The sequence below is a fragment of the Myotis yumanensis genome, unplaced genomic scaffold (genome assembly GCF_028538775.1).
Source record: "Myotis yumanensis isolate MYYU_CA2020_CCGP unplaced genomic scaffold, mMyoYum1.0.hap1 SCAF_1, whole genome shotgun sequence".
NCBI classification, from domain to species: Eukaryota; Metazoa; Chordata; class Mammalia; order Chiroptera; family Vespertilionidae; genus Myotis; species Myotis yumanensis.
Genome location: NW_027223752.1, coordinates 197,491,293 through 197,555,434, shown reverse-complemented (window position 1 = coordinate 197,555,434; position 64,142 = coordinate 197,491,293). Strand labels below are relative to the sequence as shown.

The following is a 64,142-nucleotide window of genomic DNA, read 5'->3' as shown; positions in this document are numbered from 1 at the left end:
AAATAGACATCTAGGAGAATGGGAGTGTGAACGGTGAAGCATAGTATGATGGTGGGAAAGCATTAAGAGTATGCTGGAGGCTTGTGATCATGAATTTGAATTTAGATCAGTCAGTGCGGTTGTGTATTTTTCTCCAAACAAGTTCAACTTCGAGGTATAGAAAAAGAAAAGGTGGAGATTTGCATTTTATCAGGAGTATGGTAAAAAGCAAGTGTCGCAGAGTGGTGAAACAAAAGAGAAGCAAGACAGGAGTATGCAAAGCAGTTATTATGGTGATTGACTATTGTATGTATTTAAGCTGAATACAACTATGCCAAAGAAGTACACTGATTAATGAATGGATCAGTGTCAACTAAGGGAAATCTCATTGCATTTCATAGGCTTTCATTCCTCTTTCATTCCACCTTGAGAATTGTACATTAAAAATTATAATAGGACAAACAAATTATAGAGTCATGGTTATAAAAACTAAGACCAAAAAAAAAGTTTTTTTCAAGATATTTTATTGATTTTGAGAGAGAGAGAGAAGAAGGGAGAAAGAAACATCATTGATTGGCTGCCTCCTGCATGCCTTCTATTGGGGATCGAGCCAGGCATATGCCTTGACCTGGAATCAAAAAAGCAACATTTTTGTGCATGGACCAATACCCAACCAACTGAACCACACTGGATAGGGAAAGGCGAACAAATTTTTACGGAGTATATTTCTATTCCACAAGTACAGCATAGAAGCTGATAAAGATGTATCAGAAAACCATTCAATACACTTATATATAAAGGTATCAGAAAACCACTAAGTATATTAAAGGTAAATGTGCCAGGAAATACATTCAAGCATGAGGACTGCATCATGATATAAACCATGTCTTAAGTGTGTGCGTGATTGTGTACCATATGGGAAAGTGGAGAACATTTTATATCAACCAACCAATACTTGAAGCTACTGTGGCAAAGTCCAGAATTACAGAAATTAGAGCATAATGCACTCATGAAGGCAATACTGTTATTTTCTACCCAAAGAATTTCTTCTTTTCTATTGTACATATATTGCCACAGTTGCTTGCTATTATTACTATATTATACTTTATTTCATAAATCTTTATGGGCCGTAAGAAATAATCTTATCTATCTGTAAAAGTTATGAAAATGAATCAGTCATGGTCCCTACCCCTACAGAGCTTATAGGTCAGTATTGAAATAAGATCTATTCACACATGTCCAAAAAAACTTAAGTAGATAGTACAGGTACAGAGAGTTAAAAAAATGGTAAGAAGCCATCTGAAAAGAATATGGCAGTGTACTTTTTTAAAACCAAATATATGCTTACCTTACAACCATTAATGTACTCAAGGCCATTAATCTCAGAGAAATTCACACATATTTTCACATAAAAAACCTACACACAGATGTTATAGTTTTTTTCATAACAGCCAAAAACTGTGAACAACTTAAATGCCCTTCAGTGGGTGAATGCATAAACAAATTGTGTTATATCCATGGAATACTACACAGCAATAAAAAGGAATGAACTATTGATACACACAACTTGAATTGATCTTGAGAATTATGCTGAGTGAAAAGGCATGCCTACAATGTGATTCCCTTTATTTACCATTCTTGAATTGACAAAATTAGAAAGATATAGAACAGATTCGTGGTTACCAGGAGTTAGAGGCTAGGGATGAGGTAGGGAGGAAGCTAGGTGGCTGTGGGTAGCATGAGGAATTATTGCAATAAAACTATTTTGTACCTTGACTGTGGTGGTGGTCACACAAATCCACATATGTCATAGAATTACATGAAATTAAATACACACCCATAGGCATAATTGCATGTTTTTAAAATGGGTGAAATCTCAATAAGGTTGATGGATTGTCTCAATATCAACTTCCTGGTTATGATATTTTACTGTCACTAAGCTAGATGTTATCATTGGGGAAAACTGAAAAAAGGATGCACAGGATCTCTCTGTATTATATTTTATAATTATACATGAGTCTATGATTACTTGAAAATAAGAAAAGTTTTTTTAATGGTTAGGAATGTCAGAAAAGAAGATATTACGTCCACTTGAGTGAGTCAAGGAAGGCTTCATGGAGGAGGCATCATTTGAACTAGACTATAGATCTTGATAAAATCCAGTTACTCTTTGGTTAATAAGGTTTATTGTTTTTAAAGTTGAAATTAAAAATTAGAATAACAGTCAGAGAAAAACTTGATAATATCTTGTAGAATGATCCCAATAAAATTTCCTTTATAGAATCAGAATTAAACAAGAAAATAGCCCATTCTCTTAGTATAACTATTTCTTTATTTCAAACATATTTATTCAACCTATTATGATCAAGTATCAATTATTCAGAAGAAGACTCTAGTTTCATTACAACAACAATTACAATAGCACCATATCTTGAGCACCTACTATGCTCCAAGAACAATCATTTGAAGTATTATTGAGTGTTTAAATAACTGGTTTAAGTCACACAATGTAAAATATGACATTACTCCTTAAAATCAATGTGTAAATAATAATAAAGCTATGTTTTCTGAATAACACAAAAATAAAAGATCAGTTCAGCAACATTTATTGAAAGACTATTAGGTACCGAACACTTTATTAGGTGCTGTGGGAAGAGAGATAAAAGATACAGAAGAGGAATCGCCTACCCTTTTATACAATTAATAAATATTATTTTGGCCATGACTTAACTTTCTCCAATGAATTGGTTAACAGACATTTCTATAATAATGCTTAAACTTTTTCTATGTTATCTTGCAAAAGAAGTTGTCATTATAAAAAATATGACACTGTATTACCTATTTCTCTGTGCACATAAAATTTGAACTTTTGCTCATATTTTCACAGTGATTTTACCTCTATTTCACATATCTTTTGAAAATATCAAAAATATAGCCGAAACCGGTTTGGCTCAGTGGATAGAGCGTTGGCCTGCGGACTGAAGGGTCCCGGGTTCGATTCCGGTCAAGGGCATGTACGTTGGTTGCGGGCACACCCCCAGTAGGAGATGTGCAGGAGGCAGCTGGTCGATGTTTCTCTCTCATCGATGTTTCTGGCTCTCTATCCCTCTCCCTTCCTCTCTGTAAAAAATCAATAAAATATATTAAAAAAAAAAAAAAAAAAAAAAAATATTTCTCTGGGGAATATAATGTCACTGTGAAATTAAACTTCTAAAAGTGGTTAATTTAAATCTCTTCAAGTTAGTTTGCAGAGGAAATTCCTTATGTCACATGTTCATTTTATTTTAGTTTGGAAACTCACCTCCAGAAATCTGGAAAATACTAACCACGGTGCCAGTTTACCTGGATTTACTTTTAAATGCCTTTTCATGAATTGTATTCTTTTGGTTTCACAAGACTCTGGTATAGAATTTCTAGTACAGTTTTTATTATTACTTGAAGTCACAAACATCTCTTCCCTGTATCTTTCTGCAGCTGACGGGTGCCACCTAGAGGCCCAACTACAGAATACACTGAAATAAGGGAAGTAGATTTTTAATAGGACACTGAGAGTAAAGTGAAGGGATTAGCCAGCCGAAAAACATATGCATAACACATAGACCCAGACAACAGTGTGATGATAGCCAGAGGGAAAGAGGAGTGGGGGCTAAGTGGAGATGGGCAAATGGCGGGGAAACGGGCATAGAAAGAGACTTTACTTGGAGTGATGGGCACACGATGCAGTATGAGATGATGTTTTATTGAGTTGTACACTTGAAACCTGTATGGTTTGTGAACCAATGTCACACCAATAAATTCAATTTTTTAAGTGTACTTAAATCTTTGTTTAAAATCTTTCACTTCCCTCAATTTTTTTATCAAAATATTTTATTAAATGGAACAAAAATAGTTTCTGCAAAATATTTAACACTATCAATTCATGTCAATTTTCATATCTTATTTTAGCCAAGTGTCGCAATTTTATCAGATCCATATGCCAATGTTATTTGGGTCAAGTACAGTCAAATGTTCCTACTAATGTTAGTTTTCTAAGTGGTTGTGCTACAACACAGAATCTGTGTAAGTAGAGCATTAATGAAAGATTCTGTGAAATCTCAGGATTAATATGGCATATATCATGACACCAGTCCTAACTTCACAGTGGCCTAGACCACTTGAATGTTGTGTCTCTAACAATTTAGTAGAACTGAAATTATGAAGGTGGCTGGTAATTAGCTTTTTATTCTTCCATTTTGTATCCAAGCATTTAGCAATTCAGTGCCATTCTGGATGCAGGGAGTCAGCTTCCAGAATATCTCCCCTATCATATCCTAACTCTGAACCAGATAGGCCACAGTGCAAGCATGGGATGGAAGGAACCACAGCAATGGGGAAGAAGGTCTGAAATTATTTCAAAATGTGGGGAGGAGCTCTAGCTTGATTTGCATGACCATAGCTACATAGTAACATAGACTTTATTCCCATCCAAGGCTTTGCAGTTTGGGAAAGCTTCAGATGTACATACACAGGCACTTGGTGATAATCTTATTTCATTCAATAGTTTGAATTGATTTTCTCTTCATTCCCTCTTATTCACCCACACAAAAATCTTACCACATACACTATGCTGGTTGTTCTTCAATAAATTTTCATTCTACTCTCAGATTCCATCTTTTCCTCCTTCATGGATAACCATATTACAATGTCAAGCAAATGGGAGATTTATTATTTTTTATTGTTATACTAGAGGCCCAGTGCACGAAATTCATGCACTGGGGGGGGGGGGGGGGCGTTCCCTCAGCCTGGCCTGCACCCTCTCACAGTCTGGGAGTCCTTGAGGGATGTCCAACTAATTGCTTCGTGGGGAGCAGGCCTAAGCCATCAGTTAGACATCCCTAGTGCTCCCACGGAGGCGGGAGAGACTCCTGCCACTGCCGCTGCGTTCCCCATCCGCGAGCCCGGCTTCTGACTGAGTGGAGCTCCCTCTGTGGGAGCACACTGACCACCAGGAAGCAGCTCCTGCATTGAGCATCTGCCCCCTGGTGGTCAGTGCGCATCATAGTAACTGATCGTTCCACCCTTCAGTTGATTTGCATATTAGCCTTTTATTATATACTACAAGCCCATTGCAGGAGGATTCCTGCAAGAGCAGGGCTTCCTCCGGCCGATCGTGCCGCCAAGCCCCGCTGCCCAGGGCCGCAGATGGGGGTCCCACCCACCCAGGGCCGCACACGGGTGTCCCGGCTGGGGGTAGGGCTTAGGCAGCCCGTTGGCACCACTACCCAGGGCCGCACACAGGGGTCCCAGCTGGGGGTGGGGCTTAGGCGGCACACGGGGGCCTGGATGGTGGCTCGCGCTGGCCCGTCCTGCCTGCAGTATGCAAATTAGCCGCCATCTTTGTTGGTGGTTAATTTGCATATCACACTGATTAGCCAATGGGAGGCGTAGCGAAGGTACGGTCAATTACCATGTTTGTCTATTCTTAGATAGGAGGATATTACCATCCTCAGCAGTGCAATGTTAAATAAATGTTATTTGCTTTATATAGAGTTTGCAAAATTATTGTTAAGTCACAAGAACACATAACATTCCCCACATTTATTTCTGTAGTTTTTTTTTTACTGGAAATGGGGGAAAAGCTAAATCTTGTTCCTCTGTAAATTTCTTTAGCTTAGTTCCCATTCGTTGTCCATCATGAAGGGCTTGGTATTCTGTCTCTGCTTGACCTTTCATAATAAATATGATCATTTGTCTTATTCTGTTAAGAAAAAAAATATGTATTTTTCTGTACATAAAAATGTAGTTTTTTCGTTCTTATATTTTCTTTTATTCTTTGTCCTGCACTTTGAAAGTGGAAATGTACTGGTAGAACAAACTGGGGAGATGAAAGAAGGAATCACTTCAAATTGTATATATGCATGAGAAATTTTATGTCAACAAGGCATCAAGGACAGAAAACTTGTAAAATAAATGAATGCAAGTTGAGACAGAATCCATCTGGAAGAAGCAGGATGCTCACATGTGGAGCAGAGCTAGAAGGAAATTATGCATCAAGCAGACAGTTTCATTTTTCGGTCAGATCGAGGTGACCTGCAAAGCTTCTTCTGTAATTCCATATCTCTGAAAATGGCCTATAAACAAAAATGCACTCCATTCTACTGAGTTTTTCTCCTTTAGATACCAGTTTGGGAAGCGATCCAGTCCCGGAGGGCAGTCACTCTCGTATAAACACCAGGCTTATTGGGCTGCCCGCATTCATCTCCCCAGCTCACTATTCCAGCAAGGTACCAGATGTCTCTAGCATCGGCACTAACCAGGGGTCCTCCAGAGTCACCCTAAAGGAGAAGGAAAAGATTAGTAATTAATAATTCACTCATTACAGAGGAATTTGCTATTTTTCTTCTAACTTAAGTCAAATGGAAGGGCAGGTTTTCAAAAGTCTTTAGTGTGTTCAAATGCACAAGTGATTCCCTCTAAATCATAATTCACATAAAGGAGAAGCTTAACCATCAGAATTGGCTTAGCCTCAGGGTTCACACTGAGATTAAAAGCTCAATCTCTTTGGAGAACAGAATTCTTAACCTACCTGGTACATCTGACAAAGTAATTCTCCATACTGGTTGCCTCTTTATCAGTGTCACGTAGCTCTCAAAAGAAGGGTGATTAGTCTATTGCTGATGATGAGCATGGACATAAGATCAAATACCTGGGCTTAAATCTCAAGTCTGGCCCTTTCAAGTTGGCTAAGACCTTTAATTTACTTATTTGAAATGCTCCTAGTAGTGCCTACCTCTGGTAATTATTTTGAAGATTATATAAAAGAGTATCTAAGGTACTGGCTGATCAGATTCCTGGGTTCTCTACTTATTGATCACTCATTAAGTGTTCAGCATTCTATAAAGACTTAATTAATTAATATATTATTTCATTCACTCTTATAATTCTGGCAACAAAACATGGGGTTGTGTTTCATTTTGTCCATTTTAGCAATAAGGTAACTGAAACCCATAGAAGTTAAGTCATTTGCCTGTTGTCACATGCTAGTGTGGCAGACGTGAATGTGAATCGAGTGATCTAACTCAGAAGCCCACGTTTTCCCTCTACATTATACTAATTTCCTTGTGAGTTTTCCTTTGTCCATGTAAAACTATTAACTAATACTTACAATAGCTGAATTTTAAACAATGTGTTTGTAATTTTTTTCTTTTTTTTCTATTTTTTCTTTATTGATTAAGATATTACATATGTGCCCTAACTGGTTTGGCTCCATAGATAGAGCGTCGGCCTGCGATCTGAAAGGTCCCAAGTTCGATTCCGGTCAAGGGCATGTACCTTGGTTGTGGGCACATCCCCAGTTGGGGGTGTGCAGAAGGCAGCTGATTTATGTTTCTCTCTCATCAATGTTTCTAACTCTCTATCCCTCTCCCTTCCTCTCTGTAAAAAAAAAATCAATAAAAAATATTTTTAAAAAAAGATATTACATATGTGTCCTTTTCACCCTTGTCCCACCCCCCTCCCCCCCAATGCCTTCACCCCCTTGTGTCTGTGTCTATTGGTTAGGCCTATATGCTTGCATATAAGTCCTTTGGTCGATCTCTCCTCCTTACCCCCACCCTCCCCTACCTGTATTTTTTTAATACATTTTTATTGATTTCAGAGAAAGGAAGGGAGAGGGAGAGAGAGATAGAAACATCAATGATGAGAGAGAATCATTGCTCAGCTGCTTCCTGCATGCCCCACAATGGGATGGAGCCTGCAACCTGGGCTTGTGCCCCGAGTAAGAATCAAACCGTGACTTCCTGGTTCATAGGTAGAAGCTCAACCACTGAGCCACGCTGGCCAGGCAACATGTTTGTAATTTTTAAGTCAATTACCAATAAGTGTTTACTGATGCCCTAATATGTGGTAGGTAGGAGATAAGAGTGGAAACACATGGGCCTTGCCCTCAAGGAGCCTACAATCTATTTATAGAAATAAGATGTACCACATGGTGCTATTTGAAAACAAATCATTTTGATCATTGACACTAAAGCCTATATAAAGGCAGAGCTGATTGGCATGAAGAAATAGTAGATTCCAGAGACAACAAAGTTTAAATCTGTTTAAGAGACAGAAATGAAGAAGTCTGAGAATGAATTAGTCAAAGAAAATATATTACAATGTCTCCAACAGCATTACAAGATGGAAAATAAGGTGGTGTCCAGCAAGTATCAAATAGAGAAAGATATACCTGTTCTGCTAACACTAATGGTGGAAGTGATGGTTTATATGTGCTTTGTCTCATCCAGGGAAGCCAGAATAATGGGAGGAGAATTATAATCTTCAGGTGAAAAGGAAGCCTTTGGGGCTCTATTTTAACAAAATGCTTAAAAAATCCCTCTGCCTAGGACTACACCTCCCAACCTACACACACACACACACACACACACACACACTCACAGGCACACACCAGTCCTGTTTAGTTCTTAGATCCTGGCAGGTTGGGCTTCCTCCTCCACTTAGGGCTACACTCCCATGTGCATTGTCTCAGTCCCAGAAAACCAGATATTTCCAGTCATTATTTCTATGCATTTTTAACATCCCCTAAGTCAGCCACCAGCCGCCCTGAGCATTCTTCCTGCCTACACTGTCCAAGTTATTTTTCAAGGTACAATTATTTATTGTGGTTAATTTTCAGGTTACAAAGTTGCATAGCTTGCTAGGCCAGTGTTGCTCAATGGTTGAGCATCGACCTATAAATCAGGAGGTAGCAGTTTAATTCTTAGTCAGGGCACATGCCGAGTTAGGGGGCATGCAAGAGGCAGCCAATCAATAATTCTCTCTCATCATTGATGTCTCTCTCTCTCTCTCTCTCTCTCTCTCTTTCTCCCTCTCCCTCTTCTTTCCTCTGGAAATCAATAAAAAATATTTTTTAAAAGTTGCATAGCGTTTGTGGGGTCTGCTGATCTGTCTCTAACCCTATTTTTTTCATAAATCTTATTATTTTTAGTGAGCGATTTAGTGGGAGCGATTTAGTGGGAACAGAAAGTTTATTCAAAATGCACATAACAAAAACTTCTAAAATTAAAAGTAAGAAGCCAAACCAGGAAGCAACTTTAGTGATCAAGAAATGAAGTAATGAAGGAATAAGTTGGAGTGTTAACAAAAGAAATGTGCCGAAACCGGTTTGGCTCAGTGGATAGAGCGTCAGCCTGCGGACTGAAAGGTCCCAGGTTCGATTCCGGTCAAGGGCATGTACCTGGGTTGCGGGCACATCCCCAGTGGGAGGTGTGCAGGAGGCAGCTGATCGATGTTTCTCTCCCATCGATGTTTCTAACTATCTATCTCTCTCCCTTCCTCGCTGTAAAAAATCAATAAAATATATATAAAAAAAAAAAAAACAAAAGAAATGTTGGCAAAAGAGATAAACATGGAAGATATGATAAAGAGGAAAAGTATTCTAGGACTTGATTGACTCCCTGTGAGGAAGATAGAAGAGTAAAAGACCCCAAGAATAATGAAACCCGATAATATGAATGAGAAACTTGAAAATGGAAAATCTAGTTAACATTTCATGATGCCTGTTGAGTTTGCGATGGCACAAATACAAATGTTAGTCTTATATTAACAACTTAAAACATATAAATGAAAATGGTTTGGGAGTAGGTGGAAATGTGAGACTGAATGTGGGCATGAGGTTAATTCTGGATATGTAGATTTTGAAGTCATTAAAGTGATAGTGACTTCTAAAAAAAAGATACCTTCTTTTAATGAATACATGGATAAGAGAGAAAAATTTCATCTGAGACCTGAGTCTCAAGGGATAGCCAGGCTTAGAGAGAGGATGAGAAAGAAGAATCAAAAGGAGAAAGCAGAACTGAGTGCTGCAGCAGGGGGTTGAGGATGAGGTATTTTTGCATATATTTAAAATTTCTCTAATAAAATTTTTTAAATAAAACTAAAGAAGCATACAGCTGTTCCTCTGAAACTTTTAATAAGAACATTACTATTAATAGAGGTTGCAGTATTTGAATGAAAACCATAAGTGATGATCACACATGTGAAAGCACAAGATGTTTTCAATAGTTTTAGTAAAGTTGAAGGCAAATAGGATGAAGGGGATTACGATGAGAGAAGATGTACAATAATATCTATACAATGATTGTAGATCTGGTTTGTATGTCTATCAAAAAGTCAAATAAAATACAGCTAAATCAAGTCTCATTGTTCAGGGTGGTTATGTTCTATGAAGTTGCTGCATAAACTGAGTTAGTGAATTATGAATCATCATTGCTCCTAGGGGAAATACAGGGTTAGGCTTCCATGAGTCTTTGTTCAGATTTTTATCAGTTGATCAATACATAACCACATTTTTTGTGTATTTCTGTTTAAAGTTACCTTATTTAACATATATTATTGATTCATTAACACTGAACCCACAGCCAGCAGCACTATAACTCATGCCTGAATGAGGTTTATCTAACATACTTATTTTCTTCATAAGGCACATCACAACCTTCTTGCACTTTACTTCAGAACTATACACTGGGGACTATTTAAAATAGCAAAATCGCCAACAAAAAGCACAAAAAAATGTGGAAAATGTAGCATTAAATTTGTCACAAAAAGAGCATAAATTTATGCTGTTAAAACTAAACAAGAAGGCAGCATCACCTTTTTGAATCTGAGGTAGGAGCATGCTCACTGGATGACTAAAAATGTTTTCCAATTTGTGCATGATCATGAATTTGCCTTGAGTATTGACTTTATGTTTTCAAACAAATCTTAGCAAGTAGATTAATTCACATGTACAGAATCTTCAAATAATGAGGATCAAGTGTAATTTCCAGTGAATCTTATTAAGTTGGTTTTATTTGAGTAGGTTTATTTACAGAATCAATTTTGAAATTTTTGTAGAATGTTGTATTGGAACCAATCCACATTCCTTTATGAACAAACAGAGCCTCAGAGCAGAAAAAAAGAAACACATGAAATTAGTTTAATCTTGAGTATTTGCCAGAGTGTGAAGAAAGGGTCAATTGGGTGAAAGAGTTTAATGTGACAACTGAGCAATACTAACGTGACTGACCCAGAGGTAAATGTTGGGAAAGGACCATGGTGAAGTCAACTGTGCATTAAGGGAAGAGAAGCCAATGAAGAGGTGCAGTATGTATGTGAGAGAGAGAAAAAAAAATGGAAAGTTGAAAAAAATCTTAAAAAATAATTATATCCACTCTGTGAATCCAGACTGGAAAGCATACAGAATAGCATGGAATTTCAAAGACCAAAATAAGGCTTAGAGAGCACATTAAATGTAAGATCTATCAAATCCCGAAATAAAAATTATAGGGGTATATAGGGACATACTCAAGGAATTACTTATTGATCCCCTCCAACATTATATCAAGCAATGTGCATGAAGACATATAGTTCATTATTGTCATATCTGGCAAAGGTTCAAAGTCGACAGTGATAGCCTATGTACTAAAAAGCAAAACCAGAGTTCAAAAAGATGTCTATGCTATGGACCAAGATGGAATATACTTATTCCTTTTATACAAAGTAAATACCTCTAAGAAAAAAAAAACATAAAACTGTGGACACTATAAATAAAGCAAATATTAAAAAATCTGAGTCCTGGCCAATATAGCTCAGTCAGTTGGGACATCATTCGGTGTCAAGGGAGGATGAGTGGAGAATGAGGCAGCACCTCCCTCCCCCCTCCAGTGTCATGTCAGAGGAGGCCTGTTGAAGTAGAAGATTTAAATAAGATCTAGAGTCTCATAACAATACTCAAAATGTCAAGGGTACATTTAAAATGTATTATCATACCAAGAACCAAGAAAATCTCGAATGAGAGAAAGCAACCAACAAATACTGACACTGAGATTTGGAATTATCTGACAAAGATTTTAAAGCAGCCATTGCAAAAATGTCTTCATGGGAAATTATGACCATGCTTGAAACAAATAAAAAATAATAAGTTTCCACAAAGAAATAGTAGATATAAAAAAAGAATCAAATGGAAATTTTAGAACTGAAAAATACAATAATCAAAATAAAAATTTTAAAAACTCAATAAAGATGACAAAATAAAAATCAGTGAATTTAAAGATAGAATGATAGAAATTACCCAACCTGGACAACAGAGAGAGTGAAAAAGAAAAATGAACAACAGAAGCTCAGAGACCTCTGATACTATAACAAAAGAACTAATGTTTCTGCCATTAGAGTCCCTGATGGAGAGAAAAAAGAAGAGGGTGGGGCTAAAAAGTATACAAAGAAATAATGGCTGAAATTTTTCCAAATTTGTCAAAGGGCAGACACCTGCAGATTAAAAAGCTGAGCAAACCCCAAATAGACTAACCCAAAGAAATCCATTCCAAGGCACATAATTAAAACTTCTGAAAACTAAAGACAAAGAAAAAAATTTTTTTAAATATATTTTATTGATTTTTTACAGAGAGGAGAGGGATAGAGAGTTAGAAACATCAATGAGAGAGAAACATTGATCAGCTGCCCTCCACACACTCCCCACTGAGGATGTGCCCACAACCAAGGTACATGCCCTTGACTGGAAACGAACCCGGGACCCTTCAGTCCGCAGGCTGACGCTCTATCCACTGAGCCAAACCAGTCAGGGCAAAGAAAAGTTTTTGAACACAGCAAGAGAGAAATGACAACCTATCTATAAGGAAAAAATAATTATAATAATAGCAGGTTCCTCATTAGGAATCAAGGAGGCCATAATTTAAGTGCTGGTGGGAAAAACTATCCATCCCAAATTCTGTATCTGGCAAAATTATGCTTCAGAAATTAATAGGAAACAAGTATTTTGTCAAAGAACATCTAAAGAAATTTGTCACCAGCAGAACTACACTAAAAGAATGGTCAAAAAAGTTTCTGAAGCAGAAGAGAAATGATAAAAAAAGAATCTTAGAAAACCAGGAAGAAAGAAAGAATGAAACTATGGGTAAATACACTTTCCTTTTCTTGAGTTTTCTATGTTTGGCACTTGAAGCAAAAATATTGTATGATGTGGTTCCCTATGCATATAGAGGAAATATGTAATATTTTATTTTTATTAATATTTAATATTACAAATGGAGAAGAGTAAAGAGATTTGAAAGGAGGTAAGTTTTCTGTTGTATACTCCACTCAAGCTAGTAAAATCTGAACACCAGTAGACTGTGATAAGTTATGTGTGTATAACTTAGAGGAACTACAAAGTGTATTGTCCATAAAGAGATAATCTAGTCAAAAACACTAATAGGAATTTTTAAAAAGTTACTTTGTAATTCTATTTATATAGCACTCTCAAACTTACTCTCAAAATTATTGATATGGAAAACAGATTGGTGACTGACAGGTATGAGTGATGAGAAAGTGATGAGGGAGGAAAGTGGGTGTTATAGGAGATCTTTGTGGTGTTGAAATAGTTCTCACCTGCAGTGGTGGTTACACAAATCTACACATGAGGTGAAAGGCCATAGAACTAGAAGCACACACTGTACCAATGTCAATCTCCTAGCTTTTATGATGTACTATAGTTATGTGAGACGTCACCAGTAGGGACATTGAGTGAGGTGTACATAGGAGTTCTCTGTACTATCTCTACAACTTTCTGTAAATCTACAATTTTTTTCAAAATATATGGTGAGCAAAAATCTATGCAGCTTAACTTTTTTGGCCAAAAAGTTATAGGTCAAACCACTTACCTGGCATGCATCTCTTTTTCCTTCCAAGGAGCCAGCACATAACATCCTAGGAGTTATGGTATTATTGTAAGATTGAGGTTTATTGCAGGTTTCAGTGTCTATGAGATTCACCTGCACTTGCCGAAGATGATTTTGACTGCCACCTAAAGCAAAAAAAATAGTCTTTATATTTATTGATATACATATATTTTATAGACCTGAAAAAAGTCTTTCATAATTATCGGACAAGATGATAATATAGAATCTTAGGTTATATATTTTTCAGATACAGTAATATTTGGGGAGATAATGTTTTTCTAAGCACTTTAAATAAGAAGTTAGGTGCCCAGGAAAAAAACCTCAAGTGGTGTAAGTAATTTATATTCCATTGTTAAGCTTAGCAGGTAATTTTAGTAGGAGGGGATGGGAGTTTTATGATTCTTTTATCTTCACCATTGAATATATTAATGATCCCTCATTCTGTCCTCAATACCCTAGCAAAAAGTTCAGACATGTTTACTCTTTCAGATACCTTTCCAAGCACCATTACTATGGTAGTAGCGATGCACTTGATAGTAACCTAAGGTATGAAGGAATTTATGTATCTTCTAGATTTACAAGCGGAGCCTGACCTGGCCCAGGTCCAAACAACTAGCATACTTTGGCATAAAGACATTTTATTCTTTAAATGCCTTAGAATGCTAAATTAGGTGACTATATTTGAGTTTCTCTTCAGATTCTCACCATCATTTTGCAGTGCTCCAAATCCGGTCACAAACATCTCATCACCCGGGCGGAACTCATAGGATGCATCAGGGAGACAAACTCTATGTACCGCATTTGTGTAGGGAACAGGGCTGGAAAGCTCTGCAACTGAAATATCATAGTCGTGTGATGGATATTTGTATTTTTCATGCACAATTACCCTCCGGATGCCTTGTTTCATTTTAGAAGGATATAGTGTTACTCCAAAGGAGGCAGTCCATCTGGTTGGGTCCTTGTACCTGGGAAGGCAGATAGGAAGAATAAATTCCACTTTACCATTCTACCAATATAATGGTTTCCATGAAACAATTTAATCTGCCCATATGAGGTGTTTTTTAAAATATAGTTTCTATTTTTAGAAACAATCTGGGAATCTGGCTCATGGGTCAGATCAGGTAGAAACACCACAATGGCATGTATCTTGCTCCTTTGCATGCTGAGTTACCACTCCAGACCTTAGGGCCTTTTGACATTTCTGGCATCAGTGACTCCGAGGCATATACGGAAAGCATATCCTGTACAGGATGAGAGAACTAAATGCATTCTACATGCACCATGTCACCTACCCCCACAAACATAAACATTTCTCTGAAAACCAAAAAGACTGCACAATAATTTAACAAAGCATTACAATCCTCTATACTGTAGGCATTTTACTCTAGGTTAAAAATTTTTTATTCCTTGGAATATAACTAGCCAACCTATTCAGTTATACAATTTGTTACTACCAGGTTTCTTCATATTTAATTCTTATCATGGGAAACTTCCCCATTGGGGTCAAACCTACAACCCACCTAGCCTCCATCTCTCTTAGATATGCAGCAGAGAGCTATGGCTCTTCTCATTGATATCAAGCTCAAAGTCCAAAGATGTCTTAAAATTCCTGCTTCCTCTGACAAATTATTGTGTGCTTTTCAATGGATAATTTACCCAGATGTACTTTGATGCCATTTCCATTTCCAGTCTATGAAACCTTTTACTAAGGTTTAAGACAGTGGTTCCCAAACTTATTTGGCCTACCGCCCCCTTTCCAGAAAAAAATATTACTCAGTGCCCCCTGGAAATTATTTTTTTTTAAATTTTAATAGCAATTAAACAGAAAGATATATGCCTCCCAAATGCACCTGTGGCCATCACCGCCCCCCTGGATCGATGCAGCGCCCACCAGGGGGCGGTAGCGCCCACTTTGGGAATCACTGATTTAAGAGTTTCCCACTCTTTGTGATGTGTATGTTCTTTAATATATACTAAACTCATCTCTCTTAAACTTCATAAGGTATTTTCTTCTTGCCAAGCCCCAACGCACTCTGCTTACCCCCAATCACTCATGAGGTTCAGGACTTACATTCTAAAGCAGTGAGCGGCACTCACAAGCCATGAGCCATTAATTAAAGTTGCTCCACAGCGATGGATCCCATCCAGTTGCAGGCTAACTTGCCATGGCCATTCACCCTCTTCAACCTGTGTCCCACCAACAATCCTGACACTCTGTTTTGTACTTTTATTCTTCCGAGTCCCACAACCTGCCCAAGAGAGATGATGCATTAGTTAGCGGTTGCTTTTAAGTTTCAAATTGTGTTTTTGTGTTCCAAGTTTTTCATACTTTGAGCTCCAGTAGTATCAAACATTTTCTCTTGTTTTTCCCTTTCCTTAAATTGTTGTGTTTCATTATTTAACTCGTATTCCTGTTGTAAGATTTAAACTAGTCATTACTTCCTCTAGGATGCTGTCTCTAATCCTCATCCTCAAACTGGATTAGTTATAACTTTCATTAATACCTTCATTAAAAAAATGATACTCTATATATTGTTTGTGTATATACCTCTCTCCCTGTCATATATATATATTAATTACAGGGTTTCTCAACCATGGAAGTATTGACAATTGGGATGAATAGTTCTTAGTAGTTGCGGGAGACTGTCCTTTATATACTAGGACAGTATATATAGGATGTTTAAAAGGACCCCTGACCTATACATACTAGATACCAGCAGCGCGCGCGCGCACACACACACACACACACACACACACAATCATGATAACCAAAAATGCCAACATAGGGCATAATTCTTTGGGGGTCAAAATTGCCCTTGTTTGAGAGCTATTGTTTTAGAGTTATGCACTAGTTCATGCACTAGTCCCTATACATATAGTCCCATTAGAGTATGAGCTTCTTTGTGCAGGGATATTATTTCATCCTTTATATCCCTATTGCCTACCAAAGCACTAGCACATAGTAGGTTCCTAATAAATATTGGTGACAAGAATATATTTTATTTAAGTAATAGGATTATCCTTTGGTCTTATGCCTAGTTAAATTTATGTATCAACCAACATTCTGAGCTGGTGAGTAGCATATTTCCTTCCATCTTTTAAGATAAATATATTCTGTACTTATTCTGTAACTATCTAATGTACTCACTAAATCCTGATGCAGTACTCTGCTATGAGGGAAGGAAATTCTAGGTCTAGAGTCAGAATTTTTAAAATACAGGTAAAAAATGTTATCTAGGCCTTTGGTAATGTCATCAATATACACTCTAGCCCTATGATTGCCTGTTATTTCCACAATATGAGATTAATCAAGAAGATTTCATTTGCCCTAGCCAGTTTGGCTCAGTGGATAGAACATTGGCCTGCAGACTGAAGGGTCCCGTGTTTGATTCTGGTCAAGGGCACATGCCCAGGTTGCAGGCTTAATCCCTGGTAAGGGCTTCCTGGAGACAGCGATCACTGATTCTATCTCTTTTTCCCTCTCCCTTCCTCTCTGAAATCAATAAAAAATATATTTTTAATAAAGAAGAAGATTTTATTTTGTGTAGAATAATAAGTTTCTTCCTCTAGCTGAAAAATACCAACATTCAGATTACTTTTCTATAATCTTTAGAAAACTTTTGTGAAAGTATATTATAGTTATCTTCAATCAGAACATTAAGAAGTATTTTTGCCTCTTATTTAACAACTGCACGATTCACTTCCAATACACATATGCCGTGAACACCCATACATCCACTCCAAAATTCCCCCAATTTTGTTATTCTTTAGTAATAAAATGTGCCTCAGAGGTAAGCTAAAGCACCATGAGCTGTACACGGAACACTCAAACTTTGTTCTGACCCTTAACACCATATAAAGTAAGCCTAAATAATCTAGTGTTAACATTTTACATTCAAGTCATGTAATTTTAATAAATATATTAAACTTACAATTGTTTAGAAAGTTGTCCGTTTCTGTCTTGTTGATTTCTGAAATATACAGAAATGCTGAACAGGATCAGCTCATCAGAAATTGCATAATGCCTCTGAATACTTCAAATACTAAAGGCTGGTTTAATTTTATTTTAAAATAACGTATCTCTAGGTTGTAAAGAAAGCAACATAGTTATTTTTATCATAGACATAGTATGTTCACTGCCTTGGGGAAAAGAGAGATCTGAACAGTGTTTCTTAAACTTTAGTGAGGATAGTAACATAGGGAGCACCTTCATAATATAAATACCTGTTTCTCTTTCCAGTAATTCTGACTCAGTGATTTTGTGTTGAAGCCCAGGAGCATGAGTTTTATACCAGGAAATAAGATGCGTGTGGACCACAGTCTCTTTGAGGGAAATAATGGTCTGAACCACAGTTTGGATTGACCAAATGCAATGATATTATTTTTATTGGCCACTATTTCAGATTATTTTACTAAAGCCATAGGCATAGTCCCATTTGTACAACAACCACGTGGCATTTCCATAAATTAGTTCTCACGCCCATTTAAAACCAATGTTATCTCTTTACTAGTATAAGTCTTCCTTCTGCCAACGTTTTAGCAAGGCGATTTGCCTTCACATCGTCATTTGACTCTAACCAATGGCTCCTTAGTTCGTTGACTTCTCAACATTAGGCAGAGGGCAGTGATGGTCCCCAGAGGCCAGGTTTCCTGTGTGAACCAGAGGGTGCTTAAAAGGGAGGCAATGACATTCTAGTAGACATGAGCAACCAATGCACTCTAATATATTCTTTCTTGCTCTCATTATTCTTGGCACTGGCCAACAGTTTCTGCTGGAAATAATGGCATAGATAATAATAGATAATAAATAATAACAAATAAATAAGCCATCTTTGCTTAAGCTAAAGGTAGAGAACGCCTTTAAAATGTGCATGTGTCAACAAGGTAAATAAAAAAGCTCATGCTTGCCTTGTGTAGTGTTTTCATTGACCTGGTAAAAACTGAAATATATATATGTATGAGCTGTGAAATACAATTGTATAATTTTTGTGATTCCATGTAAAAATGAAATGCTCTTATATTTGTATTTAAAATTGACATTTCACAGAATGAATGTGAACAGTAAAACTCATGCTAGTAATTTTAATTTTTTTTACTTTAAATGACATTAAGAAATAAAAACACCAGGACAAAACAAGAGACCATGAGAGAAAAAGGCCATGAGAGGACTTATATTTTATTACCTTTAACAGCCCTTTTTTAAATTGCTTTTTGAAGAATGCAACTTTCTCTTTTCCACTGGGCCCCACAAATTATGTAGTAGCTCTGACTAGTGAAGTCTCCTTTGTAAGCAAGTAAGGTAGCTGACCATCAAGCTAAGCCTCTAGTGAAGTCTACCAGCTTTTATATTTGCACTTTGTACTTGTTCCCTATGGTCTCATTTCTAATACTACCAATTCCCATATTGTACCACTAGCCACATGTGCCTAGTGAGCTCTTGAAATGTGGCTTATCTAAATTGAAATGCACTATATATATAAAATATACACTAGATTTCAAAGCCTTAGTATTATATATATGTATATATATACATATACATATATATACACATATATATGTATATATATATGCACATATACAGTATATGCATATATACATATACTAGAGGCCCAATGCATGAAATTCGTGCAAGGGGCTCGGACCCCATAGCCACCGCAGCTGCCTCTGCCTTGGTCTCACAGCGCCATGGCTTAGTCCGGAAGGTCGTCTGGAAGGTTGTTTGGTCTAATTAGCATATTATGCTTTTATTATTATAGATATATACTCATAATAATTTGTACATTGACTGTTGAAATAATACTATTTTATATATATTGGGTTAAATATATAAATATTTAAATGAATTTCACAATTACTTAATGACAAACTTGCATGCAAGCCATAAGTTTTGGGTAGTATAAAAAATTAAAATACTTTATTAGGACCAATTTGGTCCCAAAGAAATGTTCTACTAGTGGCAAGACTCCATAATTAAAGGGCATCCGAAATAATTTTCTAAAAATCATTGCCCAAGACCAAACTTAACATGGAGATATTTTATGTAAGAGAATTAAACTAAGTAAGAAAAATAAACTTACTTTTTATTTCAACTGATTCAGGATCTAATTTAGGGGGCCCTACAGCATCATACAGCTTTTCATGTAGAACTCGTTGAATAATTTTATTTATGGTTTCAGGATCCTCAGTAGAGCGAAATCTAAAAATCAGCAGCATGTGAGCCAACACTCCATTTTCCTCTTTACTGTGGATCAAAAAGGAAAAAAAATGTGGTTTTAAAATATAGTTTAGAATAAAATTTAGAGTAATAGCATATACTAGGGGCCCAGTGCATGAAATTCATGCACTGGTAGGGTCCCTAGTGACTGCCGGCTGCCAGCAGTTACTCACTCCCTTCCCCCAGCTGCCTGCTACCACTGTTGGCCTGGGGCTCCCTCTCTTCCCCAACTACCTGCTGCTGCCTCCTGGTCGAACTCCTAGAGCACTCCCAGTCAAGGGGACAATTTGCATTCTACACTTTTATTATATAGTATATTTTTCTTTATCATTCTTTTGAAACACAAAAAACAAATCCATACATGTAATTTTAAAAGATCTAGTTTATTTTCTTCTATATTCCTATTGGTTACCACATATAGAACTCCCAACTCAGCCTCTCTGATAGTAATAAGCTAGTATGTTCATGGTTTCTATTACAACCAAAGGACCCAGTTAAGTACATGGTTATTGACATAAAAAGACACTTCTCTTGTTAGCCATTCAAAATTATCAAATGTAGCCTCACCAGTATGGCTCAGTTGTTGAACATTGACCTATGAACCAGCAGGTCACAGTTCGATTCCTAGTCAGGGTGCATGCATACCCATGTTGCTACTGGATCTCTAGTTGGGGGAGGGAGGGAATGGGCAGGAAGCAGCCAATCAATGATTCTCTCTCATCATTGATGTTTTTATCTCTCTCTTCCTATCCCTTCATCTCTGAAATCAATCAATAAGTATTTTTTTAATTATCAAGTATAATGTTTACTGAATATGAAATTGACTCTGGCTTTAGCTTTCAGGCTTAACTCCCAGTGACTTAAAACCAATAGTTTTTCCTAAGCAACCTTCAGGCTCTCCTAAACAACTCCCAAATCCTAAGAATCTTAGAAAGCTTGACCAAACTATGTTGACTCTATGTGATTGTATTTTCTAGGTAGAGTGTTAATTAACCTTTGTTATTTGAATGAGTTACTGACTTGGATTCAGCCTTGACTACTCTTTCTCATTCTGTCAGCTGCTCCACCTCATGTTTTTCACATATGATCAATTCCCATAGAATCTTACTCCTACCTCTACATGGCATTAACTCTTACATAAATTATAAACAGAATTATAAATTAGAATCATATTTTTTGAGATCAGTTTTTTTATTATAAGTTTTATTATCCACCCTCTCTGATGCAGTATTTCTACTTTTAGAAATTTAATCTTCAAATACCCTCTTGTATGTACAAGGAGATATGTATGCATATGTTCATCATAACCTTGTTTTTAAATCCAAAAATATGTAACAACCCAAGTGTCCATCAAAAGGGCATTGGCTAAGTTGACCCTGACACATACTTGTAGTGAAATACTATACAGCCAACTAAAAAATGGAATAGATGTACATTCAGTCATTAAAAATATGTGCAAAATAGATGGTTAAGAAGATGAGTTCTTTCTGGAAGTGGAATTATTGGAGAGAGAGCTTTCAGGTTCTATTTACATAATACTGTGTTGTTGATCTGTGTATCTTTTTGTATTGCTTTTGTAATCTGAAGAAACAAATAGGGCTTTAAAGAGATTATTGTTATGTATCTCATAGCCTTTCAGCAACCCCGCACATCAATTATTTCTTCTTCAGTCTCTTAAAATATTCCCATACTGCCTGGCTTATAGAAACAAAAACAAATAAAATCCTCTCCCTACCCCAGAAATTCAATGTATCTCTCACCTTATTATCACAATAAACCTTCTTGAACAGATAAATTACATTCTACCTCATATTTACTTCTTTGCACGCTGCTTCCTCCCCTCCCAGTCCACTGAGTCTTTCTTCTACACTAAAGACTTCCTCATTGACTCATACATCAGTCCATTCTTTCCAGTCTCTTCTTGAATTTTGTGCATCTGTCATGAATTTTCTTTTTTTTTTTTCTGCTTCTTCCCTATTGCCTAGGTTCCTATTTTTTGTGAATCTCCTTACACATTGTTGTTCTCCATCAAGCTTTTTTCATCAACCATTCTTTTTATCTTTCATTACCCTTTTTCTGAGAAATTTCATTTATACCCAAGTTAGACTCATATTTCAGGCTCATATGGTTCCCTAGCATCTCAATTCAACATCTCTAAGACTAACTTTATCTTTCCAACACACTTTACTTCTTCCTCCTGCAGTAACAGAAGAAAACATAATGAACAGCAAGGTTTGTAGGATGAAGAAATAAATTGGAAAGTGGTTGGGAAGATAGAATTGGTATAACTTTGTTATACATGTGTGAGTGGTTCAGGAAAGAAAGGAGTGTATGATGACTCCTAAGTTTCTCATTAGACTGGGTTTTCCTTGACTCCAAGATATTTCTGTGGAACTTCCATGTGGAAATGTACTTGGGCAGGCATATAGTTCTAGAAGCCAGGAAAATAGTTTAGACTGGAAAAATACACTTGGATTTCAATAACAAATGTGGATGAAGTCCTCTTTAGAGAGAAAAAAATTAAGGATTAGAGACCCAAGAAAGAATATTTCAAATACTAAAGAGGACAGAATTTTCAGGTGAAAGTAACCAAAGTAACACCTTAAAGATGTCAACAAAGTAATAGACTAAGAAGTGAATCTTGGAGTTTTGTCATTGAAATAATATTGGAAAGAGTTCTTATCCTATTTTTGAAAAATACAAGTAATTTTCATTAAGACAATATATTATTTAAGATCCTCATATAGTGCTTTGCATAAAATGTGCTCTAAATTTCTATTTATTCATGGTTGATAGTCAGATCTAAGATCTTAAATACTTGGAGCAGAAAGGGTAAAATAAAAAATAGCAAAGAAAATTGATAAGGAAAACCAAGAGATGAAGACAAACCTTATCTACTTACACTATTTACTATTAAACCGAAAGATGTGGTAGGTGCCTATTTGTGCTAGAATTTGCCAAAAAAACACACAACCATAATTCTATAACATAGCCACCAATAATATTTCTGAAACTCTCAATCATCTTGCAAATGCTTTCTTTTGCATTTAGAAAATCAGCAAGACACATTGTAACCCATGACTTACACAGAATAAGTGCGAAATGAATATTTGTGAAATTGAATTACATCACATTATAACACTTTAAACAGCATTTATAAACTGATTACATCAACAGCTTTAGCTTTAATTTGTATTCAGAAGTAATTTAGATCTACATACCTGAATCTGATAATGTGAGACATGACGAATTCTCCCCTCAATGAAGATTTATGAAATGCATTTCTCACCTGTTCCAAAAAATATTCAAATTATTCCAGCAACAATTCCTTGAAATTCTGCAAGCTAATTTAAAGTTTACATTTTTTTCAATTAAAAACAAAACACAATGACCAACATATCACCATGTGCCAAACTTGAGGACCCTTTTTTAGTATTCTACTTAAGTGATTTCCAGTGAACTCTGCCTTGGGACTTATAGGAGCTGGGGAACCATAATAGAGGGGTCTGAAGTGACATCAGTTGTACTACACTCAAAAAGAGATAAAAGAGAATAAACAGACTGTTTTTTGAAAAGTAACAGTAAATATTGACATCCTGAGATATAGACAAAAGTATACAAGGGAAATGAATTAATTCTGCCAACTAGTAATTGGGTTAGAGATATGAGTGCATGAATGTCACATGGTTTCCAAACCTGGTGAAAAACTTACCCTATATAATAAACAGCTAATATGCAAATCGAACAATTGATGGAAGACCAGTCACTGTGATGTGCACTGAATGCAGGAGCTGCCCCCAGTGGTCAGTGCGCTCCCACAGACTGGTGAGTGCAGTGGGGTTGGTGGGAGCCTCTCCCACCTCTGCAGCACATCGCTATGGACCCCTCAGGGGATGTCCACCTGCCTGCTCAGGGGGAGCAGGCCTAAGCCGGCAGGCAGACTTCCCCCGAGGGGTCCTAGACTGTGAGAGGGCACAGGCAAGGCTGAGAGACCCCCCCAGTACACAAATGTTGTGCACTAGGCCTCTAGTATATATATAAATATATACACTGAGTGGCCAGGTTATTCTGACCACCTGATGTTTGTAGGCAAATTAGCTATAATTTCGCACTGAAATTGCTAGAGGGCCAGACCATTATAAATAGGGAAGCAGGTTGTTTACCACGACAGTAGAAGTGATTTTTTTCTGAAGCTATGGGCAAACAACACGATTTAACAGCCTTTGAACGTGGGATATATTTGAACATGAATGGCCAGATTATTATGACCACCCCATCAGTACTTCATTGGGCCACCTTTTGCCTTCAATACTGCAGCGATTCTTCTTGGCACTGAGATGTTGAAAGGTGATGCGAGGAATTTGACACCATGCCTGATGAATAGCACTGTCCTGTTCTGTGAGATCTGATGGTTGTGGAACCAGCTGCCTGATGGCTCTTTTAACTTCATCCCACAAATGCTCAATTGGATTGAGATCTGGTGATTGTGGGGGCCACCTAAGCAAGGTAAAGTCTCCCTCATGTTCTTGAAACTACTCCTGCACAATAAGAGCACCATGGCATGGCGCATTGTCTTGTTGGAAGAAGCCATCTCCATTGGGATACGCCATCAACATGATAGGATGAACTTGATCAACAATGATACTTAAGTATGTTGTGCTATTCAGACACTGTTCCACACGAATTAAAGGGCCCAAATAATGCCAGGAAAACATGCCCCAAACCATAACACTGCCCCCACCAGCTTGAAGGTTTGTACTCATGCATGTGGGGTGCATGCTTTCATGCTGTTTCCGCCAAATTCTCACTCTGCCATCTGCATGATGCAACTGGAAACAATTCATCAGACCATATGACTTTTTTCCAAAGCTCGACTGTCCAATCCTTGTGTTCCTGTGCAAACTGGAGATGTTTCATCATGGTAACTGCCGACAGCAAAGGTGTTCGAACAGGCCTTTGGCTTCCATATCCCATACGATGAAGTGTACAGCTAATTTGCCTACAAATGTCAGGTGGTCATAATAATCTGGCCTCTCACATTCAAATATATCCCACGTTCAAAGGCTGTTAAATCACATTTTTTACCCATACCTTCAGAAAAAAAATCACTTCTACTGTCATGGTAAACAACCTGCTTCCCTATTTATAATGGTCTGGCTCTCTAGCAACTTCAGCACGAAATTATAGCTAATTTACCTACAAACGTCAGGTAGTCATAGTAATCTGGCCACTCAGTGTGTGTGTGTGTGTGTGTGTGTGTGTGTGTATTGCTTTAAAGAGGAGCTTATTCAGATATTTCCCTGACTTGGTGTTTACAAATACAAATACAACCAAGATTTGACCTCCTCCTCAGCAAGGTGTACGAATCCTCAGGCTTCTAGTCTACCGGGCAGTTTCCAGGCAACTCACTGCCATTCTGTTATTACTCGGGGTGTTGGAACTGGAAGACGATTTGGAAATGATCCAGTCTTAATGCCCTAATATCCACATAAAAAAATTTGTCCAGAATGATAAGTGATGCCCCAAAGAACACCTCACTAGCTAGTACATGGTACTGAAAATAAATGTCCCATCTCCTAGCTTAGGGGGCTTTCTATCACATCATACCACTAATTACCTCACAAAATATCAGGAAACATCTGAATTATTCTCTAAGTAATCTGACAATAAGAAGTCACCACCCAGGCCCTTGCTCTTTTGGCCAATACTACTTATTTTTCTACTTCTTAAAATATTTCATTTATCCCTCAGGATAATGTTGATGCCTTCATGATAGAATGAGTACCCATGGATTTCTTATGCACTTATTATCAAAAACTGGTCCAAGATTAGATTCTTAAATACGAAAATACTATTCAAGTATGTGTTCCAATAATTTTTAATCTGGTGTTCTTTTGCTCAGGGTTTCTTCTTTAAGAAGTCTAGGATACATCAACCCTCACATTCCCAGAATTTCTGGATTTTTCTGATTAAGCATGTAGCCCTAGCTAAGGAAGGGTGAGTAGGAGAAACATAAAGAAATGGCTAAGGTCATTTGGTTCAGTTCTGCACATCATACTCTCTGAAGTCATGAATTGTTATTTTGTTTTATATCACTTAGGGAGGGGGCTCTCCTTATTTTGCAAAGATATGCAAGGTCAGTGGAATAGATGTCGTAGAAGCTAAGGTACTAAAAATTATGGTAAAAAAGTGATGGCCCTGGAAATGGAGGGGAAAAAATGCTTACCATTGATTCAATTCTCTGGCTCATTTCTGTGAAATTTTTAGAAGCCTCTCTTTCAAAATCATCATACAGTTTGTCACTTGTAAATGACAATGTACTATAGTAATTGTAGGTCTTCCTTTGATCTACAAGAAAAGAGATAAAAACCCATCATAATTTTTATCAGATGTGTGTGAAGCATTATCATTTTCCTATTTAGTGGTTGCTGGAAAGGCTGACTGGAAATAATGTTTGTACCCATGTCGTCATCTGCATCATCCTGCCCTGAGCTTCATGATTATCTCAGAAGAAATGACAACAACATTAATCATCATGAGATTTAGAGTGTAAAAGCCATAAGAAATGCTTGGTGTTCCTATGGGTTAATTAGTCATGTGTTATCCATTCCTGAACAAGCAACAGGTGGTAGCAAGTCATGCCATCTGAGCAAACACACATGGATGGATTTAGAAACTTCTCAAGAGTAAATGCATTTTTTTATTCCAAAAGTAGGTTTCTTCCATAATTCTGGCCATAGGAGTCTAGTGTAAGAATATTTATTTTGACTAAGGAATAAGATGAGGATAGGGTTTAAAATGCTAGGAGTTCAATATATAGTTTAAGAAGCTAGAGCTGCCACCTGGCATACACTTCCAGGGACACTATTTAGTTTCACCTGGCTCCCTTTTCACACTATTTACTTTCTTTCTCCTGGCAGCCACGGGAATTGGAGCTTGTCGGCTTCCTTAGCCATTGTCTCTTTTTTGTGCATCTAGTTTAAGCAGCCCACGACTGGGATCTGCTGAAGAATTCATTCAGGAAAGCTTTTCATCTACCCCATGATACACAAAGCAAGCACAGAGCCCTCAGAAAATTCATTAAACAAATATTAATGCCAACTACCTTTTCTGTGAGGGACTCTGTGCTGAGCATTAGAAATACAATGGTGATCAAGACTATTGTGTATGGTTATCACAGGAAAATGGAGCATGTCTCACCCAATCTCAAGCTCTCTGCCCTTCTCTGTTGCTTCTTATTTGTTCCCTTTGCACTTAAACCCCAAGGAAAATAAAACTAACATTGGACACCTGTGTCCTAGACATACTCACATATCTCGTTTAATTTATAAAAACCCTCATGGGAAGGCAGTATTATACACATTTATCAGACACCGGATATAGCCTCAGAAATGTGAATAAATTGCCTAAACCCAACATGAACAGCCAGAAAAAAAAAAAAAACAGAACGGGGCTTCAACCTAAGGTCTAACTCCCAAAGCACAAATGTTCTTTACATACTGCTTCTTGGGGTGGAAGCAAATAAACAAACCCACTCATTGAAGCTATAAGAAAAATATCTTGTTATATGCAACTTATGCAAAATAACTCCTGGTAAATTTCAAAAGAACGTCATGGCCACCAATCAGACTCTGACAAGGTCTGGAGTGACACATGAAGGAGAGGGAAGTCAGGCTGGAGAGACTGAAAGGTCAAGGTCTGCTGAGCATTAGCCACCTAAGTGAGGTACTGGAGAGTTTTTACCTTCCTCCCCGCTTCCTCACCTCCCTTCCCTGAATGGCCAGTGCAAGCTGAAATGCAGGCAGAGCCCTGGCAATGTACACAATTTTAAGTGAGGTTTTTAATCTATTGAAATATTGACCGATCGTTTCCCTTAGGTCTGAATTTGGGCCCAAGACCCTGCATTTTTTTCTAACAAGCTCATCCATCAAGCACTAGGCTGATGCTGCTGGCACCCAACCACATGTTGAATAGTAAGGTTCTAAAAAGGAAAAGAACAGACTCTTCTATGTCCTTAGACCTGTTTTGGTGTTGTTTATTTAATCATTAGATTAAATCAGTGGTTCTCAACCTGTGGGTCGTGACCCTTTGGCGGTCGAACGACCCTTTCACAGGGGTCGCCTAAGGCCATCCTGCATATCAGATATTTACATGATGATTCATAACAGTGGCAACATTACAGTTATAAAGTAGCAACGAAAATAATTTTATGGTTGGGTCACAACATGAGGAGCTGTATTTAAAGGGCCAGAAGGTTGAGAACCACTGGATTAAATCATTTAAAATTGCCGTTTGTGTAGGTCAAAATCAGCAATTCCATATACTTCAACCAAATAAACAACTTATCTGTAGTAAATATTTTACTTTGATCAAATGACTCAAACAGATCACTAAGTGTCAAAAGATACTCCCAATTGTCAAAATTATATGGCATGTGTAGTTGTTGAAGAATATCATTGGGAATGTTAACAGAAAAGTAAAAAAATAAGGAGGAACATAAGTTTTCTAACAGGTTTGTGCTTCTATAACCTACAATGATGTTACTCATAATAGATTCACCTTCTGTCATTCAAATCACAGAGGGGACAGGAATGCAGCTTCAAAGGCCCGTGGACACACACCGCACACACAAATCTGCGCTGTCCTGGGCTTTATGCCAAAGCAATGTTTCTTCAAGTCTGATCACTTCCAGCTTTATCTATCTGTTTCTGTAATAGATTTGTTTGGTTTAGCTGGGTTATCTAGGTGTCCCATCTCCAAGTGCACATGTGCTATATCCACTCACAGAGGGCAGGTTGCAATTATGACAGTAACACACGTCACAACAATTGTTTATTCAGGTGTGCTGTGTGGGCAGTAGAAACTGTGTTCCATATTACTCAACTGATCATCCAAACAATAGGATCCAGGAACAGGTTACTGGAAAAAATCTTGCCAGGTTTTCACTGTATGCATATGAATAAGACTTTAAGCCTCTATAAACACTTGGCTTGGGAAGAAGCAAAGGAGAAAAATAAGAAACATTTTCTCTCGCTCAAGTATGAAGACCCCTAGTATTACTTGGGACTCCTTATGAAGTCAGATAAGCCAAAATATGCCCCTAGAAAATATCATAGGTATGACTCACTTGTTATTTTTCATTCTGTATTTAATAGACATTAATTAAGTTTCTAATATGTGCAAGAATCCTCTTAATTTCTGAAAATACAAAAATGAATGCAATGTAGTCCTAGGCATCCATGAAGAAGAGTGATAATGCTTACAACATCATGGGACTCAGTATATTCATAACAGAATTATAGGATTGTGAAGTTATTTCAGCTACTATTTTGTTATTAAAAACATGCTCCAGAAAACAAATTCAAAAATACAACTAAGAGACAAAACGGACATCATCCAGAACCACAGGAAGGCTGGCTGAGTGGAAATTCTACAACTAGAAGGAAAGAGAAAAGCACACTGAGACTCAGAGGAGGTGCGGAAATGCAGAGGTACGGAGGCGCACCGGCAAGGGCTGGCAACTGAGGATGCGGCTGTCGTTTTGAATCAGGAGGGAATCACAAGCCCCCGACTGCTCTGAACTCCAGTTCCGGGAGAGTCTCTGGGGACCTAGACTCATACGGGAAGAAACTGGACTGTCTGGCAGCGGGCAGAACTCGGAACTCGGAACTCGAGGGCGGTTTTCTCTCAAAGGTGCTTGCAGAGATTACCGGGACACTGAGACACAGGGCCCCTTAGGGCAGGGCTGAGGATCAGCCATAGCTGCTTGATCCGCCCTGTTGATTCCCTGAGACCCCACCCAAGCTGCAGCAGAGGCTTTTGCATATGAATGCCCTGGCCCTTTGCAATCTGAAAATTACCTAACAAACTGCAGCTGGGCCAGACAGACCCAGAACTTCCAAGAGAAGGCCCAAGGCCCCACAGCGGCTTGCATTGCTTCACAGCTGGGCCTCATCTAGGCACCTCCAAACCCCAAACAAGGAAGGGGAATCTGCAGATCTCTTCGTAGCTCCTGCTGGGTAGCCTCAGGCAGAGGCTAAATTAGCACCTCCTTAGATCCAAGAGCCAGTGTACCCAGTGGTCAGAGTGGGACCATCCAATTACAACTCCTCAGATCCATAAGGGACACACTCAGGGGGCAGACTCAGTGAGCACCAAAGCCCCACTGAAGCAAGTCTTGCCTCATAAGGGTGTCTTCAGCACAGAAGTTCTCCCACCATAGACAGAGCTGATTCTCACAGCCAATTGGTCTGGAGGTCAATTCTTCCCAGTGATACCTACAACAATCAAGGCTTAACAACAACAAGACTATGCACAAAGCCCACAAAGGGGTGCACCAAGAGTGTCCACCTCAGGTAATTGGGAGGCTGAGCCACTGGGCCCTATAGGACACCTAGCACACAAAGCCACTCTACCAACACAGGGAAACATAAAAAATGCGGAGACAAAGAAACAGGACACAAATGACAGAAATGGAGGAGAGCAAACAACTGGATATAGAGTTCAAAACCACACTTTTAAAGTTTTTCAAGAACTTTCTAGAAACCATCGATAAATTTAGTAAGACCCTCAAAAAGTCTGGTGAGACCGCCGATAAATGTAATGAGACCCTCAAGAAATCTAGTGAGACCCTCCAGGTTGTGAAAAAGGACCAACTAGAAATTAAGCATACACTGACTGAAATAAAGGATATTATGCAGAGATCCAACAGCAGACCAGAGGATCACAAGAATCAAGTCAAAGATTTGAAATACGAAGAAGCAAAAAACACCCAACTGGAAAAGCAAAATGAAAAAAGAATCCAAAAATACGATGATAGTGTAAGGAGCCTCTGGGACAGCTTCAAGCACACCAACATCCAAATTACAGGGGTGCCAGAAGAAGAGAGAGAACAAGATATTGAAAAACTATTTGAAGAAATAATGACAGAAAACTTCCCCTACCTGATGAAAGAAATAGACTTACAAGTCCAGGAAGCACAGAGAACCCCAAACAAAAGGAATCCAAAGAGGACCACACCAAGACACATCATAATTAAAATGCCAAGAGCAAAAGACAAAGAGAGAATCTTAAAAGCAGCAAGAGAAAGAAAATCAGTTACCTACAAGGGAGTACCCATACGACTGTCAGCTGATTTCTCAACAGAAACTTTGCAGGCCAGAAGAGAGTGGCAAGAAATATTCAAAGTGATGAAATACCAAGAACCTACAACCAAGATTACTTTACCCAGCAAAGCTATCATTCAGAATTGAAGGTCAGATAAAGAGCTTCACAGACCAGGAAAAGCTAAAGGAGTTCATCACTACCAAACCAGTATTATATGAAATGCTGAAAGGTATCCTTTAAGAAGAGGAAGAAAAAGAAAAAGGTAAAGATACAAATTATGAACAACAAATACACATCTATCAACAAGTGAATCTAAAAATCAAGTGAATAAATAATCTGATGAACAGAATAAACTGGTAATTATAATGGAATCAGGGGCATAGAAAGGGAGTGGACTGACTATTCTTGGGGGGGAAAGGGGTGTGGGGGATGCGACAAGAGACTGGACAAAAATCATGCACCTATGGATGAGGACAGTGGGGGTGGGGTGAGAGCGGAGGGTGGGGTGGGAACCAGGTGGAGGGGAGCTATGGGGGGGAAAAAGAGGAACAACTGTAATAATCTGAACAATAAAGATTTAATTTTAAAAAATAAAGTAAAATAAAAGAAGGGGGTGAAATAAAAAATAAAAACATGCTCCAGAAAAATTTTCAAAATGCAAATACTTCAAATTCAAAGACCTGCATGTGGGGAAATTCTACCAAAAATAATCTTTACATTACTTTTTTTTCCTTTAAACTGCTCGTTAATGATCCATCTTGCTTGGATAATTAAGACTGGATTGTGTCTGCTAGCAGATCACCAAATTACAGACCACCATTTCTCTTTACAAGAAAGAAACTTCTGCAAATTCCCAATTAAATTAGAATCAAGTTATTAGCCTCTTTAGTTACAGGGTCTTGAACATCAAAGCATTACCTAGTCAGTAAGGGAGATATTAAACCAATAGGTCATAGTGGAGTCAACTAATTAAAACCTGAGGCAAAGTAGGAGGAAACTTCAGAAGGGTTGTCGTGCCCTTAAAAAACAGTTCTGGAGTACCCTGGGGAAATTTCCAATAGCACAGCAGCGTTCACGTTTCATTCAGCAGTGAGGTACCCAATTACTGCAGAGTGAATCTCCTTATAATTAGCCTTCTCAGCAGATCCTGTCCTCTTTACTCACTTATAATACATCCCAAGATGAGATTTAAAATAACAGAAATAAACATTTCTTCAATAATATATCACTCTGAGCATTTTTCTAACTTACCAGCACAGAATAGAGCCTACTTATTTTTTATAGTCCCTGATTATGTGATTAATTAATTGGGCTGTCAGGATTTCAATGACTTATAATTATTTTAAATCAAGGTGATTGCCCTATAACCTCAAACAACTCAAGCCACTGGACTCTAGCTATCCTGTGGTCTTCCCCTAATTAAGAGTTGATTATTAATGAATATAAAAACGAGCATGCTATTCCCAGTAGGAAGCATTGCTTCATTAAAGATGGAAGAATCTCCTTGGCTCGTGAGGATTAAACATGAAACAAGGCAGGTAAAGCGTTCTTCGTACCAGCTATGCAAGTGAATTGTAGTAATGAATGAATAAGCCTGTGGCTAACCAAAACAGGAATGTACGGGAGGAAATATTTGGGGTAAATCACATGATGCCAGGGCAGCCCATACTTACTGTATCTCACATAATGAACAATGAGTCCAATGCACACGGCCAGGACAATCAGGGATAAAAAGGTGATGAGGCCCATAACCCATGGCTTCACACACTCTCTCTTCGTGGCCCTGGCCACAGAAGACCTGAGAAAGAAAGCAAATGGGTGAATTATATCACAGTGCACCCTGTGCCCACTTCTTGGGTAAAACAGATATTCCTGAGGAATTCAGGACACTCGAACAGATGATAGAATACTGTTTAGAACACACCCTGGGTCCCAGGCTGCTAAGCCAGTCTGGCTCTGGTTGCCTGACTTTTGGCAAGTAATTTGACTTCTCTGTGCCTCAGTTTTCTTGTCCATAAAGCAAGGATGATAATGGTAAACCTATCTCATAGAATTGTTGTAAGGATTAAATAAATGACTTCGTGTAAAATGCCTACAACAGTGCCTAACATGTAGAAAGTGCTATGCAAATGTTAGCCATGATTTATTGTGCTGTCTGTGTGCAGGACACTGAGTTAGCACTGTAGGAGCTTTGGAAATGTTTAAAGCCTGTTTCCACTCCTCTAGAATCTAAAACTGCTCAAGAAATGTGTTGCAGCTTTAATCATACCAGGTTCCAGATAGAGTTTCTAATTCAATCTCTTTCTGTTTTTCTGATCTATATCCAAACAAGCTTCCAGGATACGCATAAAAGACAACCAGAGGTCTATTCTAAAAATGCTAAATGTTTGAGCTAATAGTTATCTCTAAACTTCAGGGATGCTGCAGGGAATCCCTTGTTCATGAGACTCCCTCAGCCTCTCCCATTTGTTCTGCCTTCAGAACGTTACTGAAAAAATGTCTGTTAACCTTCTTTGTGCTTAATTAGTAAAGTTGCTGTTTCCTTGTGTTATAATAGTTACTAAGCAAACTCAAAGACTAGAGAAAATGAAATAATATGTCAGTTGGCTAAAGAGTTTGAATATGATGCTATTTTAAATTTCTTGAGGTATTTGTCATGCTGGTAGAATTGATGGCATGTATTCATACCTCCAGAGCACTGTCTGGTACATGAAGACTAGGGACAAGTATGGTGTTATTTTGGAGGGGGACCAGGGATTGAATCAAAATAAAGAGAATTCCAAGTCCAGCTCTTTCCTTACCAGCTTGGACAAATCACTTAGACTCTGAGCATAGTTTCTTGGTCTGACAATAATGACAGAAGAATACCCATATTTTCAAAAGCATGAGGTTGACTGTGGAACCCATAATGAAATCATGAATTTAAGAAGTTCTTGGAAACTGCAAAGCATTTTGCAATATATATATTGCAGAAACAAGGAGACTCTATTTCCATGTGATATATGGCCAAGAAGTGATACCATTTTTATCCCTGCCACACCATCATCACATCCTGTCTCTGCCTCCATGTCCTGTTCTGTGTGAACATTATTGCAGAAGTCACCATTGCTACATGACTCTGCCTCAAAAGGCCTGGGGTGTGGTGCAAGGCCCCTGGGACTCCACCTGGTCCTATGACTTTCCCATGAGACTGTAGTCAAGGAAACTTCATCTTCCTCTACCCTATCTCTTCCATCACTAGTTCTCCCTTGAGTGGGATTCCAAACACCTGCTCCTACAATGGCAATTATTGAAATATAAAAAGAGTTCTCCACAGGAGGTTATTTTTATGTGCAACTGTGCCTAAGAAGCCTAAAAACTGACTACTGTTCCTTCATCTGTGAATGCTTGCTATTCGCTTGTTGCAGAAGAAAGGAGATGCATATAGCAGACGTAAGCAAAATGTGGGGCGTGGGGGGAGGGGACAGCCATGGGAGGGAAGGGCTTCTCTACTAATAGCAAAACATGCCAGATAAAGAATATGAATTTATAATGGAAGGAAATATGATATAACTATAAAAGTATATGATCACTATATAGGATTGTGAAATATGACAGAAGTTCTATTTTATGATAACTGTTTATCAAGACAGAAAAGTAAAATAATGCAGCCATTAGACTGATGGGGTAGAGCTACATGTATTAACATGTAAAAGGTCAATGATACATTTTAATGAAAAAATGTTGCAGAAGAATATGTATTCTGTGTCTAGTTTCTATAAATAAAACTATATATGTGTGTGCATTGCAAAATATATAGGAAGAGACAAAAATTATAAACAGTAAGAAGTGGAATAACAGAAATAAGAAAGAAATTTTAATTTTAATGTGCTTTTTTGTGTTGTGGTGGATTTTTTCTAACAAGAGATATCATAGCTTTTGAATTAAACAAAAGAGAGAGAGGGGTTGAATTTCAAAAGATAATGAGAATGATTATATGCCTTTTCATGGGATTTCTGTCACTATCATGCCCCAAATTACCAGTGTGTCCTCCTTTCCTGACCCCCTCCGTTTACAGTTATTTCAGTGATGGTCTTTGGTGGCTTTGAATGAGATAAGAGAGGTAGCATGGGACAAAGAAAAAAGAGAAACCATCAAAAACACTTTGAATAAGCAAGGGAGTGTATTGCTGAGCCCCACCACCAATTTATTTATTGTACATTCTTGTACCAGCAGATTCAATTCTCTCTTATTTCCTACACATGAAAAACAAGAATTATAATCCCAAACCCCTCCTAAACTGGTGAATTATGTGGCGATAAAAAATGATAAAATATTTTATTACTTTGAGCTCCCAAGTAGAAAAATATTGTGCAAAAAGCAAGGGCTATCATTATTATCATTATTTTAATTATTAATAATAATGGTAATAACCACATTACTGAGATGTTTGTCATTGGAAACATTATCTCTTCCCTTCCCAGTCTGCATGGCATTGCTTTTCAAACTGATGCACCCTGTTTCTTAATTACTTTTTTGTTGCTCTCTCAGCAAGTGATTTAATACTGAATTGCTCCAAATTAGATGTGGTAGAGTGTGCTAAAAATCATTAAAATGGAGGAATAAAACCATTTTATATGTCAACAGAAACATGTAATTAACTCCCTTCTGCACATAAACCCTTATCCAATCATCATTGTGGCCTGTTGAAACTTATCTGAAGTTCCTCCCATAAAATTACCTTCAGATAGACTGGTTAATTCTAATAGCTTCAGTGGCATCAAATTTCTTTCTTTGTATTATTTTTCTTTTCCATTTGGGGACATGTGTGATTAGACAAAGAATATAGCAGGTGAATAAAACAGTTAAAATATGGGTACATTTTTATAAGCCCAAAATTGCCAAAAGGCAAGTTATATGACCAGAGTTGCATATTGTCACTTTTTAATGAGTACTAAAAAAAAAAAAAAAAAAAAAAAAAAAAAGGAGCCAGCTGGTGTGACTCAGTGGTTGAGCATCAACCCATGAACCACAAGGTCATGGTTCAATTCCCAGTCAGGGCACATGCCCCAGTTGGAAGCTTGATCCCCAGTAAGGGGATGTGCAGGAAGCAGCCAATCAATGATTCTCTCTCATCATTGATGTTTCTATCTCCCTCCCTCTCCCTTCCTCTTTCTGAAATCAATAAAAGTTGATTTTAAAAAATAAAGAGAAAGGCAACACAACTACAACAAAAACAAGGGGTGGCGGGGTATGTACTAACAAATAAACTTTATGGTAAGCACTAGGGAATGAGAAGTCAAGACTCACAGTGCTTCAAAGGAAAGTTCATCAGAAAACCCCTACACAACACCACCACCACGGACTGATGGATAGAGGATCTCCAACTCTTTGCTCATTGTCTACAATGGTAAATAGCATGGATGTTCTTAGTTCGCATGTTTCACCAGGTCAGTCCAGCTGAGCTGTTTTGAATGAACATGTGCACAATATCTATAAAACTGGAGATACCAAAACATTATTATCAACCACTTAACCCAGAGGTCAGCAAACTTTTCTGTGAATGTCCAAATAGTAACTAAGGCTTTCTGCGCCACACAATCTCGATTGCAGCTACTCAACTCTGCCTTTGTAGTGCAAAAGCAGGCAAAGACAATACATAAACAAATGAGCATGTCTGTGTTCCAATAAAACTTTATTTCTGCACACTGAGATTTGAATTTCACAAACCTTTGCTTGCCATGAAATATTTTTCTTCTTTTGATTTGTTTTCAACCATTTAAAAGTGTAAAAGTCATTCTTAACTCAAGCAAGGTACAAAAGCAGGTGGTAAGGCAAATTTGGCCTTTGGGCTGTAATTTACTGATGGTTGACTTAAGCAAGAGCCGGCAAGTCAATGCTAATTGCATTGGGAAGCTATAATGGTCTTTTCTCTTTCTAGTCTCACTTTCATAGCAAATCTAATGTAGTCTAATCCCATTGTCACTGAACTTGTTTTGACAGTTCTCACCAAAACCTGCCCTATAGCTTGACAAGTGATTTCTCTCTTGTCTACCAGTCTCCATATCATTCTCCATTATAGTAAGCTGTCTTTCTAGAAGGGATATGCTAATGCTGAGACTGCTTGAAACCCAAGTCGGCCTCAGTTTGCCTAGTTTCCCCCTCTGTCCCATGAGCTTTAAAGTTATTTGCCTTTGTTCCTGCTGCTCCTATGTGGAGTAACTTAGACTCATTTTTTAATATGCATATGTATAATTTATGTAAAACAAGTTACCAAGGTGGCCCACTCATACCTGAGTCCCTCCCCTTAGCTCACTCTTCCCCACGATGGCCCATTTGATCAGTGCACCAATACTGGAAAGTGCTGGGGGCTATTCGGTTGTGTGTGTGTGTGTGTGTGTGTGTGTGTAATAGAAAGAACTTTTTGAAAGTTAATTTTACTAGTATTTTCTTTTTTTTTCTGTTCATCAGATTATTTATTCACTTGAGTTTTAGATTCACTTGTTGATAGATGTGTATTTGTTGTTCATAATTTGTATCTGTACCTTTTTCTTCTTCTTCCTCTTCTTAAAGGATACCTTGCAGCATTTCATTTAATACTGATTTGGTGGTGATGAACTCCTTTAGCTTTTCCTTATCTATGAAGCTCTTTATCTGACCTTCAATTCTGAATGATAGCTTTGCTGGATAAAGTAATCTTGGTTGTAGGTTCTTGGTATTCATCACTTTGAATATTTCTTGCCACTCCCTTCTGGCCTGCAAAGTTTCTGTTGAGTAATCAGCTGACAGTTGTATGGGTACTCCCTTGTAGGTAACTGACTGTCTTTCTCTTGCTGCTTTTAAGATTCTCTCATTGTCTTTTGCTCTTGGCATTTTAATTATGATGTGTCTTGGTGTGGTCCTCTTTGAATTCCTTTTGTTTGGGGTTCTCTGTGCTTCCTGGACTTGTAAGTCTATTTCTTTCATCAGGTAGGGGAAGTTTTCTGTCATTATTTCTTCAAATAGTTTTTCAATATCTTGCTCTCTCTCATCTTCTGGCACCCCTATAATTCGGATGTTGGTATGCTTGAAGTTGTCCCAGAGGCTCCTTACACTATCTTCATATTTTTGGATTCTTTTTTCTTTTTGCTTTTCCGGTTGGGTGTTTTTTGCTTCTTCATATTTCAGATCTTTGACTTGATTCTTGCAATCCTCTAGTCTGCTGTTGGAAGTCTGTATAATATTTTTTATTTCAGTCAGTGTATGCTTAATTTCTAGTTGGTCCTTTTGCACAACCTTGAGGGTCTCACTAGACTTATTGAGGATCTCATTAAATTTATCGGCGGTCTCACTAGATTTCTTGAGGGTCTTACTAAGTTTATCGGTGGTTTCTAGAAAATTCTTGAAAAACCTTAAAAGTGTGGTTTTGAACTCTATATCCAGTAGTTTGCTTTCCTCCATTTCTGTCATTTGTGTCCTGTTTCTTTGTCTCTCATTTTTTATGCTTCCCTGTGTTGATAGAGTGGCTTTTTGTGCTAGGTGTCCTATAGGGCCCAGTGGCTCAGCCTCCCAATTACCTGAGGTGGACACTCTTGGTGCACCCCCTTGTGGGCTTTGTGCACAGTCTTGTGGTAGTTAAGCCTTGATTGTTGAAGGTATCACTGGGAGGAATTGACACCAGGCCAATTGGCTGTGATAATCAGCTGTGTCTGCAGTGGGAGAACTTCTGTGCTGGAGACACCCTTCTGGGGCAAGACTTGCTTCAGTGGGGCTTTGGTGCTCACTGAGTCTGCCCCCGAGTGTGTTCCTTATGGATCTGAGGAGTTGTAATATGGATGGTCCCACTCTGACCACTGGGTCTAATTTTACTAGTATTTTCATCTAGTAATATATGCATATTGTCTAAAAAATGAAATGAGACTACTTGCCAGTTAAGTCTTTAGCAATTGTTTTTTATTTACCTCTGAGTTTCTGAATAATGTTCTCACATTGAATCTATTCTTTGCCTGCATCATAAAAGCCTGTGGGTATTTAATAGCCAATTCAAAACATCTATTCACTTCAGCTAAGTTTATTCATCCCCATCTCTGAATATCACAGCTAAGTATGCATTTTGAACTCTTTGAGGATAGGGTCTAATCCTTACTTATTTCTATGTTCTCTGAGCACATGCTCAAGGAATGTTCCCAGAGGGAATTGAAGTTGACTAAACAAATTGAATCAACCATTTGTCAGTACCACATATGGGTTTTGAACTCTCTTAAAGCACTCTGCTCTGCCATAGTCTTGGAAAAGAACTGGGAATATGACACACAAAGAAGGACAGGTCAGACATTGTAAAGAATAATTGCTATTTAAGTAAGCCTGATTTCCATAATACACTTTATATAATAATGAAGCTTTGGTTAATGTTTCTATTTCATCTGTGTTTAAAATATGTGATTATCCAAATTGATTTGATCTACCTACTATAAACTACTATCATAGTACAAAAAGTGACAAATGCAAATAAAAGGACAAATAAAAAGACATTAATTTCAGGAGATACATATTATTTGAGATCACTGAATGTCTGTATGTTATAATATCTAGACAAAAGCATAATGAAAGATACCATAATAAAGTAACAATATAGTCCCTTATGATATTGCTAATTCCCTATGTCAGTGCTTAAGATTTAAAATATAATTTATTTTTTATGGTGACTGTAGCTTATTTCTTTAGTTCATTGGATTGTGCCTCCTTGTCCTATCCACACAAATCCTTCTGATGGTTTTTCTTACCAGAAGGCATTGGTGAGATCTTCCATCTTTTTTATACTTTCTATAATACAACTATAAAAATATCCAGGATAAAACTAAAAATTTGGCCCTAGCTGGTTTGACTCAATGAATAGAGTGTTGGCCCTCAAACTGATGGGTCCTGGGTTCAATTCCAGTCAAGGACACATACCTAGGTTGCAGGCTCAATTCCCAGTCCTGGTCGAGGTGCATGCTGGAGGCAACCAATTGATGTGTCTCTCACACATCAGTGGTTTTCTCTCTCTCCTCCTCCTCTCCCTTGCACTCTCTCTAAAAATCAATGGAAAAATATCCTCAGATGAGGATTCACAAAAAAAAACAACTGAAAGTTTGTATATGTGTGTCTGGATTATGTTTTCACTGACTTTTTAAAACAATACAAACAAATTACTCCTTAATAAAATTGCAAAAAACATATTCTGCCCTGTCTATACAGTTATACAAACACCTCTATAAAGTGTCTAATATCATCAACCTGGTCCTTGGACTGAATTTTGTGTGCACTCCCTACAATAATAACTATGAATAGTTCTCAGAGAGAAGTTATAATTATAACAAGGTGGGACTCTAATTACTAGACAACTGTTTCCATTTGATTTTTTACAGCACCAATGTAATGGTAGGAAACTCATTGTTTTTATTATGAATGTTTTTACTTGTATTCTACCTTGTTCTACACTGGATTAGGTGGCTTATAAGGAGATTTTATATAAAGATAGATTTTATATATATTCTATATAAAATATGGTATTAAATTACCTTTAGAGATGTAAGAATAAAGCAAACTGTAAGTGAAAAGATAAAATGGGAATAGAATTAAAACTATATTTCATAATTCCCATGTAGACATTTCCTTAAATCAAGCCACAACATTTATAGCTCTCTGGACAAAAAAGCAAACAAGCAAACTTTGGTCAGGTATAGTCTTCATGGCACCAATAAGATAAAAACTGAGCAGATGCTCAGAAGCAATACAATTCTTTCAGTTCCTCATAAAAAGAATCTATACTAATAATAGCCTAGATGGTTGTCATGCCCTCATGCATCATGCCCTAATATGGCCATCACAAGATGGCTGTCACAAGATGGCCATCACAAGATGACTGTCACATGATGGCCATCACAAGATGGCCGTCACATGATGGCCGTCACATGATGGCCGCACACACAGCAGAGGCGGGGCCTGGCAGAGGAGGTGGGTCGCAGCTGGGGAGGGCAGTTGTGGAATTTCAGGCCTGCAGGGGAGGGCAGTTGGGGATGTCAGGCCAGCAGGGAAAGGCAGTTGTGGGAGATCAGGCCTTCAGGGGAGGGCAGTTGGGGGTGATCAGGATGGCAAGGGAGGGCTGTTGTGGGTGAGCAGGCCAGCAGGGGAGGGCAGTTGTGGGCGATTAGGCCAGCAGGGGAGGGAAGTTTGGGGCGATCAGGCTGGCAGAAGAGCAGTTAGGCGTCAATCAGGCCAGAAGGGGAGCAGTTAGGGGGCAATCAGGCTGGCAGGCAGAACTGGTTAGTGGCAATCAGGCAGGCAGGCAGGTGAGCGGTTAGGAGCCAGCGGTCCCAGATTGCGAGAACGATGTCCCAGATTGGAGAGTGTGCAAGCCAGACTGAGGGACACTCCCCCACCATGCACAAATTTTGTGCATCAGGCCTCTAGTACTATATAATGTAATGAACTATATGTTCTCTAAGATATTCTTAGCACAGAAACAAAAATTTGTTTTATAATACTCTTACACTGTCCTTCAATTCTAACAAATGGCATCAATTACTATTCAGTAAAAGCAATATGATATGGGGCAAAGCAGTGTGAAATCATTTAGATACCAAGTTCTATATTTTTTGTCTGACAACACTTCCCTAATCATTATTGAAATGGCTCCTTATGGTATTTTCACAAAGTATCTAAAGATGATCGAAATCATAGACATTAAAACAGTGTTGTTTATTACAGCAGTAAGTTTTTAGTAAACATAGTATTGCTTTGCACAGTAAGAAGTTTATAATAAATTAGTGGCCCGGTGCACAAAAATTTGTGCACTTGGGAGGGTCCCTCAGCTTGGCCTATGCCCTCTTGCAGTCTGGGACCACTCAGAGGATGCCCATCTGCTGGCTTAAGCCAGCTCCCCAGGAAATCAGGCCAAAGCTGGCAGTCAGACATCCCTCTGGCAGCCTGGCAGCCCTCAGGGTATGTCCACTTGCCAGCGGGGAGCAGGCCTAAGCTTCAGTCGGACATCCTAAGCGCTGCTAAGGAAGCAGGAGAGGCTCCCACCACCACTGCTGTACTGGCAGCCATCAGCCTGGCTTGTGGCTGAGCAGAGCTCCCCCTGTGGGAGCGCACTGACCACCAGGGGGCAGCTCATGCATTGAGTGTCTGCCCCCTGGTGGTCAGTGTGTGTCATAGTGACCAGTCATTGCCAGTCATTCTGCTGTTAGGGTCAGTTTGCATATTACCCTTTTATTATATAGGATAGAGGCCTGGTGCATGGGTGGGGGCCGGCTGGTTTGCCCTGAAGGGTGTCCCGGATCAGGGTGGGAGTCCCACTGGGGTGCCTGGCCAGCCTGGGTGAGGGGGCTGATGGCTGTTTGCAGTTGGTCACACCCTCTTCAGGGTGGGGGTCCCCACTGGGGTGCCTGGCCAGCCTGGGTGAGGGGGCTGATGGCTGTTTGCAGGCTGGTCAAGCCCCCCCCCCCAGTGGGGACCCTTACCCCATGGAGTTTTGGCCAGCCTGGGTGAGGGGCTGATGGCCGTTTTCAGGCTGGCCACACCCCCTTTAGGGTCAGGGGTCACCACTGGGGTGCCTGACCAGTCTGGGTGAGGGGTTGAGGGCCGTTTTCAGGCTGGCCAAGCCCTCCGGCGACGGAAGCTCCAAGCCTCTCCTCCTTTTCTTTTTCTTTTTATTTATTCTGGGATTTATTTACCTTCTATAATTGAAACTTTGTAGCCTTCAGAGGAGCTCAGAGCCAGCCAGGGCGGGAGGGAGGGAAGCCTCCTGCAAACTCCAGCTCCGTGGCCACAGCCAGCTGAAAGCAGGTATCTGGGGTTTATTTACCTTCTATAATTGAAACTTTGTTGCTTTGAATGGAGCTCAGAGCTGCCGCGGCAAGCGGAAGCTTGGCTTCCTCCATCATTGGGGCAACCAAGCCTCCTGCTTGCTCCAGCTCTGTGGCGGCCGGCTGCCATCTTGGTTGGGTTAATTTGCATATAGGCACTCTGATTGGCTGCTGTGCGTGGCTTAAGGCGTAGCAAAGGTACGGTCAATTTGCATGCTTGTCTTTTATTAGTGTAGATGTTATGAATGACAGAAAACCCTACCTCTCATTAAACTTTAACTTAGGCAAAACCCATAACTTAACCATGCCTATATTTAACCAACCATAAAACTGCAGTGATAATCTTTCCTCCCACCTAGTTTAACAGGAAGTTGTGAAGATAGCACCTGATATCATCAGACTTTGTTAGATACATGTTCTATATAAGCATTAGTGGCAACTCAACAGTAAGGAATGTCTCTGATCTCCACTTTGTTATCATTAAGGTCTTTATTAAGTTCCTAACCAGAGATGGTATAGCATACGAAATTTAAGTTGACACTGTAACCCTTAGAAATTTACAGTCATAGATAGATGGGACCCCAAAATAATTTAAAGATATTATTAAGTAATTAGTTATTCATTTATAGACTTATAAATTAAACTATTTAACCCTTAATTCCACTAATACATTTGTTTTCTTTTCCTCAAACTCTTTCCAGTTCAAGATAGTAAGTTGGCATCGTCTGAGTAAATACCATTTAAAAGCAGCAGTTTCCCACAGAAATGTTGACAAGGAGTATAGGGAATTATACACACTTAAAAATATGGAATAAAAATAAGAATTAATAGGGAATTTGTGAGTATGTCGTGGCAAGTCTGTCACAAGAAAACTAATTGAGAAACCTGAGCTACAGACACTTGAGGCTGCTAATATATAGCACAGATTTCATTCATTAACTTTTTGCATTGTTATATGTCCTTCTACCAAGTCTTTCTTGTGACTTTGTCTAGATAATTCCTATAAGAGTTGGCATGATATAGTGGAAATAACTCTGAACTGCATGACTAATTACCTGTGTCTTAGTCCTAAGGGTTCATTTAAAGATTAAGCCCTTTCATCTAAATCCTAAGTTTCTCAGGTGATAAATCTGTCATATTCAACATCATAAATACCAGCATCTCCTAACCCCCAACTTGTGTGATGTTGAATGTGCTCTCATAGTCTTCATTTTTAAAAAATATGCCGAAACCGGTTTGGCTCAGTGGATAGAGCATCGGCCTGCGGACTGAAAGGTCCCAGGTTCGATTCCGGTCAAGGGCATGTACCTGGGTTGCGGGCACATCCCCAGTGGGAGATGTGCAGGAGGCAGCCGATCGATGTTTCTCTCCCATCGATGTTTCTAACTATCTATCTCTCTCCCTTCCTCTCTGTAAAAAATCAATAAAATATATTTTAAAAAATAAAAAATAAATAAATAAATAAAAAATATAATGGGGATTTTAGTTGATCTAGAAGCTCTCTAATTTTTACCAAAGCTAGTGTGTCATGCCTAATAACCTAGAAAAACTTAATATTTATATAATTAAAATTCATCATTTATTAAACAACAAGCTTTAACATAAATTTCAAATGCATTATTTTTTATTAGCTATATGCCAGATAATTTGGAATGCTCAAAATAAGAGATTGTAAGTCATTTGAAATAATCCAAGAATCATACATATGAAGAAGACATAAAAGTTCTTTATTACTTGAATCCTAAATCAGTTTTAAAATCTGTAGACCATAAAATTCCATTTTACATAACCCACTGAAGGGCCTTAAAATTGGAATGTGTCAGTGGGAACATGAGCTAAGACCCTGCGATGTCTTCCAGGTTGCTGTTTCCCTGGTAAACACTATAAACCATACACTAAGAATCCTCCAGATTATCTAGAAATTTCTATATATAATCCTATCTGAATTAACTTTGTAAGGAGAGACAATTGGAAAATGTATGAAATGTTTTAATACTTATATTATTCTTCCAAAAGTGAGATTTCTTGATTAATGGATTTCCTCCCCCAATTGCTGACCCATAATATATGGAAGTATTGCGTCTTAACTTTTGGATGGAACACAAGATTTGTGAAATTGATAATTAAATACTCACCTTAGCTTAATTAATATCTAAAATATTGCCATTTTAATAACAAATAGTGAAATATTCTTAGATTCATGTTATAATAGGGTAGAATTTACTATGCAAATTAATACCATAATATTATAAGAAAAGTACTCTTTTATCCAACAGAACCAAATATTTTCAGTTACCAATGTCCATGGCCTTAATTCATATGTATATGCTGATGTCTAAACTTCAGACCCACACCTACTACTGTTTACCACAACATTTCAATGATGATATTCTTCTCATCATTTAAATTTAACATGACTATGATAGAAACTCACAGGTGCCTATCCCAAATATTTGTTCTTTTTCCTTAATAATAGAATCTTTGATTTTGGGTTGGGCCTCCTGGAAAATAGAATAATGTCCCTTGTCCATAGGAGTCTCCATTTAAATAAGTTATGACCAATGGAATCTCTGTTCCTATGGCTAGAATCTTGATGTGCATGTCCTAGCTAAAATACATAAGTGTTAGTTGGAGCTCAGCAACCATATTGAACCATGATTTGGAGGATATAAGTTTATGCCAGCGGGACCTCATGACAGTAGGAGCCTAGATTCCTAATTACTTTGTGAACCTCCCTATCAGCCATCATCTGTTTTACATGAAACTGAAATAAAATTATATTTCATACACTAAAGCCACTTTACCCTAGATTTCTGGCTACTCATAGCTAAATTTAATATATTTACAATATATAAAAGAGGTTAATTGCAATCAGGTAAATACTATTTTTATGTAACTATCTTTGGGGAAAAAAGGACACCAAGAAACATACTTAGTAATTCTCATTCAATTTCTGTATATGAGATGACAAAAATATTTTTACTTAATATTCTCTTGCAGCATAAGTTTGAAATATAAGTAATACATCTAATACTAATAAATCAGGATATCAAGTTTCCATTGAGGATCTCATCATAACAAGCTTTAGGACTTTAAACAAATGACTTCCATTTTCTCCCTTAGTGGATAATGGTCTGTGCTGTAGTATCAGAAACTTGGGTTTAGTCCTGGCTCTTCCTCTTAGAGCTAGGTGGCTCTGAGCAAATTACCCTTTATAAGTCTATCAATGGAGATAATGATCTAACTATAGGGTTCTTCTAAGGGTTAAATGATATAACACTTAAAAGAGTAATTGGCATCCTGCCAGGTACACAGTAAATGCTCAACAAATGTTGGCTTTGTCCTCATTCCTCCTTCATAATGAGAAACAAATTTGTTTTTAAAGTGGGATGAAATACCCCAAGTTGCTTTATGTGTTCCTGGGGGAATAAGGAGATAGAGTAGGTGAGGCTCAAAGCCTTAGTCCCACTACACCCCTAGCAACTCTGCTCCATACAACAGGGCTTTGCATTAGCCTTATGTGCAAAATGGATTCAACTGGTAAAGAAAATGTGGAAAACCACTCATCTTTGCACCTGTCTGCTCTAAGAATCTATGAGTCAGGCCAATGGTCAGCCATGAAGTGTAGAGTTTAGTGTAAGGATTTAGAACTCTACTTATGAAGCCCTAATCTATCTTTGCTTTGAATCCAGTAATATATGTACAAGTGCTTAGCCATGGCTTCAATGTATTATATAGATTGAAAGATTGGTTTGTAATATTTTGGATATATTATTTGTAATCTCTGGTATTCTCTTGATTAGGAAAATTGAGACACTGAGATTAAACTAATTGTTGAAACAAGGAAAGTTAGCTCTGCTTAATCAAGGGATCACTTGTGATTCCAGGGATCATGATGTGGTGGAGGCAGCAGGGAGTACTAAAAAGTATAGAAATGCAGTTAGAGCATGTATGTTCAAACTCCAACTCCATCAATCACTGACTCAAAAGTGTGGAAGTCTCAGTCTTCCTAGCCTTTGATATCCCTATATGTAAAATTATGATAATGTTAGCATTACCTGCCTCATAGGGTTGTTGATAGATACCAAATTTTACATATATATATATATATATATATATATATATATATATATATGGTGTAGGAATTGTGTGTAAAGAACATATCATCCTATATAATAAAAGGCTAATATGCAAAGCAACCAAACAGCGAAACGACCAATTGCTATGTTGTGCACTGACCACCAGGGGGCAGACACTCAATGCAGGAGTTGCCCCTGGTGGTCAGTGCACTCCTACAGGGAGAGCACTGCTCAGCCAGAAGCCCTTAGCCGGGCTCATGGCTGGTGAGTGCAGCAGCGGTGGCGGGAGACTCTCCCACCTCCACAGCAGCACTGAGGATGTCCCTCGAGGGCTCCTGGACTGCAAGAGGGCACAGGGCCAAGCTAAGGGACCCCCTGAGTGCATGAATTTTGTGCACCAGGCCTCTAGTATTATATATAAACTAGTAGCCCTGCACATGAATCTGTGTGCCAGTAGCTCTCCAGTAGCTCTCTGCCTGCTGCCCTGCCCTCTTGTAGCTCTGCCCTCCACACCTTCCCCCAACCCCCTCATAGCTCGCTGCCCTGCCCCCTCCTGTAGCTCTCCACCACCCGCTTGTAGCCAGTAGCTCACTGCCACCCTCCTGTAGCTCTCCACCCACTGACCTGCCCTCCTGTAGCTCCCTCCGCCCCCCCACCCCCCCATCATAGCTTGCTGCCCTGCCCCTTCCTGTAGGTCTCCACCGCCCGCTTGTAGCTTGCTGCCCCACCCTCCTGCTGATCTGTGATCCGGTCATTACGCTTGAAGGTGTAACAACCATTTGCATATTACATCTTTATTATATAGGATACTTACATATGAATATATGTATTCTTACTATATGTACCTTCTCTGAATTTTACTAAATGTGACCTGACAAGCTTTTAATTTGCAATGACTAATTTTTTAAATGGCCATATCTACACTAATAAAAAACAAACATGCAAATTGACCATACCTCGCTACACCTTAAGCCACGCCCACCAGCCAATCAGAGCGCCTATATGCAAATTAACCCAACCAAGATGGTGGCCGGCCGCCACGGAGCTAGAGCAAGCACGAGGCTTGGTTGCCCCAATGATGGAGGAAGCCAAGCTTCCGCTTGCCGCAGTGGCTCTGAGCTCCACTCAAAGCAACAAAGTTTCAATTATAGAAGGTAAATAAACCCCAGATACCTGCTTTCAGCTGGCTGTGGCCATAGACTGGAGCAAGCAGGAGGCTTCCCTCCTGCCCACCCTGGCCGGCTCTGAGCTCCTCTCAAGGCTACAAAGTTTCAATTATAGAAGGTAAATAAATCCCAGAATAAAAAAATAAAAAATAAAAGGAGAGGCTGGGAGCTTCCGTCACCGGGGGGGCTTGGCCAGCCTGAAAACGGCCCTCAACCCCTCACCCAGACTGGCCAGGCACCCCAGTGGGGACCCCCCCACCCTAAAGGGGGTGTGGCCAGCCTGAAAACGGCCATCAGCCCCTCACCCAGGCTGGCCAAAACTCCATGGGGTGAGGGTCCCCACTGGGGGGGGGGGGGGGGGGCTTGACCAGCCTGCAAACAGCCATCAGCCCCTCACCCAGGCTGTTCCCTGAAGGGGGTGTGACCAGCCTGCAAACACCCATCAGCCCCTCAACCAGGCTAGCCAGGCACCCCAGTGGGACCCCCACCCTGATCCGGACATCTTCAGGGCAAACCAGCTGGCCCCCACCCATGCACCAGGCCTCTATCCTATATAATAAAAGGGTAATATGCAAACTGACCCTAACAGCAGAATGACTGGTCACTATGACACACACTGACCACCAGGGGGCAGACACTCAATGCAGGAGCTGCCCCCTGGTGGTCAGTGCACTCTCACATGGGAGGAGCTCTGCTCAGCCACAAGCCAGGCTGCCAGCTGCCAGTACAGCGGTGGTGGTGGGAGCCTCTCCTGCCTCCTCAACAGCACTAAGGATGTCCGACTGCAGTTTAGGCCTGCTCCCCACTGGCAAGTGGACATCCCCCGAGGGCTGCCGGGCTGCCAGAGGGATGTCTGACTGCCAGCTTGAGCCCTATCCCCCGGAGAGCTGGCCTAAGCCAGCAGGTGGACATCCTCTGAGGGGTCCCAGACTGCAAGAGGGCATAGGCCGGGCTGAGGGACCCCCCCCCCCCCCAGGTGCACAAATTTTTGTGTACTGGGCCTCTAGTACTTCTATATGAATCCAAATGGTAATAGTAATAATAATAATAACAATATTTTCTTGGGCATGTAGACACCTGTGTTAATTTAACTTTTCTACTTGACGATATTGGACTCAATGTACAGGTGAACTGGGAGAACAGATTCTATCTCTAATATTCATCAATATTCCTGTGACCACATGCAAATTACCTAATCTTTGAAGGTTGTATCCCTTACCTTATAGAATGCAGACAGCAATGCTTCCTGTCTACCAGCCTCAAAAGTGGCGTGAGAGGGAAAAATAAAGGTCATTATGCTATTACTTGAGGGACATTTTCTGATAATTCTGGTTGCAGTAAAGAGTGTGAGCAGGTAAGGAAGAGACCTCCTCTGTATCTATGCTAATTAAAGCCTGGGAAGGATCATAAAAAGAACATCCACATTTTGAATCCAAGTAGCACACAAGACAGTTAAATCAGCATAGCAGTAGAACCACCTAAGTAGGTAAAGGAGACATTGTGAAGAGGGTATAGCATTGTAATAAGAGCATAGATTTGGAGTCAGATAGACCTGTCTTAATTCCCAGGTCTGCCATTTATTGCCTTTGGGCAAATAATGGTACCTGTGAATCTCAGTTTCCTCATATGTAAAATGGGCATAATACTATAACCATACTATAAAGATTAAATGTGAATGATATTTTAGAAAAGTGGTTGGAACATAGTACATGTGCAACAAATGATAACAATTACTTTTTTTCTGCACTGACTCATAGTTTGACTTTAAACAAAGTGCTAAATCTTTCCATAGCTTTTGCAGCTTCAAAAAAAAAAAAGATATCATCTGATAACTTGAGATGAAAAGTTGCAAGATAACATTTAATGGTGACTGTAAGGTACTTTGAATTCCCCGAAGCTTAGTTCTACCACATCAGAGTTAGTATTCTAAAAATCTCAGAAATTGCCCAACCATGCAGGTGATACATATGCCTGGGAGAAGGTTGTGCGTGCCGGTTCTGGCATGACTTGGTGTCTCTGCAGCCTGTTTTTCTTTCTCAACCTCTTAAAACTTTCCTAATCTCTAATCCACTCATTTCTAAACCTATTAAATTGTGCTGGAAACTGAGAGCATTCATCACAATTCTCATTCACCATCTTCGCTGAAAATATGTCCAAAGAAGTATGCTTTGAGAAGTTTTTAGTCGAGTTCTTCTAAATCCTAACCCTGACAAAGCCAAGAAATGCAGCCAGAGTACCCATTTCAGCACTGACCATCTTGGAAGATCTGCTCCACATCTGCCCAACTCACCTCATTCCCAAGCACTAACGTTTCAGGCACTACAAACCTTATGGACCTCTGCTGATATTGAAGCACATATTAGGCAAATAATATCGCTTCTTCTTCTTGAATGTTTCTATTTATTCCCTCTTTATAGTGACACAATGACATATTTTTGGAGGAAAGCAGACAGCAATGAAAGAATAACAAAGGTCTATTACGCAGTTATAGTGACTGATGAATTCCTTCCTTGAAATGCTGCACTAAGATGAACTTGATTTTCACACAGCAGCAAATGTTGTAATTATTTTTATAAAATGGGGATGATGTAATTGAAGTGCTATACTCATAGTCACTGATCGCCTTTGAGATAGGGTGAGAAAGTTAGGTCATGTTCTTATTTAAATACAAAGACAGTTTGAAGAATATTAAATAAGGGCAGTTCATGCACTCTTTAAAATGTTTTTAAACCCTTCCTTCTTAAGTATATATGTGCATTGTTTCACATTAATCTGTATATGATCTGCTTCTTTGCCTATACATCACATAGGCATGTATGGGTATACCTACACATACATTTTCTCCATGGATGAATCTGCATGTATGCATGTTTTCCATTTCTCTGTTAGACTGCAAACTTTCCAAATACTCTTTTTTTAGGTCCCCACCCCTGATAGACAATGTGTTACAATAGAAAAGTGTAAACTTTAGAACCAGAAAGGCCAAGGTCAGATTCTAGATTCAACACTTAACTGACTCTGGACAATCTGAGCTGCTGTTATTTCATCTTTGAAAACAGTGATCAACAATAACTGCTTCTCAACGTATTGTCCAAATTAATTGAGGTACCATTTTACCAGGTGTATAATACATAATAGATGCTCAACAGGTAGTTTCTTCCATGCAAAACTGGGTACACAATGAGAACTTACTACAAGCTGTTACAGGGACCAGGACTGATCTTGGCTGAAGGAGAAGTGAGGCCCAGTGTTAAACACTTGGAGCACGATCCTAAAGCAACCTTGGACCTAACTCTCATAGAGTGGCCCTTCAGCATCACTATCTATTGACTAATTTCAGGGGGGAATATTACTAGATGAGTTTTATGTCAAGGTTTTCCCTGTAAAGAAACAGATTTTTCATCCGAAAATGACCACCCTCCCTGTTTGACACAAACTACCCAAATAATGTCAGTAGCTTCTCTTCAGTTTCCCATGTCTCCTTAAATTATCTTCTCCTGCTTAATCATCACTATGTTGCATAAATGAGTGCTCTTTTCCCTAGAAGGGAAAGGTGACTAGGGAAATAGCACCTCCCATTACGATATAATTATACCAATTTAAATTTTAAAAAAGGGCTACCTCTTTAAAAGATGACCAATTTCATTTCTGCCTTAATTTCTTTATATCTTACCATCTCCTCTCTTTTTTTATGGCTTTACACTGTATCAATTCTTCTCAGACTTTTAGTAAAAATAAGAATTACCTTGTGTAACTTCTAAAAAATACATTTCCCATGCCTCAACCAGAGATTTGTTAGAATTTCTGAAATGAGAACTGAATGTGTTTTTTTTTAATAAGTATCCAGTGAATCTAATGCAGGAAGTTCATGGGCCACACACTGAGAGACAGTCATATCCCACTGAGTAAAAATTAAAGTTATCCATGATGTTTAATTTAAATATGACTCATTTCACCTTCATCTATTTAAATGTGTGTAAATATTAATGTTTATAAATTTTGTCTGCTGACCTGTAATTCTTATCAGTGGTTGCGGGTGAATACAGTCAGCACGCATCCCCATCATCAGTATATATACAGGGGTGGGCAAAAAGTTGGTTTACAGTTGCTCATATGGAAAATAATACAATAATTAATAAATAATAATATATGAATAAACTGTTTCATGTACTCATAACTGTAAACCTACTTTTGTCCATCTCTGTATTAATAAGTAGATTCTTCTCTACACAAATCTCTTTCCTATAAACTTATTCTTGATAAAGTTTTCTTTAACTTTCCGCTATGGGTGTTTGCTCATAAAATTCACAAGTTCTCTTCATGCTCAAAAAACAGTATAAAATAAGAATTTGGGGAAAACAGCAGCATAAAAAGAATGTTTACATGGTCTAAATTTCTTCTTACCCTTAAATTCAAAAATAGTGATTCTCATTTAGAACAAGTAGAGTGGGGGGGGGGGGGGGAGGCGGGGGGGGAGGAGCTATCAGAAATTTGACTAAAGAGGAACGAACCATTTAATAAAATGCTCCATCTGTTTCTTATATCACTTCCCAGTTATGAATCAATGTTCTTAAAGAGAAATTGCCTACATATATCCTAATATTTCAATCATATTTCTTTCATGCAAGCATTGCTGTTGGTACACTTACTCCAGCAAACACGCATAGTAAATTTAATCCCTTCTCACTCTAATCTATTCTCTTAACATCACCAAGGTCAACTCAAACATGATATACTTCACTTTTTAGATCAGGATGGTATTTTGTTCACCTTTCTTTTTTTTCCTTGAGATATACTTCCATCTCCTCTGAAGCAGGATTTAAATAGGTACATCTTTTGCTTCAAATTAGAGACTATACATAGAAAAGTTTACTCCAATACACACACCCCCATAGCTCCTCTACACAAATTCCAGGCTCATTCACACCCAACATAGAACAAACCTGAAATCTATTGGATATCTTGAGTTTGATAGAGGTTCTAACTTTAAATAAAACACTCTTTTATATGGTAATATTCTTAAAGACAATGCAGGCAAAAGGTGTAGGACATAAAACCATCAAGGACTATAGAGAAGTACTTGCAAAGGCAGGGAGTCTTGAAAAATCTGACTAAATCTGTAGTGTCTTTAGCTCTTAGTTTCTCCATGAACATGTATAGAAGAGTATTAAACTTCTCATGACGAGTATGTAGAACTCTCTATCAATGACAGAGCCCTCTTCTCAAAGTAGAAATCAATCTCAATAAAAGATATACCAATACATCAACCAGAAAAAACAAAATTTTAATCTAAAGATAAAATTATTTTTAGAGTCCAAATTTATACACTGAAACCTGGATAATGTTTCATTTCTATCTTTGAAAGAAAACAACCCCAAAATAATTATGATTTATCTATTAGAGAAGTTGATTGTGGGCAGGTACATCATTAGATTTATTTTTTAAATCCAGCTATAATAGTCTAGTCATAATGTCTTTTTAAATTATTTCTCACCAAGACATGTATAATTTTTAAAGTTAAACTATTTACTTAGATAAATAAAGGTAATTTGGATCTTCATGATTTTCTCAATAAGACAAAGCTAAAACATGTTATTTTAGCCTAAGCTAAAAATGTGTTCTTTTCTTCTTCAAACAAACAAACCAAACAACTAAAAGACAGCTGTTCAAGCAGTATGTACCTTTATCTGTTGTTGAACTCTTCTGAAAGTATTTAGAAAAACATTTTTGGATAGGACACTAGAGAATAAGAAAACCAAATACAGAAAGAATAGAAATCTATTTCTTGATATAATTTCATGTTAAATATAAAAAGTATTTTTCTATGTTAAGCAAAATAAGCCAGAGATCTATATGTTTCTTGGTGTGGTTTATGTTTCATTTTAAACTACAAGCTAACTTAAGACAAAAAAAAAAGGAACTCACGGATGCATTTCTGACCAGCAAGGAAGCGTCCTGTGGAGACCGAGGTCTGCAGCCAAATGTATGCATCCAGCTTCTATCAGCAACTTCCTGGGCTGGATGAGGTGAAGAAAGAAATCACTGATGATCTAAACAAAACCAGTCTGACAGGTCATGGCTAGTATGATGGGAACTGTTTGTGTAATAGTAGGACAAAGTCAGATGTTATAGGGAGCTAGAGAACATAAATAATTTTTAAGTACTTTCTAGGAGTGGAAATTCTATTGTCTTAAGACTCTAACTTAAAAGTGTTAACGTAAATCTGAATATTTCAAAAAGTCAGATGTTTAACTCTAGAAATAAATTCTAAAACCATCTTGCTCAGCCTCTTCATGTTTCCAATGAAGAAACTGAGGTTTAAGTTGAATGACTTGGTCAAAATCACATAGTTTATGAGCCACCAAACCAGGATGAATGCTCGTTTTTTGTTGCTTGTTTTTTAACTAGTCTGACATGCTTGCCACTCTAACCATGCATATAATGAAAGTTTTCCTTTGGTATTGATTGTAATCAATCATTGAAAATTATAGTAGAGATTAGAAAATTATGTGTCATAATGATACTGCTGTAATTTACCCAGTAATTAATTAATTAACAGGAAAGGAGCAAAGGGAAGGCCAGATAATATAAGCATGCCTTTTGTACAGCTGTACCAGAAAACTGCAGTTTAGCACGCTCCAGATCTGTTCCCCGCAGATCCTGGGGGAAGGGACTGGACAAACAAGAATAGACACATGTCCAGTAAGGTCTGAATGGTATGGGAAAGGTGATTGTTTGTCATTCACACCTGGGAGCAGGGCATTGGCCAGAATAGGCATGGCCACTACAAGTGCACAAAATCTGAGATACATAAACTCCTAGACAAAGGGAGTTCCCTCTCTTGAGCTCCAGCTCTCTTGTTGCAAGGGGTGCCCTCCTCTGCACTTGCCACATGGCCCCACACACAATGGACTGATGGACTAAAATTAGACTGATGCTGCTCTAGGACTCAATTCCACAATGGAATGGAACTTTGGACATTGGCTTTGCTTTTTTTAAAAAAAAATCTTTATTGATTAAGGTATTACATATTTGTCCTTATCCTCCCATAATCCCCCCCCCCAACCCCCTCACTCATGCCCTCACCCCCCTGTTGTCTGTGTCCATTGGTTAGGCTTATATGCATGCATACAAGTCCTTTGGTTGATCTCTCCCCCTGACCCCCACCCTCCCCTACCTGCCCTGTGTGGTTTGATGTTCTGATTGAAGCTTCTTTGTCTCTGGATCTGTTTTTGTTCACCAGCTTATGTTGTTCATTATATTCCACAAATGAGTGAGATCATGTGATATTTATCTTTCTCTGACTGGCTTATTTCACTTAGCATAATGCTCTCAAGTTCCATCCATGTTGTTGCAAATAGTAAGAATTCCTTCTTTTTTACCGCAGCGTAGTATTCCATTGTGTGGATGCACCAGGGTTTTTTAATCTACTCATCTGCTGATGGGCACTTAGGCTGTTTCCAAATCTATGGTGAATTGTGCTGCTGTGAACATAGGGGTGCATATATCCTTTTTGATTGGTGTTTCTAGTTTCTTGGGATATATTCCTAGAAGTGGGATCACTGGGTCAAATGGGAGTTCCATATTAGTTTTTTGAGGAAACTCCATACTGTCTTCCACAGTGGCTGCATCCTCGCCAGCACTTGTCGTTTGTTGAGTTGTTGATGATAGCCATTCTGACAGGTGTGAGATGATACGGCATTGTCATTTTGATTTGCATCTCCCGGATAATTAGTGACTTTGAGCATGTTTTCATATGTCTCTTGGCCTTCCTTCTGTCTTCTTTCAAAAAGTGTTTATTTAGGTCCATTGCCCATTTTTTGATTGGGCTGTTTATCTTCCTTTTTTTAAGTTGTATGAGTTCCCTGTAAATGTTGAAGATTAAACCCTTATCAGTGATAACATTGGCAAATATGTTCTCCCATGCAGTGGTCTTTCTTGTTGTTTTGTTGATGGTTTCTTTTGCTGTGCAGAAGCTTTTTGTTTTGATGTAGTCCCATTTGTTTATTTTCTCCTTAGTTTCCATTGCCCTAGGAGCTGTATCGGTGAAGAAATTGCTTTGGCATATGTCTGAGAGAAAGCTTTGCTTTTAGTTCTACTAAAGCAGTGGTTCTCAACCTGTGGGTCGCAACCCCTTTGGGGGTTGAACGACCCTTTCACAGGGGTCGCCTAAATATATCCTGTATATCAGATATTTACATTACGATTCATAACAGTAGCAAAATTACAGTTATGAAGTAGCAACGAAAATAATTTTATGATTGGGGGTCACCACAACATGAGGAACTGTATTAAAGGGTCACAGCATTAGGAAGGTTGAGAACCACTGTAAAGCCCCAGCTCCACATTTTCCAGGCCTGATACAAGGGAAATGGGACTTTGGAAGCTGAAGGATATAACTTCATGAAAATAAAGCTTTCTACTATATCTCATCCTCCCAGGGGGTCCTCCAGAAATTCTTATTCCTGTGGTACTCCAAGAACCCCACTCCCACTAGCAACAGAGAAATTTCACCTGTGCAATTCTCTAATAGCAATAGTTTCTCTAGAAAAGTTAAGTAGTTTACAAATATTAACCCCCAATTGAGACAGTATATTTATTTCATTATGCTAGAGACAAGAATATGAGCCGACACTGAATCATTATTGACTTATTCCTAAAAAATGAATAACATATTTTTAAATATATTCAGCCCTAGCTGGTGTTGCTCAATGGTTAGAGTATCAGCCCATGCAACGAAGGGTCATGGGTTCCATTCCCGGTTAAGGCTATGTACCTGGGTTGCAGGTTTGATCCCCAGCCCAACCAGGGCTTATTCAGGAAGCAACTAATTGATGTGTCTCTCTCATATCGATATTTCTCACTTTCTCTCTCTCCCCAACCCTATCTCCCTTCCACGATCTCTAAAAATCAATGGAAAAAATATCCTCGGGTGAGGATTAACAAACAAACAAAAATGTGTTCACACATGTGTATGCAAAACTCGGTGTATTTGTGTCACGTATAATCTTTAAATTGCCTTCCCTAATCCCCATAAAGTAGATGAGGTGATTCTCCTCTGTCCTCTCATGGCATCATTAACACTTACATAGTACACTAGAATTTTCTGTGTTCTTGTATCTCAACTCCATTAGACTGAATTCTTAAAAGACATAAACCTATTCCTAAATCATATGGCTCTCAAATTATGTGTAAAAGGGAGGGAGAGAAGGAAAGCGTAAGGAGGTATGTGTAACTAATCTTAAAAATCACCATAAAGAAAGCAAATAGATTCTGTTTAATGTTCCTATGCATCCATTGATCCAATGGCTCATCTGAACAGATAGAGAAGTTGGAATCCACAGTGCAGTGTGGGCTTAGGCTGCCAAGAATTGAATCACTCTTTAACAGTAACTCCCAAAAAGCCTCTATGCTGGGGCACACTGTACTCGGGACTAGGGAGAGCATCTACCTTTGTTTCTGGCCAATAGATGACAATGCTGTAGAATAATATTATATGAACTTGGAGTTAATTACTATGTAGTATCAGTTTTCTGTCTACTCACTTGAAAGAGCAATTTTGCCAAAAATAAAAAGGTAACAATAATGAAGTAAAATGTGAGATTAAACTGTTCTTATTATACAGCCTTTAAAAAGTGAAATCCTCACTAATGGAATGTTAATCTGGTTGAATAATAGCATATTTTATTTTATACTCATGTTTTATGAAAATATTGATTATACTCTTGCTTTTGAAAAAAAAACAGTCTTCCTCAGTATAACTGTGGGCCAAGATTTGTCAAACTCATTTTAACAGAATCTCATGACTTTTTTTTAAAACTAAAATCCAGATTCCAAACTCAAATAAATCTTTTTATATGGTCCTATGGTCCTGTATACTTAGGATTATGTATTTCTAATGATGAATTGTTTAAAACCTTATGAATATAAACTAGCATTTATAGAAAACCAGAGATTAAAGCCATGTAAATAGAAAATAAGTGTATATCAGCCTAATGATATCAAAAGATAACCATAAGAACATGCTTCCTATGTTAATATCTTTCATTCAGGCTACTCAGAGACCATTAACAATGTGTGCCATCAAATTTCATTATATTACTTAGGCTTTAGTAGATGCTTGAAGAATGACAGGGAAGGAAGGAGGAATGAAACATTGAACTCTATCTATCAAATGGAGTATTTCATGAACTTAGGCTTTTCTTTGATAGTGATTCTTAGCGTTGTAGGATAGAAAACACAGTCAATCATTGTTTGAATTAATTGATCTCTAAGAGAAAAAATAAAAGGCTCTTAGAGCAAAAGTTTGTCTTTCACTTAAATATTTATTTCCTGTGTTGCTGTTTTTCAGGAATCATAAATTGTATTCTGTAATCCTTTTGCCCTAAATTATGGTGTGAAGAAAATGTGTTCAAAGATGTTTCCCCCTCTTTGTGTCTAAGATCAAGGCAGTCTGTCTTCCTGTGTCCTCCTGCGCAATGAACAGCAAAGTCAGGAGGAATATATCTATGGCCACGAACCCACAGCAGACATTACATTGCATAATTAGTAAAATAGCAACATGACCACAGGCATTTTTGCCAGCCAACACACCATTCCATAGTCCTTCCTATACACGTCAGTGTCATAACAAGGAGGCATGTGATGGCCGTAAGCATGACCATGCTAAAGAAGTACAGCGCCAGTGTGGCTAGTCATGGATGATTTTTATCATTTTTTAAATATCCCCCAGCTTGAACCAAGTTATTTTATGCCTGATAATACATGGATGCACATGCATGGTAATATGATTAATTTATGGAAGCACTTAAAGTTATACATAGCTTATCTTTGTATTGCTAGAGCAATCCTTTTATTGGCCAATTAATTGGGTCGTACATTATAGACTGACCACTGTCATTAAACTAGTGAGTGAGCTAGTTAGCAGGTAAACACAGCTATTGTCATTTGCAGATCCATTTCCTCCTGTCATGTATTGTTTTGAACTAGACCCAAATTCTAATAACTGCAATTAGTAGTTAATAACTGCACCTTAATTTGTTTAAGCCAAGAAAACAAAGACCATCAATATAACTAATTACACTGAACAATGCATTGAATAATAGCAGCAATGTTTATCAAAAATTAGGAGAGAGTTTTATATAACTTTCTTATAACAAGTTTAAAGAAGCCTAAGAACATAACTTTGAAGTTGGTGACAGATTTTTATAGATCTATTCATGTGGTCATTAATGTATACTTCCACTGATCTAGCTTGATCTAACGGCAGAACTCAAAGTACCTAAACTAGAGATACTGTGTTCTTTAGATGAACTTTCTTCGATATCACAATTCTCAGAAGACCTCTATAAGAACAGAATAGGAATCGTCTGAGTTCATATCCCTAACAAAGGCCTGAAGAGTTAGTATTGTACAGGGTGTCCCAAAAAAATGTATACACACTTTAACAGCTGATAGCTCAACTGATGTTTCTTTCTTTTAAGAGTAAACCCATTGGAACTAATAATTGTATTCAAAGTGGTATACACTGTTTTGGGACACCTGATATGTATTTTACTGATTGAGGGAAGATCAATTTACTTTCTTAATCCAAAGGGGCAGTTGACAGAATTAATACTTTATCAAAACTGAGGAGCTGGATGAATTTTACATTTAAATAAAATAAAATCCCATGAGATTATGATTTTAGATTAGTGTACTTTGACTTAGTAGATCCAGTGTGGTTTATATTATGTTTTCATTGTCTGGTTACTTGTGTAATGTATCACAACAGGAACATAATTACAAAATAATTTTATTTATATTACAATCAAGGCTTCCAACCATAATGTATTGAATCTCCTTTTCATATTCCTTAATGAAATCTTGTCACAGAGCATCATTTTCTACTAATTGCAGTTATTAGAATTTGGGTCTAGTTTAAAACTTCAACTGTGCATCTGATATAGATAAGATCACCCTCTTTTCCCCTCAATACAAGCTTAACTTGACTTCTTGGAGTAGAGAAGTTGGAAGGCTCCTCCTTCCTCACTGCTTAGCTCCTCTACTTTTGCAATCAGAGAGGGGAGTTTATCTGTCCCATTATTAGCACCACTTTGGGGTTTCTCATAGAAAGGGAATAGGTAACTTTGCTCTTCTTTTCAATTATGAGCAATAGGGGAAGTCCTACTCAACATCCTAAAATATTGCTTATAAGTATATCTAGTTATGTCCCTTAATTTCCACTAGATTTATAGTTAGGGGTATTTTTATCACACTGTTCAATCATTTCTGTTGATTCATTGTATGTATCTATTATTAATCTAAAATCATTTGACTATTCCTACCTCATGTCCACCACATGGGTCTTCTGTTTGCTCTTAAACCCCTGATTTCAGTTCTGCCTCATGGCCTTTATGCTATTCCTACTTCCTAGAATTCCCTTCCCATTGCTATTTCCAGCATTTATTAACTTAACCTACGTGACACACTGGTAAATGTCTAAGCTGGGATTTGAGCTCAATCAGTCTAGTTCTACTTTAAAGCCTAGGTGTGTTAGCTATAATACTTTAGTACTGCATTTTTAACTTCTACATTGGTGGTTTTCCAGCCTTAAGTATTTTTTATAAGTCATTAAACTCAAGACTTAAAGACTACTTATTTTAAATCTATAAGGTTAATCAAGAGACTATATGTAAATTACCTAAATTGTCTGAGGAGAGGCATTCACTATTCAAAATCCAGTCAAAGATACAAAGTCTAGGTGGCTATCTATTTTAAATGTATTTACTTATAGTTTTATGTAATACCTCATTCTAAAGAGAGAGAGAGAGAAAGGAGGGAATATTTAACAATATTAAAGATTTGATGAATAATTATATAAAGGGTATTTCCTAATACAAGAAGTATCCAAATTAAATAAGGTTAGGTGGTACTAGGTTAATTGAACTTGAACTGCAGAGTCTAGCAATAGTCATAGAAAGTTATGTTTGGCACATATGTCTTTGTTTGGAAATTATAAAATGATTTTGATTACAGTGAAGGGAAAGGCTGACTGATATTGCAATCTCTTTTAAGGAAATAACTGTCCATTTTCATTTTTTATTCCTCATAGTATCTAGCACAATGACTAGTACAACAGAATAACTCAAAAGCATTTACAGAATTACTAGATATCCTATATAATAAAAGCCTAATATGCTAAGTGTCTGACCGTTCATTTGACCATTCGACCAGTCGCTATGATACACACTGGCCACCAGGGGGAAGACACTCCAACCGGTAGGCTAGCTTGCTTCTGGGGTCCGGCCGATCAGGACTGGGCGAGATAGGCCAGACACGCCCTGGAGCCCTCCCACGGTCCCTCCCTGGCCAGCCGGCCCTGATTGGCCACAGTCAGGATTAGGTGAGATAGCCCCAATGGCCACGATTGGCCCAGATGGGGATTGGGCAAGATGGGCTGGACACACTCGGGAGCCCTCCCATAATCCCTCCCTGGCCCCGGTCATGCACCAGTGGGGTCCCTGAGCCTAACCTGTGCTCTCTCACAATCTGGGACCCCTTGGGGGATGTTGGAGAGCTGGTTTCAGCCCGATCCCTGCAGGCCAGGCCGGGGGACCCACTGGTGCACAAATCTATGCACTGGGCCTCTAGTATTGTTATAAAATATGTTGTTCTGCTTACTTAAAATTGGATCTAAGTGAACAACTCTTTTGCTTTTTATCTAAAATCACAAACAAGGCTATTTTGTTAATATGTTTTTTAATGATTTCAGAGAGGCAGGGAGAGGGAGAGAGAGAGAGAAACATCAGTGTTGAGAAAGAACCATTGATTGGCTGCCTCCTGCATGCCCCACACTGGGGATATAATTAGGACAGTTGTTCATATGGAAAATAATACAAGAATAATACAAGAATAAACTGTGCCCGGTTTGGCTCAGTGGATAGAGCATTGGCCTGTGGACTGGAGGGTCTGAGTTAGATTCTGGTCAAGGGCACGTGCCTCGTATCTCTGTTGCAGGCTTCTCCCCGGCCCAGGCCCTGGTCGGTGCACGCAGGAGGCAACCAATTGATATGTTTCTCTCACATTGATATTTCTCTGTCTTTCCCTCTCTCTTCCACTCTCTCTAAAAATCAATGGAAAAAAATCCTCATGTGAGGATTTAAAAAAGAAGAAGAATAGCCCTGGCTGGTTAGGCTCAGTGGATAGAACGTTGGTCTGCATACTGGGGGGTCCTGGGTTTGATTCCGGTCAGGGGCACATGCCTGGGTTGAGGGCTCTATCCCTGGAGGGGGTCATGCAGGAGGCAGCCAATCAATGATTCTCTCTCTCATCATTGATGTTTCTATCTCTCCCTCTCTCTCTTTCCTCTCCGAAATCAATAAAAATATATATTTTTTTAAAAAAAGAAGAAACTGTGTTTTGAGTACACACAATGGTAAACCTACTTTTGCTCATTCCATGATTAGAAAGTGGAATGATTAATTGCTCTCTGCGAGCGGCTGGCAGAGCAGGAGAGGCAGTTATGAATGCTCCATGTGTGGTAAGGTAACAAAGGGCTAAGGAAAGAGAAAATTGAGCAATTGATTCTGCTTGTTAGGGACTTCACAGACGGCCAAGGACACACAAATAATTAAGAATGCACCAGGATAGAAAAGAAAGTTAATTCCGGGAAGAAGAAGCAGCCTGAGCAAAAGTACTGATACTTCAATAAAATACACAATACCTTTGTAAGAAGACACATACACACAAAAAAAGTTCAATGTGAAAGAAATACAGCTTTTTTGTTGTTTTGTTTTAATCCACAACTCTAAGTATTCAAACTCTTTTTGCTAGGCCCTCTTGATAGGTCAATGTATAAGCAACCCTGGAAACAGTTTCCCACACCGAATGCCATTTTTTACAATCCCTTTAACTTCTAAGAAATTATTCTGCATGGCTGAAGAAAAGTCAGCTTTTATTCAAATAGGAGATTATCATCAAGGCAGCCCATTCTTTTCTCTCCTTTCATTATACTCATCACTTTCTTGGAAGACATCCCTTTCTTGGACGACAACCTGTCTCAGAGAGCCATTTAAGGGACCCTGCTTTGTTCTTCCTAGAACACAGTACTTGACCTAATATAGCACTTATTAGCCTACTAGAGGCCCGGTGTGCTGGGGTCCAATCCCAGCAGGTCCAGGGGTCCCCAAAGGTGTGGACGGAGTCGGCGAAGAAGGAATGACATGAAGACAGCCTTCAGTTGATCAGCAGCCTAGTCAGGACCTCTAGCCAGGATCTCCAGCCAAAGTTCTGGTCGGAGTTCTGGTTAGGAACTGATGAGGATCTGATGATTATTGTCTTGTTACATCCGTATTTATACCAGCCGATTTTAATCCTGTCAATTTCTATTACAAAGGTTAGGGCGTTTCTTATCTCCATTCCAGGGAGTAAAGATTATGTAGCTTAACTACCCGCCTGGCACTTAATTAAGGGGTTTTATCCCCTCCCTAACCTCAGGGAAAGATCCCCACCTGGGGAAACAACCTTTCTCGGAGAGGTGACCTTGGTTAAAACACATGGCGCTAAAGGGAGCAAACATATTAAGAACAGTATGCTATATATGCCAGGTCCATTGAAACATATGCTGTGCAGATGTTTCTTTCCTGCAGCGATTGTGTCAAGCAGCAAGGATGGACCGGCTCCCGGCACCGGTGCATGAAAATTCATGCACTGGAGGGGGGGTCCCTCAGCCCGGCCTGCCCCCTCTCACAGTCCGGGAGCCCTCAAGGGCGGGAGGTGACCCGGCAATCAGGGGAAGGCAACGCCCCATCACACCTCTGCTGCTGCCACTGCCGGCAGCGCAAGCCTCAGCTGACCCTGGCTACCTGAGCCTCAGGTGGCCCTGGGCAGCTGGGCAGCCGCCATCTGAGGCTTGCCTGTGCCTCGGGCCGGCCCTGGACAGCTGAGGGGCTGAGGGGACTGGGCACCACCATCTTGTGGCTGTGGGCGCCACCATCTTTGAGGGCGGGGCAGTCAATTAGCATATTCCCACCTTATTGGCTTGGGTGCTGCCATTTTGCGATGGTGTGAGGGTCAATGAGCATATTCCCTCTTTATTAGATAGGATTATGTAACTG

At 38.6% G+C, this 64,142-nt stretch overlaps 1 protein-coding gene across 1 annotated transcript; it reads right to left on the bottom strand.

Moving 5' to 3' along the window:
- Positions 1-5,909: 5,909 nt before the first annotated feature.
- On the bottom strand, positions 5,910-32,743 carry LOC139007082 (transmembrane protease serine 11E-like). The gene is made up of 9 exons (XM_070410114.1): positions 32,667-32,743; positions 26,114-26,235; positions 23,109-23,176; positions 19,751-19,914; positions 17,606-17,644; positions 15,745-15,922; positions 14,379-14,638; positions 13,656-13,798; positions 5,910-6,293 (listed from the first exon to the last, which is right to left on the bottom strand). The coding sequence occupies exons 1-9, from the start codon at positions 32,740-32,742 to the stop codon at positions 6,132-6,134; spliced, it is 1,212 nt and encodes a 403-aa protein (XP_070266215.1). The 5' UTR covers position 32,743; the 3' UTR covers positions 5,910-6,131.
- Between the last annotated feature and the right edge of the window lie 31,399 nt (positions 32,744-64,142).

Excerpts from the sequence above, each read along its gene's own strand:
- LOC139007082 (XM_070410114.1), bottom strand. The coding sequence starts at position 32,742 with ATGGGCCTCATCACCTTTTTATCCCTGATTGTCCTGGCCGTGTGCATT. Across the intron at positions 15,923-17,605 it reads GGACAACTTTCTAAACAATT|GTTGTGGGACTCGGAAGAAT; the intron begins GTAAGTTTAATA and ends TCTCTTGGGCAG. Across the intron at positions 13,799-14,378 it reads TGGAGCACTGCAAAATGATG|GTGGCAGTCAAAATCATCTT; the intron begins GTGAGAATCTGA and ends TTTTTGCTTTAG.